Source organism: Lygodium microphyllum, chromosome 29, assembly GCF_053477565.2.
Source record: "Lygodium microphyllum isolate KBCC chromosome 29, Lygodium_microphyllum_v1.1.10, whole genome shotgun sequence".
In the NCBI taxonomy this organism is placed as follows: domain Eukaryota; kingdom Viridiplantae; phylum Streptophyta; class Polypodiopsida; order Schizaeales; family Lygodiaceae; genus Lygodium; species Lygodium microphyllum.
In genome coordinates, this window is record NC_141163.1 from 8,849,251 (window position 1) to 8,921,339 (window position 72,089).

The 72,089-nt window shown below is 42.5% G+C and overlaps 1 protein-coding gene across 4 annotated transcripts; it reads left to right on the forward strand.

Moving 5' to 3' along the window:
• The first annotated feature begins 14,808 nt into the window (after positions 1 to 14,808).
• On the forward strand, positions 14,809 to 52,180 carry RRF (ribosome recycling factor, chloroplast precursor). Of its 4 annotated transcripts, none has more exons than XM_087671722.1 (14): positions 14,809 to 14,966; positions 15,048 to 15,124; positions 44,412 to 44,538; positions 44,629 to 44,683; positions 50,072 to 50,167; positions 50,317 to 50,414; positions 50,504 to 50,615; positions 50,833 to 50,874; positions 50,962 to 51,018; positions 51,235 to 51,285; positions 51,468 to 51,524; positions 51,582 to 51,643; positions 51,759 to 51,857; positions 51,949 to 52,180. In XM_087671722.1, the coding sequence occupies exons 1-13, from the start codon at positions 14,905 to 14,907 to the stop codon at positions 51,790 to 51,792; spliced, it is 930 nt and encodes a 309-aa protein (XP_087527848.1). In that variant the 5' UTR covers positions 14,809 to 14,904; the 3' UTR covers positions 51,793 to 51,857; positions 51,949 to 52,180. The 4 variants fall into 4 exon arrangements, with proteins under 4 accessions (XP_087527848.1, XP_087527851.1, XP_087527850.1 ...); XM_087671725.1 differs by having other exon boundaries at positions 51,601 to 51,643; XM_087671724.1 differs by having other exon boundaries at positions 44,481 to 44,538.
• Positions 52,181 to 72,089: the final 19,909 nt, after the last annotated feature.

Here is a 72,089-nt window from a genome sequence, read left to right on the forward strand (position 1 = left end):
TCTCTTCAATGGGGACTCTATTAACTCCTAGTACAGCATACCATCCGCAAACCGATAGGTAAATAGAAAGAGTTAACAAATGGTTAGAGGTATACTTGCGGCACTTTTGCCATGACACACAAAATGCTTGGGACCATTGGCTTCACCTTACAGAGTTTTGCTATAACAATACTTATCATATGAGTATTAGAATGTCTCCTTTTGAAGCTCTATATGGTTACAAAGTGCAAGCACCCTCCGCCTTATTCCATGAATATGTGAATCCACAAGCTCGTGAGGAGTTAGAAAAGATGGAGGCTCTTATAAAGCAATGCAAGGACAACATTCAGAAAGCTCAAGAGACCATGAAAGCCTATGCGGATGAGAAAAGAAGACATGTGGAGTTTGAGAAAGATGATTGGGTATTCTTGAAGGTTTCCAAGTCATGATATGCTTCTCTCAAAGGAGGGCACAATAAACTTTCTCATAGATTTTATGGTTCTTACCACATTGTCAAACGAGTTGGGGATCTTGCTTATCAACTCGATTTACCTTCAAGCACAAGAATTTATAATATTTTTCATGTGTCGCAGCTTAAAAAGTATGTTGGTCCTCAAATCCAAGTTCTTGAAGAACTCCCTCCCTTGGATGATGATGGTTTGATCATCTATGAGCCTGAAAAGATTATTGGTAAGAGGGAGAAGGTTCTAAGGAACCAAATTCTTGTGGAATACCTTATCAAATGGAAAGGTTTGCCTATCGAAGAATCTTCTTGGCAACAAGCATCATACTTAGAGCAATTTCCATGGCTTTTACAAGAGGACAGTTCATGAACAGAACAGTAAACAACTTGCTATAATAATTTCTTGTTGGAAAGTTAATTGCCTTATCTTCATCGAAATTTGATTTTGAAGGCATGGTTGGATACTACATGTTGTTCTCTACATTTGTATATATAGCACATGAAAATCGGACATTTCTAGCTCAAGATATGGCCAATTTTGTATAAAGCCTATTTTGGACAGCTTACAGTAGTGTGTTCCATTTACATGGTCATTTCTTCATCAACTTCTTGATTCTTCATTAACATGAGAGCTCTACTTCAGTATGATTCCATATGCTTCAAGCTATCCTTGTAATCATCCTTATAATTTGTTCCCAATTCAGCTTTGAGGACAAAGCTCTTCTAGGCCGGGATGGCTTGTAATAAAGCATAAAATACCTTAGTCTAGGATATGTTAGGGTTTGGTATAAAAGTTGGAGATGTAACATGTGAAGGATCTTTTTGCCATTTCAAGAATATAAGATTGAGGGATCCTTCCTCCCACCTATCATAGGGGTGTGTACCTATGTCCACCAGAGCAAGAGGTGAGTATCTTGTTGCAGCATTCATCTTTGATTCTCAGCCATTCATGGCAATACATTTTCATGCCTAGTGTGGGAGCTTTCACTCAACCGCCAAGACCCTCGGACCGCTTATTGTTTCAAGCGTTCCAAGCCGAGCACTAATGGCTACCTCTCACATAGCCGACGCACTATCCATATCTACGGGTGTAGTGAGCTTACATCCGTGCCGTTCGAGTTACCTTCTCTCCTGCGCACTCCGGTAGCTCCACGATCCAAGTGCAAGCTTCAAGCAAGCTCCATCCTCAAGCTCCAAGCTCCAAGCTCCATTGCCGCGAGCAAGAGAAGAGAAGAGAAGAGAAGAGAAGAGAAGAGAAGAAGAGAGGAGAAGATGGAGAGCTTATTCTCCTCGGTCCCTCACCCTCACACACTCACACTCTCACACTCCCTCTCTCAAGCACAAGCTCAAGCAAGCAAGAACAAGAAGAAGAAGAAGAAGAGAACCACTTTTGGCCACACACAAGAATGAGCTTCTCGTTCACTTTTCAACTTTATATACAAAACTCTAAATCCCTTTTGGGCGGTCATCCCCTTTTTCCCTTTCTTACATGGCCGGCCATAGCCCATGCCCTTTTTCCCATTGTCCTTCTATCTTCCTAGCTTCCTTTCCACTGCCCGTCTACATTTACAAATTGCACGAGTGAGAGCCCAGCGCTCTTTTACAAGATTTCAGGGTGTGCCCTTTTATTTTAAAATGCGCCTTTTCCCTTTTGCCTTTGCCTTGGACTTTTAAGGTTGCCCTTGCGCTTTTGGCCTTTTCTCCTTTTCTTTCTTCAGTCGGGCTACCTTTTTTCCGCCTTTTCCCTGCGTCTTTTCCACTTCTTTCTGCTTTCTTCATGTTGGGGTTAACATTACCCCCCTCCTAGACGAGTGCCAGTCCCGTGGCACTCACCGTCGTAGGTAGCAGGCTGTAGCATGCACCGAAGACGTGGGTGACAAGGACGCCTGTGGTGTCCGTGGAGGAGTGCTGGTGGTGGTGTGGTAGAAGGTCCTGGGGGCCTATTGGTAGCCAAGGTGGCTGGTGGAAGGTTGTTGGAGTTGGTGGTAGGGCTATGCTATGTTGGGGATTGCATTGATGGCCAGCACAAGTGTTGGTTTGTTGGGGATTCTGCACATGACGATCCTTTGCGGGCTTATTGGATGGTAAGGGACAAGTATCAAAGTTGAGTGTTGATGAAGAGCAAACAACACCTTATACCTGCAATTGGAAAACCTCACTTGTGATCTCTCCTTAAGGGCCAGTGCTAGGCTTCTCATCATGCACAATACATATTTTGATTAGTTTGGGAGACAGGTCGAACGCTAAGCAAGCCTAGAGTATTGTCTTGCACTTGAGGATCCAAACAGTGGATATACTTTGGTGCAAATATTATGTGAGTGCTCGTGCATACTTAGATATTACATAGTTAGAAGACCGTGGGCTAGTTTCTCATAACAATTCGTGGATGAAGCAAAGTTGTCCATGTGGAGAAGGAGTACGCGTGAAGGCATATGAGACATCCTTTGCATTGCGATTGCATGATGTAGTATAATGGAATACAAGGACACCGCACTTTCAGTAGCTGGAAACTATTGGACTTGCTTGATGAGTATGGTGTACTTTTCATGGCCAATCGTGCGGTGCTTATCACCATTGATTGCAATGGTACGAAGGCAGAGTGCAAAAGAAAATTGTGCAAGTGGATCAGGGTGACAGGTCTAACCCTAGGCGAGACAAGCTCCCCAGGTATGTCCTGCCCTTGATGTGCCCTGAACAATTGTGGGTGAGTGTAAGGGGCTAGGGGACTAGGGACGAAACCGGTCGACCAAGGTCACCAGACGTACCTAATTTGAGGACCCCTAGGTGCTGTGCTGTGATCGTGGTTGCTTCTTATTTTTCCATTCTTCTCTTTTCTTCTTTTTCTTTTGTTTTCTTTTTTTCTTTTTCTTTTTCTTTTTCTTTTCTTTTCTTTTCCTCTTTTTTTTTTTTGCATGAGTACAACCATTACAATATGTTGAGGCTATCAGCCTTTCAATGGGTTGGAAAATGTCAAGCTTCGAAGGCTCCGAAAATGAATAGTACAATGATGATGGTGCCCTAGCCTCGTTGTTAGAGAAGCAGTTGGCGAAAGAGGGAGATACACTTGAGCTATTGCAACCCTCCTTGCGGCACATGCGATGTGGGTACAATTGAGGTAACGGCTGCTGTGAGCCAACTATAGAGCTTGACCTAGAAAGGGGGCGTGGCCCAGGAATGTTTTGTGGGTCATGCAATGTGGGCGGTTGGCAAGGGTGCTTTCGGCAGCGTGGCTTTGCCGTGGCTCGTTGTGGGGTTGTGGGTGTTGTGGTGATTGGGCATTGATCATTTTCGCACAAGGACCTCTATTATCCTACATCCACTTGTCGCTTCATGAGAGCATATGCATTGTGTATGCCGCAACTATAATAAACCAGTGCAATGCAAGGAGACATCACTTATTTGAATTCTATGGTGTTGACTAAACATTTATCACCTGCGCTTGATTAGCTTTTTCTTTTGCTAAAGGCGTAGCATATATTAAACGCAGATATGATAAGTTCATACAAGTCAGGAACATGTCAACACTTAACAAGTCGGGAACACTTAACCATTTAAAAACAAAAAGTCCTGGCCAGTTATCATTTGATAAGCCCTTTATGCATTATGGGCTACTCGATTTGTACGAGGCGGGGCGAGTCTGGATGGCTGGGTGATTGGGGCTCTGCTGGTGTGGGGCTCCCGCGGGGGTGAGCAAGGAACATGTCGGCCGGGACATGAATGGTGTAATCCTGGCCTGCTACCGTCTCTAGAATATCTTTAAATAACTCATTAAATTCTTCTCTTTCCCGAGCTGCCCTTTCTGCCTTTTAGCGTCTGGGGCCCGAGCGGGAGCTGGGAGTGCGTACCACTAGTGATGCGGCCTGTTGCGGGTTTCGAGTCTCGACTTTCTTGACTCGAGGGTTCTTCGGCCTTCGCCTTGGGCAATGTCGCTTAGGGCCCCGCTTCTTGGCATACCTCTTGATGGTGGGCACATAGCTCTCTGGTGGAGGGGCGCGTGCCACATGCTCCCGCCTTCTGCGAAGAGCGTCCTTGCATGCTAGATCCCCATGATTCTCCATGCGTTTTGCTGCAAAAGGAAACCTGCAGGACGCAATCCAAGGGTTAGACCTTGATACAGGAGATAACTGTTTGCATGGAAGGGATTTTAGTGTGGTTTATGAAGCGTATATGACAAGAAGGGGAGGGGTGAGGCATGCGGTGTTTGTTGTAGGGGAATGGTCCCCCTGCTGATGTTCGCGTTGCCTCCAGTCATTAGCGGATATTAGTTTATGCTAAGTCGCGTGGACTGGTTGTCGTGGAGTGGGATAGGATACATCCTTGGAAGGATAGACCAAAAAGGGGAGAAGGTGCATAGGAAGGGACTACACACGGTCTACACCATCAGAGTTGTTGGTCAAGGCCTCCTCTGGCGGCAATATGGGTTGCATGCCCTTCACTTGGCGGTGGGGCTGGTCACACGACTTTCAAAAGTGTGATGAGAGGAGGACCTGAGGAGCTTAGCCTGTCAAACCCGACTCTTCTCCCTGCGCTTGACTATCATTGCTTGTGTGTGTTGATATTGTTTATACATGGTGACACAAAAATCAATGTTTATTTATATACATATCTATGAATCCATGTCACTTCACGAGGATAAGAACCAAGTGTAGAACTCGGGGTTGTACCCGAGCGTGGCACACGCATCTAGTATTCGTGGCAGCTGACTTAATATTGATAGATACTTTGCCACGTCGAGTAGCATGGAACCTTGACCGAGTCTACTGGCAATATGTAACTCCTCCTCAGTGAGAACCTTATCAATCAAAGGGCCCTGTAGCCTAGTCCTAGCTAAGCCCGTACCCCGAATGTCAATTAGCACTCGAAGGGAAGTTGGTGCCACGTAGGTTGGGTCTCTTTGAGACCGCCATTTGGCCAATCGCTCTTCTGAGACCGTCATGATCTGAGCCCCTAGTTTGGCCATTACAACGCGGCTTTCGCACCAACGCTGCTCAATTGACTTTGGCCTGCTGACAGTCGCTTTAGTAGCTCTATGTCTACGAGATTCGGTCGGTAGAGCACTTCATTGAATGTGACGGTTAAGCGCAGTTCGTCAGCCTCCTCATTAGGGATGAGTCGCATATGTTCATGCAGGAGCCTGTCGTAGTGCCCGTTAAGATGTTCTTGTTCTTCCCATGATAGAGGAAAGGTCAAGTAATCTCCAAGCTGCTCCTTGGGGATCGTGCCCATGTCCGCAAGGACGTAGACACGCGCGACCACTTTGAGCTTAGCCTCCAACTCAGTTAAGCATTCTGCGACACTTCTATATTCAATGAGGGCTTGCTCGGTTGCTATCTCATGCAAAGGTCTAAGAGTTTCCTTAGGCTTTAGCATGGCTGGGGGCTCAGGCCTAGATGAGCAAGATTGGTCAACGCTAGGTTTTCTTATGCTCTTGGGGTTCTCGCGTTTCTCCTGAGGTTTTGCTATTATTTCGTCATGGTTCTTCTCGGATGTGACTGGTATAGATTTGTCACCCTGTTGTGACAGCGTTGTATCCACTCTTGATTGATCAATATGAGTTCTATTGTCAATGGATAGAGTGTTGCAAGCAACTGTTGATGGCAACGGTTGCTTTGGTTTCTCAGAACACACGGATGTGTCTAGGGTTTCACCGCTATTAGGAGAGGCATCAGTGGGTTCATTGGTGGATGGACTCGATGCTTTATTCATCAGCTCTCCAGCACCCTTCGTCTCAATGTTCCTTGGGTCCACAACCACCTGCATCTGTTGATGTTTTCTCTGCTTTCTCCTCTTTTTCTTGGTCAATGAAGGTGCCTCTCTCGACGACTTAGGACCCTGGGCTATATCGACCGTTGATGTGCTTGGTCGGGCCTCAGTATTTCCCTTCTCTAGTGTGTCCCTATGGGACATAGCCGTGGTTTGCTGAATAGCCTTGCCCGGTTGTGAGGGCACAACTGCCGCTCTTTTTGGAGAGTCTAGCTTTTCAACCAACTCCCTTGCATTTAACTCCTCCGTCCTAGGCTTTAGACACTTTGAAAGTGCTGGAGTTGTCGAGGGATTTGGTTGCGACACCTCCTCCATAGGTGAACTACTAAGGACACGTTCCACAAGGGGCATTGTCATGGCCAAGGGCTGTGATTGCTGTGATCCCTGATTGGAAGTAGTAGCAACTAGTTCAGTGGGTTGGCTATCCTTGGTGGATTGCGGTGTCAAGTCCCTAGGGTGATTAAAAGTGGTCATGTCTTTTGTTGGCCTTTGAGCACTCATCTGTGTAGATCGAACATGAGCTGATCTAGTCGCATTAGGTGGCTCAGGCATATCCTTGGGTCGAGAGCTATCGATGGCATCATGTCCCACCTCCTTGACGGTTGGAAGCTTAGATGGAGATAGAGATTGGAATTGAGCAGTCGCCCTTGACAACTGTTGTAGTGCTTCCTGTGTCTGTTTGGGAGAAGAGGGCGTAGGAGATCTAGGAGTCCTAGGTGGATGTGGCACTAGCTGACTGATTTTCTCAAGGCTATTAGATGATTGTGCCATTTGCTTTGTTGAGCAAGTAGCCTTGCCATGAGCAATGTTGTGCCTATGATGTTTGTTCTCCCCTCGGGAAATCAAAGGCTCATTGGGCACTAATGGCCTTTGTGCACGCTCAATGGTTACATATGACATCTGCTTATTAAGCATGCTAGGTTGAGGCTCTTTCTTTCGAACACTCATGTCTGGTTTCTTGCCTCGAGACCTAGAGTTTCTCTTAGATTTCCTCCTGTGCTTCGTTGTTGTTGATGCACTCTGGCCTTCAGTCGACCAGGGAGGTTTAGCAAGGGGTTTTGGCACCCAAATCCATCGGTTGCCTGCATAATACCCTTGAGCCCGAAGCAACGCCTTGGATATCCATCGTGGCGTTGTGCTGGCTCTCCATCAACGCCTCCGTCTATAAGGCTTGGGCTTCTTTTGGGGTCTTCTACGATATTTGTAAGTCCAAAGCCCGTCCTTGGCATTGTCTCTTGACCTTTTTGTTTCAAGCATGGCCTCACTTCCTGGTCCTCGTTGTTCGACCTGTGCTTGTATCAACTCTTCCAACAAGTCCTTGCCCTCGTTAGTAGGCTTGACTGTTACGTTAGCACCTTCCTTGCCTTTCCCTCGAGGTTTGATGAGGTCACCCTTGCTAAAGGTTGTGACTATCCTCACACCCGGTAGTGTCAGGTGTATCTTATGTGTTGCATAGTCAACCTCACACTTGGTCGCCCTTTTGAAGGGTCTTCCTAGGAGGGTTTCTTTCCCACAGCTAGCACCATTTGGAGGAACATGAAATAGGATAGGCAAGCTTTCTGTTTCAATTGTCACAAGGATTTTGCACTTCCCTATGAGTGCTTGTGGGTGTCCCCCATAAGGGCTAAGAGTTGCACTAGTCGGTGTCAGCTCTGGTTGGCCTAGTAGGGTTCATGATTCATAGGTCAAGATATTAAAATCTGCTCCTTCATCAATTAGAGCATCAATAGTATGCTCTCCTTTTGCGGTGAGTTTGACCCTAAGATAAGCAGGTGGTACTATGTCTTCATCTTCCCGGTCCTGGCTTGTAAATTTAAGCCTTTTGACAGATGCCCTTGAGTTCTCGACTACACGACCAGATGTGGATTCTCCACTGCTGTCTTGGATCGTCAGTGCAGTGCTATTCAAGGTACATCTCTCGTCAAGAGTGTCATGTCTAGTCATCTTCGCATTTGTAGCTTGCTGAAGTTGCATTTTGCTCTGACTAGACACGGTTTGAACATAATGTCTTTGTGTTCTCGTGGTGTGGCCTTTTTGCCCTTGATGGCTAGATTGGCCCATTGATGTTCTAGGGTCTCTGTTTCTCTCTGTTTGGGTATGGGCTTTTGGTTGCTCTATTGCAAGTGAGACTCCGTGCTGGTATAGAGCCATTACTTCACTAGGGTCCAATTTGGAAGGCCTGTCACCGCGCGCGTTTTCTCTCCAACCTACTCGGGAGAGGTGCGGAGGGGGCAAAGCCCCCCTCTATGGGGGTCTTGGGGGGGGGGGGGGGGGGGGGCGAGCCCCCTCTGCGGGGGTCCCGGGGGGGGGGGGGGGGGGGAGGGGGCAGTCCCCCCCGGCCCGCAGGGCCGTTACGGTAGACGCCATATGCAATTTGGAGGACCGGTTATAGCCAAATTTTGAACTACGTGGTCTAAATTTTAGCCCGGTTATGGATCTGTGATGTGCCTTTAGCTCTACGTAGCCTTTGGGGTCAATTTCGGGGTTTAGATGCGTCAGAATTTGTGTTCTGGATACCTGTCCGATTTGACAATTTTTTTGGTCCGATTCTAAGATGTCCGATTTTCAGGAGTCCGATTATCAGAATCGGACATCCGATTTTGGATGGGTCTGATCGGACCAGTGATCCGATTTTGGTCACGTCCGATTCTAGGAGTCGGATCAAAAAGTGGTCCGATTCTGGGAATCGGATCGAACAGGGTGGTCCGATTCTGGCTGGTCCGAGTCTGGGACTCGGACGGCCTGGTCCGATTGTAAGTGGTCCGATTATGGACTCGTTCGAGTGTTCGAGTCAAGGCGTCCGAGTGGTCCAAGCGTCTGAGTCGGACAGGTTGGTCCGAGCGTCCGATTCTCAAAATCAGACGGGTTGGTCCAAGTGCCACGTAGCACGTCCGATCGAGCTGGTCCGATTCTGGGAATCGGACAGTTCGACTCCCGAACTCGGGTGGTCCAATTCTGGGAATCGGACCACAGCGAGTTGGTCCGAGTGCATCGGCGGCGGGCGCGATTCCCGCGCGTTTGTCCCCTCCTCACTGTCTGGTGCACACAATCACCACAAACTTTCTAGATCTAATCAGGGCACTTGTTGCAAAACACCAGACTCGCCTGGAGCAACACAAATCACCGATGCCTAGAAATCGGGGCAGCGCTTCCTCGTCCTGTGAACCAGAAGTTCTCTCTCCCTCTCTCTCTCACACAAGGCAAGCCAAGGAAATGAGGTCTGTCCTGGCCTCCCAGGCCTCTTAAGGTCCTTTTTGAGCACTGCAGAACCTCACAGCTAGTTCCCTGTCCCTATCTCACCCAGAACTTGAATTTGGTCCCTTGTTTCCCTGTTTTAGCCTGTTATACAGCAATAGAAAACCCTACTGTTTGCCTATTTTTTTCTTCTTTTTCTTTGTTTTTTCCTACCCTAAATGCATCCAAATCACAAAATAAATACCTATACTACTCCATTCCACAACATAAATCTCAGAAAGCAACAAACCTACTTGCCAAGGAGATTGAATACCATCTTCAACCCCCTCGATTCCTACCTATCTACCTCAAGTACCGGTTCGGGGGAAACCCCTTACTTTGATGCTCGATTCGAAGCGCGCAAGCGCTCAAGGCTTGAATCCGTTGGTCCCGGCAACGGAACCAAAATGTGGAAGCTTTCACTCAACCGCCAAGACCCTCGGACCGCTTATTGTTTCAAGCGTTCCAAGCCGAGCACTAATGGCTACCTCTCACATAGCCGACGCGCCATCCATATCTACGGGTGTAGTGAGCTTACCTCCGTGCCGTTCGAGTTACCTCCTCTCCCGCGCACTCCAGTAGCTCCACGATCCAAGTGCAAGCTTCAGGCAAGCTCCATCCTCAAGCTCCAAGCTCCAAGCTCCATTGCCGTGAGCAAGACAAGAGAAGAGAAGAGAAGAGAAGAAGAGAGGAGAATATGGAGAGCTTCTCCTCCTCGGTCCCTCACCCTCACACACTCACTCCCTCACACTCTCACACTCCCTCTCTCAAGCACAAGCTCAAGCAAGCAAGAAGAAGAAGAAGAAGAGAACCACTTTTGGCCACACACAAGAATGAACTTCTCATTCACTTTTTAACTTTATATACAAAACCCTAAATCCCTTTTGGGCGGTCATCCCCTTTTTCCCTTTTTTACATGGCCGGCCATAGCCCATGCCCTTTTTTCCATTGTCCTTCTATCTTCCTAGCTTCCTTTCCACCACCCGTCTACATTTACAAATTGCACGAGTGAGAGCCCGGCGCTCTTTTACAAGATTTCAGGGTGCGCCCTTTTATTTTAAAATGCGCCTTTCCCCTTTTGCCTTTGCCTTGGACTTTTAAGGTTGCCCTTGCGCTTTTGGCCTTTTCTCCTTTTCTTTCTTCAATCGGGCTACCTTTTTTCCGCCTTTGCCCTGCATCTTTTCCACTTCTTTCTGCTTTCTTCATGTTGGGGTTAACACCTAGCCACCTTGGCTATGGTTTCTTTGGCATATTTGGTGTATTCTTGTATTTTCCAGTTATTTTGTTTGCTATGAGAATTGCCTCTTTTACACTAATAAGGAATTTATCCAAATTGCACCCATTGTGAAGCATCCACAGACATCATGTGGGTAATCCTTAGGGCTAAATATCTTTGCAGCCTCAAATAGCTTTAAATCAATAAACCTCACATATAGCGCAGATATAACTTTCTGTACGAATTGCTTGATAATTTCAATGCAGCTCTCCCAACTTGCCAATTGGCTACATTTATCCTTAGGTCCCAAGTGATTATTATGAAGAGTATGCATTTCCATAACTCCAGCATTGTTGATTGGAAAATGCATGTATCCATATTTAACTTGCTGATAAAACTTTGTGAGATTTTGTGTCCCATGACCAAAGTCTCCCAATAGGAAGCGTGCCTCTAGAATATCTATAGTGATCATAAGCTCTGTTCCTATTGAAGTTATGTCTACTTGTTCAACTTGGAACTTTTTATTCAGAAGGTTTAGGTAGTGTAGCACATCAGCTAACAGATGTAGGGAGAATTCAACCTTGAATGAGGTAAACAACATATACAACTTTGCATTTTCCCTCATCCACATACACAATAGAGCTAGCATCAATGTAACAAGCTTTTTCACTACTTGTCCTCTTGAGAGCCAACGAATCTCATGCACCTTTAAGAGCTCATGAACTGGTAGCTCAAATTCAGTGGCTAAATCTTTCAATTATCCATGCCTTTTGTAAGAACTATTGAACCATTTGTAAGACTTTGGAGTGACTATTTCTACTATCTCAAAGATAGACAATGTAGACAAAGCATCCTTAGCTGCCAATGCATATCTATGTGCTATACAATGGACTCTTACTAGGTGTGGTACCTCTCGTGCAAATCAATTGACTAATCCATTTTGCCCAAGCATCACACTACATCCATTAGTGGAAAATCCTACAAGCTCAGATTTTGATAAACCAAAGCTTTGTAAGAACTCTGAGAGCCCATCGTACAATCCCTTTGCTATTCCATTATGTATTTTCAATATTGAAACAAATCTATTACATACATATCCATTGCCCTTATCACATAAATATGTGATACATAGGATCATGTGGTGATCGTTAGAAACATCCGTACTCTCATCCACCATCAGTGAGTACAAGGGACTTTCACAAATCTTTGCCTTTGCTTTCTCATACAAGTATTTGTAGCATGCCTCCAAAAACATATAAGCAGAAGATGAAGAAAGATAGGATGAATAACTTGCTTGACTAGGTACATATGGTGCCCCAAAAACTACTAATTCCTCAACATTCTTTTGAAAGTCCGAAAGAGGCTTATCCTTGATCGCAATGAAATACATCACTTGAAGCAACACTCTAATCCGTGCAACCCTTTTGTCTACCTCTGCTTGATCCATATTGTGCAAATGTGTATTAAGAGGTAAAGTTGATCTGTGCTCTTTCTCTGCCCATAAGAACTTTGCTTTGTTGTGTTCTTTGGACTTTTCATGTATCTCCAATGATGGTCATTGGGGAATTGTGCTACCAATATTAGCAAAAACATTGCTCATCTTAAAGTGTGCACACATCTTGCAATGAATTCTTTGTTTGCCATCTGCATCATGTGTAGCATAGCTCCATGGAAAGTACACCTTCCAATGTTCCTGATACACACGTTGGCCCTTTGCTTTTTTTGACATTGAACCTTCATAGTCTAAAACTGCATCCACACGTGCCTCATATTGTTCTCTTACTTCCTGTATGCTTTGCATTACATTCACATTTGTTCCATGTGAATGTTATCTTCCTCCTCTTCTAACCTCACATTGAGGTCCACACTCACATTCCTTGTAGGATGCGTGTATGCACTAGAGCTTGCATTTGGAACATCGTTCTCCCCAACACTATTGGGCATATTCTCTGTTGATTTTCTCTTTCACATAAAAGCCATTGAGAGGCTTAATTGCTGAGAATCCTTTTTAGGGTGCCCAATTCTTGTTGAGAAGGCCATAACTTCAAATGCAACTGGTCATTGTCAATAACAATAAGCTCATAAGTTTTGAATAAATAAATAAATTTTCAAACATATAAACTATTTTATGTGATACATATCTTAGTAAGGTCAAGGTTTCACCCATCCATCTCAAAGAAAAGTGGTCTCATCCTTGTAGATAGTACAGTTCAAAGGACCTAAAACTTTTGCATCCATAGGATCTATGTTACACTTAAATAAACTAACATTAGTTCAATCCTAAACATTGAAATATATGCCTTCTCTCTCAACTGACATTAATCAAGACTATCTTAAAGTTGCATAAACATATAATAATTGATGACTAGTTAAGTTAGACAACTCACCTGTCAAATCTAAGATGACTTGATTGACAATCAACTTGCAATCTAGATCTGTGCTAAAGTATGTTGTGTCTCTCACTCTTGTACAATAAACTTCAATAATATGGATGCTCCAACCTCCAAATTCCAATGGACATGTGCAATAAATTTATAGCCATTTTAGTATCACATAAGATAATAGAGATTAGTAATTAACAATAGTCTTAGTCTCTCAACGAGGGCAATGCTAGGCTACCCCCTCACCTGGCACTGGGTAGGGTAGCCGTGTTTGAAGTTTGAACTTTGATCCCTCCCGAGTCTTAAGTCTTGTGACCCAAGGCAAGAGGCAACAAACTAAAGAGATGCATGAGCAGCCCTCTAACACATCACTTGACTTTAGACGAATCCTGTAACATCATGAGACAAATATGGTTGAAGACTGAAGTTGATAGGGCACTAAGAACTTAGAAGTTAGAAGGGACCACTTGCAGAAGTAAAGCATGGGGGCCCTGGGGGTGTGAAGATCCATAGGGAAAATTGCAATGGATTATGGTAGCTCTGTGATTGTCTCATGATAGTTTTGCTAGAAGTATGGTGTGCACTGCAGTCTGCAAAAGCCTCCTCCTAAGTCTTGAGTGTCCTGACTAGGGTGACGGGTCTACTTTTATTTTATGGGCCATCCTCTTATGGAAGATAACATCGTCAGATGATCTGATGCATCATGCAATATACCAACTCTTGAGTCCTCAAGTGTGCTGGCATGTTGTTGATAGCAGCAGCATTGATGGATCTTGAGTCTTACCTCACCTTCAACCTTCAAGCTTCAGTCTCATTGATGCACGCAGTAAGCAGGATGCCTACTATACCTAGTGCTAGTGGTGAGTCGTAAGTCTCTCGTGATAATGCACAGGAGTTGAGAGCAGCTGTAGCTACTAACCAAGGAATGGGAGTATTATGGGACTCGGGAGTCCATGGGAGTCAGGAGCAGCCGCCGCCTATATGTGAGATGGTGGAAATTTTTTGGACACTAGACAGGTCCGCGGCCCGCTGCCCCACAGGACAGGTCACGACTCACAGGCTACAACCTATCGGAGTCATAGGACATGTTCAATGCTCCAGCCTTGAGGCTTGGAAGTTGGACTGTGGAGTGACGAGTCTAGAATCTGGACGACACAACTCACGATTCTGATTCGCCGAAGTGAAATTGGAGCCTAGGCCTTCAAAGTTCAGGGGATGATGGATTCGTGAATCAATCATCTGTAGACTGTCACTATCAAGCTTTGTCATCTCCAGACTCTTGTACTCATGACTTTTGAGTGTACTCAATACTGCCTTTAGGTTAAAAATTAGGGCTTTTCCTTGGGTGCCGGGCAGCCAATTGTTCGAGAGCCTCTAAAATTTGGCCTTGGGTTTTGGGCAGTCCAAGAGTCAACAGTCCAAAGTTGACTCTTAATAATAATATTAAATATTTTTAAAAAAAATGACCCTTCTAAGGCAAGGTTTGATAAAACTTGCCTTTCGTGAAGAAGGACAATTTTAAAATCTTGGCCTTCGATGACAAGGCTTTAAATTTTTTTTCCTTCTTTTGAAAGTCAAAATGCTTATAGAAGGGCTCAGCAACCCTAAAAAAAAAAACCATGGATGCAACTGATGACAATATTGCTCGATATAGTGTGCTCACAAAAATGCCAAGCAAACGTGACTAAGCCTTGCAAACTTTGCAAGTCAATACAAACTCGTATTAAAAAAAAAGAAGGGATAAAAACAAAAGAAGAAAAAAGAAAGGTGGCTGTTTGGATCATCTCGACTCATCATTAGAGGACAAAAGTCTTATGGAGTAGCAGTTATCTTCGGTGACAGGAAGCTGCATCGACTGTTCTCGAACCATGGAGCTCAGCCTTGCCGCCCCTCAGGCTTCGTCTGCTGCTGAGTTTAGGAGTCTCTCCGGGTTTGCCTCTTCTCCTGTAATTTCCTGCCTTATCTGCTCTACTTCTTCTTTCAACTTCACTCTGTCCACTGTGACATGCAGGCCTTTTACACGCGTCTCCTCCAGAGCTGCTGCAAGAAAGAACTCAGAACGCAAGGCCGTTTCAGTACCTTTTAAAGGTGCTCCCAGATTGACCTCCTATGTCGCGCATTTTGCAGGAAATTCCTTTGTTTTGTGCAAGTTTCTCCGCTTCTGTCGGTGCATTTTATGTTTTTCATCTCGTCTCTAGTTAACTCAACCAGCAAGGTGCCAGTGCATCTGTTGTATCTCGCCTTGAGGCTTTGATATATGGAAATAGGAGTTTGTAGTTTCTTCACTTTTGCCATCGCATTTCATGTTTTTCATCTCGTTTCTAGTTGTCCAACAAGGTGCCTCTGCATCTGTTGTTTATTGAAACTGGAGCTTGATAAATTGAGGCGTCCTTCCCTTATATTTGCTATGCCCGACGAGCAGTGGTATGATATTTTCCCTTTTTCTGCACTGAGACCAGTTGTTCGACCTTCAAGGGGAACTAGAATGTTTGCTTGGGCTTCACATCATTTTTGCACCTTTTTGTTTACCATTTGCGAAACTTGGCTTGCACTTACTTGAGCTCAAGTGCAATATTCGTTTCTTGGTGATCCCCACATGTATCGCTCTTTGAAAAAAGATGGTGGCCGTTGATACGATTCTAGGAGTCACCTACACTCACATAGGTGAGTGAGGTTGGTCATGTCATTGGAAGGAATTTGCACATGAAATTCATTAAATCTGTCAACAAGGAAAAGCATAATGTGCAATGGTTGTAAGGTTGACGACAAAGCAGGAAGGTGTCTGCTCCTTCAAGGACTTAAAAGCTGCACGCTGACTATGTCCCATTCTGTTCCAAGATGATGCCGATTGCTCATCACCAACAGTGTTGCAGTAAAGTTAGGGATCATGGCTGGAGCCCCTTGACATTATACAAAGACAAGATTTTGTTATATCAACTTCACCTTTTGCTTTTCATTGTTTTAAGCGGATCCTAGGTATTAGCAAATGCACATGTTTAAAGGGTGAGACAATGTGAAGACCGAAATGACCCTTTTACTTAGGTATGGCAATGGTCATTTATGATGCATACCAATGGAGAATAGTTGCCAACAGTAAATGCATATACTAGTCCAGCTCGTGCATGATCTTGTGCTTCATATACATGGAACATGCATGTCACCTAGTTGAGGATAAACCTTTACTTTGCCTCTAGTAGCCTCAAACCATGGACATCTATAGCCTCAATGTTGAGTTTTAAGCTCAACTCATGTACACCGATATGACAGCTAGTGTCCAGTTGTCTCTAGCATGTGAGTCATAGTCAATAAGTGGGGGACACTTAACACTGTAGAGTTAGTTAGTGTGAGTAGTCATCAGGTCACTTAGACCTAGTTCTTTCTAGTCATTCAGTATGTGTGTGAAGTACATGGAATAATGAAGAATATGGGAGTTCACTGCTCCCTATTGCCTCATCTCTCTCTCCTTATCTTTTGACATGGTATCAGAGCCATGGAACTGTCGATCCCTGGAGTGTGAGAGCCTGCAGTGAAGTTGCGAGAGAAGCTGGAGTTCGAAGATTGAAGTAAGCTTGCAGTGTTGGCAGCCATAACTCTCATCTGGAAGGTATGTATCTTAGCTGAAGTCTCTGCAACTAACAGAGCTTGTGGAAGGTGGTTCAAAGGGTTAATGGCATGTAATGGAGCCTATCATTCAGCCTCCTAATGTTTAGCATTAGCAAATCTGAAAAAATGTGTACTTGTTGGTTGCGCCTATTGCTCCAGGGTGGACTATCAATGAACAATAATGCTGAATGGAATGCCAAGACCATGTGAAGCATGCATAAGGGATTGATGGTAGGTGTGAAAGCTTATTGATAAGCTTATTGCTGATTAAAACAGTAGCATATCTGAAAAATTACGTGCCTGGATGCAAAAACGTGACTTGCTAAAATGCACCTGGTTTATGGATGCTTGAGCACCAAGTATGGCTGAATACCATCATAGATGTGATGCTTGAAGTATTGGGGAATATTATCAAGCATTAGAACTTGCATTAGCAAGCACTCATGTGTAGCATAAGCAACAGATATAAAAACACGATCTGTCCATTTGCGCCTGTTTTCTTGAAGCATAGAAGTTAGCAGATCTACCCATGATTAATCACTCACTTACTTGAGCAATAGCTACATGCTAAAGTACTTGGACATGAGAATTTGAGCCGCCTTCTAGATCAGTATATTCAGCAGTGATTTGATATGTCAGTGAAAGGAGAAATGTGCCTGGTACGTGCACTCTTAGATCAGTTTACTACAGCAGTGAATGCTTCATGAATGTCACACTTGATTTTTAGGGATGCTTGGCAAGCATTTAAGCATTGGTTTGGAATGTAAAATCCTCAACTTTGGAAAGTTTTGATAGGTTGAAATCTGTAACATTCTTGCCGTATGACCCTCCCCCCCTAATAAAATGATTATAAAAAAAAAGGGGGAATAAATCCTCCCCTCCACTCACGTCGCCAAGTGGTGGATGGCCGGGGGGGGGGGGGGGGGGGCAGTCGTGTTATCAACGGGGGGGTGCCGCGTGCCAGAGAGAAGGTAGGGGGGTTGCCGTGTGTTGTTGAGGGAGCTCCGGGGAGGGGAGATGACATGGTCAGGAGGGGCGTGGACCAACTGGCCGCTGCCATGCAAGTGAAGAGGGAGTAGAGGGGGAGGGCCTCCATACCCTACCCAAGCTTCCCCCCTCTATAAAAGGGCCTTGGGCATTGAAGAAGAGAGGGAGAGGAAAAAGAGGTTCGTTGCTACGTGTTTGGTGACTGGAGGGAGAGGGGGAGAGAGAGATAAAGAAGGTTCGTTGTTGCCCGTCTGGTGACTAGAGAGAGAGAGAGAGAGAGAGAGAGAGAGAGAGAGAGAGAGAGAGAGAGAGAAGAGAAAGCAAGAGAGAGAGGGAATTTCTGTCTCTTTGAAGACTTCTGAGCTTGCCGTCTTTCTCTTTCCCCTTCTTCGAGAAGGTTCTCACGGATGAATTCCCTCCACGAGGAGTTGTCTCTCTCGTAACCTCAGCATGTAGCCACGAAGGAAAAACCAAAATTGTACGATGCCTCCCAAGCGAAGTAAAGTCCAATTGCACGCAAATCCTACTTCAACGGATGGAGTTGCGGGTCAAGGAACCGCATCACTTGGTAATTAGGTGCGTCTCATAAATCCTACCCTGATGGGAGGCCTTAAGAACATAGGCCAACATCATTGGGAAGGGAGAATTACTGGTGAAAGTCTATGATAACTAACCACCATTTAGGTTGCATCATTGTATCATGTTGGAAATTGTGTTTTATTGCACCTTGGCATGTTTTCATGCACACTAAAAAATAATAATCAAGGACCTTATTGATTGTGCTTATAGAGCTTAGATTATGCACTAACATTGGCATGCTTGAAAGTACTGAAAAAATGGGCTGTTAGGACGCTTATGCAAATTCGTCATTAAGCGGAAGTCATACTTTTTTTTGTATCGCGAAATTGGCTAAACTGAAAAGGTAGGGGTAAGAGTTTGAATAAAGTCCATGAGAATTGTGAATGCTACAATAATAGGTTAAGTACGTTTAGGTCATTGCAACAATTAGTCGGGTTTTGGGCTCCTGTAATCCTTTAGAGAGATGTAGCTCGCACATGCATTAGGCTTGATGACTTCTTGTTCCTCCTACAAAAGAAAAATACAAGCCTTTACTTATAATTTGTGTAAGTACATTAAAAAGAAATTCCCAAGAGTAGAACTCCGCATTGCATCATCGTCGTAGGAAAGACTCGCATTTAGATTGCGCGATATCACGGGCGGTCTCAGCGGCACTGTTAGCGATTCATCTTAAAGATAGTTATAAGACACGCATATGAAGCGTTAACCTTAATTGCTTAGGTAGTTCAATGAGATAAATTCTATATGGGCCTTAACTTGACTTATTTAGGATTAATGGTAATTGAGCCAATCTATTGTTACTTCATAAGTGGACCATGAGACAAGTAAAACACTCACTGGTCTCTATTCCAAATCTGGCCTCGATAAAGCTGAAACAACCTTGAAGATATCACCTTTAACCATAATGCAATCTATCGTTAATATAAGAGGTTCGAGTGTTGTTTCTTCCAATGACAAGAATCTGGATTAAAGACTAGCAAGCTAGGACAACTTCCACCCCGAGAACTATTGGATATAGATCCAATTGCATAATTGCTCGTTTCTATCACATAGGACCGGGGTCGGAAAGAAGGTATTCCCTAACCCTCGGAGGATATTGAAAATTGTTGCCAAGGCAAGAAGGTCAAACGCTAAGCGTCAAGATAGGGATCCCCACCTTAGCAGATGTCTCGAGCACTCACCTACATCCTTGTTTGTGCTTGTAAATTCAGGAATACCGCTTCTTAAAAAAAAAGATTGTGTAATCCCAAACTCATAAATGAGAATAATGAATCAGGTTGAACTTTTGGAGGGCGCGCCAAACCACCCCCAGCTCATCGCCAACCCTAGCCAAGGGGGTTCTAAATAGCCGTGACGGGAACATGGACTGTATCCGCCATGAGAGGTCTCTCTGTGGGTTGGTTTGAACGTAGAAGGATGCTTGGATGCCAGTAGGGGCTCTGACTGTAAATTCCTTGCCTCCGAGTCCTACTCAAATGATTTGCGTGACTCGGGATAGATTCTCGAGGGGCCATTGTTACGAGTGCAAGGCAGAAGCTTGGTGGAAATAAAGTGTATCCTTATGGATTGCAGATATTGTCCCTTTTGAACAAGACTTGTATCTCTAATAAATTGCTAATATTAAAGTTTACTTCTAGGGAGCCTGTTTGAATTTGTTTTCGTGTCAGTGCCATAAGATTACATGAATGAATCCTGTCCTTTAAAGAGGCTAATTAAGGAAGCTGTTTTTACATTTCACATCTAAAAGTGATAGGGCTAATTAGACAACTAAAGTACGCCGAATGAGGGAAGTGGGAGGGCGGAATCCCCGACGGGTTTTTCCTATGGTAGGATGGTCCCAGAGAATTGGGAGGCTTCTCACAAGGTTTTACTGACAATTGACGCTTAGCAATCGTTAGGTTAGAATCCTGATTCATGCTGTTTTAGGGGACTGGAATGGTACTATGCCCTATGTGTAGAGAGATTGAGCACCGCATCCCTCTTGTTTCCCATTCTCTTTGAACCAAGTACGGCATAGGTCTGCTTTGGCTTGGGTATCTTTGCGTAAAGTAGGATGTCCAAAATCCGACGCTTGAATGCTGTCACGAGACCTTGACGACTAGAGACTCAAGTTTCAAGTCAATCCTAGTGGGTTCGGCCGCAAACATTCCGTTGCAAGGTGGACTTGAGAAACCCTAGGTGACAAACCTTGTAACATTCCATGGGAGTGGTGGGCAGTGTTGCTTAGACTCATCTCTCAATGGACCGCTAAAAACGTGCTTGGACAGTCGATAGGCGGTCACATTACAGTTGGTATCAGAGCCGAGCTACGACTAAAACAATTAGGGAAAAAAATCGGGAAGAGTGAGGCAATGTGCTCATTAGAAAATGTTTTTCTTATTTACTCACTTGTGGATTGTTGCCGCTTTCAAACTTACAAGGCATGGAGCAGGTTCTTGGTATTTTATATCATGTTCAAGACAGCTATGAACTCTACAAGCTATTGCAAATTGTCCAACATGATGGGGAACTTGGATGGGCTCTACAATCCCTCACCGCTGTATGTGGAAAGGCGTTGGACTTGGAGCGCGGGATATTGCTACATAGATACCAACTGACTCGCCTATCTTCAAAACAATCTGAAGAGGTTAAAGTGGTTGGAAGACTTGAAGATTATCAAGTTATTCATCTTCCATAAGACTCGTGTGAACTCGACTCAATACATCGGACGCCGGCAAGCAGATCAGAACTGCTACATCTACGAAGAGGTGGTTAAAATTTTACTAGTGGACAGAATTAAAGTAATGGGGCGAAATGAACGTCATGGCTATCAAAAATAGGGATTTCCTGATTTTTCCATGACTTATCAGTTCTTGAGAATCCATTCCCCCAATCCATACTACTATTCTGTCCCTGTAGCTGAGTCCAATAGGGAATTATTAACCTGGCATTAATGTAACTCCTGAGAAGAAAATCATCTCAGCCAAACCCTATCTATTCTCGAATAATTGTACTTGGGGCTTACGCTTCCCTATGGTTAAATAAGACTTTTATTTTCATTTGAATGGTTGGATAGTTGCAATGAAAAATATGTGCGCATTGATTTAAGTTGTATAGGGGTGTGTAAATGCAATCCTAGCACGAGAAAGTTTAAATGGTAACTAGATACATCCCCAAGCGCAGATTCAGAACCCTGTTACCGCACTAAGCCCAGCAGAGGTACAAGAGAATAAGTTTCTTCTCAAACAAATTAAACCACCAGAATTTGACAGAAAAGGGAAGACTGTTGAAGTTGATGCTGAAATATGGATTGAATCCATGGAGGACTATTTTATCGCATTCGGAACAACACCTGTGAACCAAGCCATGATTGCTAAGCTCAAGCTCACCGGTGAGGCTAGGCTGTGGTGGAAGCAATGGTGTAAAGACCAAGGAGTCACTGAAAGTACAATAACTTGGGAAAAACTAAAGGAAGCAGTACAGGGAAGGTATATGCCACCTGTGTATAGAACTTAGAAGATGAATGAGTTCTTTAAGTTGAGGTAGTTGGGCCTGTCTCTGGAAGCATACTACTCGAAATTTGTTTCCTCGTTGAAATACGCCCCGACAATGAGTATCCCCCAACAGGTCTCGAAGTTTTTTGATGGGCTGAATCCACCAATAAACGCTCGGTTGGAATCAATGCGTGTGATTCAAACACCATCAGACTACTAGGGTAAGGAATTCAAAACGTGATTGATCGTGGCAGCACTCATTCTTTCATTTCACCGACTTGCGCAAGAAGGTTAGGGATAACTACTATAGTTGCACCCACTTTGCTTGTCGAACTAGCAAATGGGCGAGAAATTACTTGCACTGGACAAACTACTAAGGTGGAATTCCTACTCCGAAACAAGGCCACAACTGTTAAGTTCAGAGTAATGAATCTAGGTGTCCATGAATGTCTACTCGGGATGGATTGGCTAATTCCCAATGATGCTCACATTCATTGTGGAAAGGGTCAAGTCTCCTTTCGGAATCCTAAGGGTGAGCTGGTTACAACACAAGGTGAAGCAAGTAAACCAAAGATCTAGCTAGCTAAGGCAACACGAATAGTTCAAGGAATAAGGAAGGGGTTATCCGTCTACCTGATCAAGCTAAGCAAACTAGATCCGGCACAGGACAACAATGAAGAACCATCATGGCTAAAGGAATATGTGGATGTGTTCCTAGAAGAATTGATTGAATTACCACCGTCGAGGGAAGTGGATCATGAGATTAAGCTATTCCCAGGAGCTACTCCAATTGCAAAAAGGCTCTACAAGATGCCCATTTCTGAAGCGATTGAGTTAAAGGAACAACTCAAATAGCTACTAGACCAAGGGTACATACGCCCCAGCAGTTCTCCTCGAGGAGCTCCAGTCTTGTTCCAAAAGAAGAAGGATGGTACACTTCGACTCTGCATCGATTATAGAGACCTGAACCAAGTAACCATCAAGAATAAATACTCCATTCCAAGGATAGACGAGTTACTCGATCGACTGCAGGGAGCAAAAATCTTCTCCAAGATTGATTTGAGGTCAGGGTATTATCATATCTGCGTCAAGGATGAGGATATTCCAAAGACGGCATAAGAGCCTTAAATGTCACCCAGACCGACCTCAATATGAGGCGACATCGTTGGATAGAAGTTCTACAATAGTATGATTTTGAGATTAGGTATCGACCCAGTAAAGAGAATGTGGTTGTTGACGCTCTAAGTCGCAAGGCGTTTCTCAACTCTCTTATCATGGAGGAACCCTCAATGGCTGAATCTTTGGCAACTATGGTGTCAATGCCTAGCAACCCTATCCTTCGAACTAGCCAAGGAAGAAGCTAGCCATGATCCAGAATATCTAGAGATGATAAATGAAATTTTGGAAAAGGACCAAAACTCGAGACTTAAGGTTAAATATCAAGAATTCTCCGTCAATGAGGGATTTGTCTATTTTAGGACAAGATTATGCATACCCTCGAGTAAGAAACTCAAACCGAGAATACTTTGGGAAGCACATGACTCCTCCTTTTCAGGCCATCCCGGATATGTCAAGATACTCAACACAGTCAAAAAGAGCTACCATTGGGGAAGGCTTAAGGGTGACGTGCTCAAATATGCCACAGAATGTTTGTCTTGCCAGCGCATTAAGGCAAAACATGTCAAGATGCTTGGGAAGTTGCAACCTCTTGACATCCCCCAAATGAAGTGGGAATTTATCAGCATGGATTTTGTTGTTGGGTTACCCTCAGTGCAAGGGGGCTACAACTCAATTATGGTTATAGTAGACATGCTCACCAAGGTTGCACACCTCATTCTAGTCAAGACAAATTATAAAGCTTTAGATATTGCTAGACTGTTCATCAAGGAGATTTTCAGGCTCCATGGATTGCCCAGAAGGATCGTTAGTGATGGTGACTCCCTCTTCACATCTTACGTCTGGAAAGGGTTATTCGAGGCCATTGGGACTCAACTCTGTTTCAGCACAGCCTATCACCCTCAAACTGACGGCCAAATAGAGAGGGTCAATCAAGTCATTGAAGATATCCTTAGAGCTTATTGCTGTCGCGAACCCAAGAAATGGATTCAATATCTACCATTAGTAGAGTTCGCCTATAATGCTTCCTACCAACAAAGCATCCAAATGACACCTTTTTAAGCATTGTATGGGCATGATTGCCGTACCCCATTGAACTTTTCAGATCCTACTTTAAGAGTAGAAGCTTCTAAGGAAATGCTCAAGGAAATGGATGAGCAGGTTAAGACCATTAGACAAGACATTAGAGCCGCCAAGGATAGGCAGAAAGCCTATGCAAATCTAAATAGACAAGAGCGGCTCTTCAATGAGGGAGACACGGCTTTTATTTGTGTACGGCCCAAGAGGAGTTTCCTATCATTGGGGGGAATTTAAAAAACTGAGTCCAAGGTATTGCGGACCCTACAAGATCCTCAAATGCCTAGGGCCCAATGCCTACAAACTCCAACTCCCTGAGAACGTAAAAGTTCACAATGTATTTCATGTTAGCCTACTAAAGAAATATGTATCTAATCCTAGCCATGTACTCGATGATCAATAAGTTGTAATACCAAGCCAAGGAGTCCTTGAGCTCTGGCCAACTAGAATCCTAGACATTCGAGAAAAGAGATAGAGGAGTAGAATCCTCAAGGAGTACCTCATCTAGTGGAAGGACTTTCCAGAAGATGCCACATGGATTGACGAGAGTACTCTCAACCAACAATACCCCCAATTCCTTTCGAGATGAGGATATCTCGATCCCTTAAGGGGGGAAGAATATAATATTCCCGTTGTATGACCCTCCCCTCCGCTAATAAAATGATAGAAAAAAAAGAGGGAATAAACCCCCTCCCACTCACGCTGCCAATTGGCGGACGGCCGGGGGGGGGGGGGTGTTGTGTGTCGGAGAGGAGGTAGGGGGGTTGCCGCGTGTCGTTGAGGGAGCTCCGTGGAGAGGGGATGACGTGGTCAGGAGAGGCGTGTACCAGTTGGCCACTGCCATGCAAGTGAAGAGGGAGTAGAGGGGGAGGGCCTCCATACCCTACCCAAGCTTTCCTCCTCTATAAAAGGGCCTTGGGCGTTGAATAAGAGAGGGAGAGGGAAAGGAGGTTCATTGCTACCTGTTTGGTGGCTGGAGGGAGAGGGAGAGAGAGAGAGAAAGGAGGTTCGTTGCTGCCTGTCTATTGACGAGAGAGAGAGAGAGAGAGAGAGAGAGAGAGAGAGAGAGAGAGGAGGAGTAAGAGAAAAGAGGAGAGAGAGAGAGAGAGGGAGGGAGAGTAAGAGAAAAGAGAAAGCAAGAGAGAGGGAGAGGGAATTTCTGTCTCTTTGAAGACTTCCGAGCTTGCAGTCTTTTTCTTTCCCCTTCTTCGAGAAGGTTCTCATGGACGAATTCCCTCCACGGGGAGTCGTCTCTCTTGTAACCTGGGTGTGTAGCCACGAAGGAAAAACCAAAATTATACGATGCCTCCCAAGCGAAGTAAAGTCCAATCGAACGCGAATCCTGCTTCAATCGATGGAGCTGCGGATCAAGGAACCGCGCCACTTGGTAATCAGGTGCGTCCCATAAATCCTACCCTAATGAGAGGCCTTAAGAACATAGGCCGACATCATTGGGAAGGGAGAAGTACTCGGTGAAAGTCTATGATAACTAACCACCATTTAGGTTGCATCATTCTATCATGTTGGAAATTGTGTTTTATTGCACATTGTCATGTTTTGAACGAATAAATTGCACGAAAGATTCTGCATCCATGCACACTAAAAAATAATAATCAAGGACCTTTTTTGATTGTGCTCGTAGAGCTTATATTATGCACTAACATTGGCATGCTTGAAAGTACTGAAAAAATGGGTTGTTAGGACGCTTATGCAAATTCGTCATTAAGCGGAAATCATACTTTTTTTTGCATCGCGAAATTGGCTAAACTGAAAAGGCAGGGGTAAGAGTTTGAATAAAGTCCATGAGAATCGTGAATGCTACAATAATAGGTTAAGTACGTTTAGGTCATTGCAAAAATAAGCCGGGTTTTGGGCTCCTGTAATCATTTAGAGAGATGTAGCTCACACATGCATTAGGCTTGATGACTTTGTGTTCCTCGTACAAAAGAAAAATACAAGCCTCTACTTATAATTTGTGTAAGTGCATTGAAAAGAAATTCCCAAGAGTAGAACTCCGTATTGCATCATTGTCGTAAGAAAGACTCGCATTTAGATTGCGCGATATCACGGGCGGTCTCAGCGGCACTGTTAGCGATTCATCTTAAAGATAGTTATAAGACACGCATATGAAGCGTTGACCTTAATTGCTCAGGTAGTTCAATGAGATAAATCCTATATGGGCCTTAACTTGACTTATTTATGATTAAAGGTAATTGAGCCAATCTATTGTTACTTCATAAGTGGACCATGAGACAAGTAAAACACTCACTGGTCTCTATTCCAAATCTGGCCTCGATAAAGCTGAAACAACCTTGAAGATATCACCTTTAACCATGACGCAATCTGTCATTAATACAAGGGGTTCGAGTGTCGTTTCTTCCAATGACAAAAACCCTGGATTAAAGACTAGCAAGCTAGGACAGCTTCCATCCCGAGAACTATCGGATATAGATCCAATTGCATAATTGCTCGCTTCTATTACACAGGGGCGGGGTCGGAAAGAAGGTATTCCCTAACCCTTGGAGGATATTGGAAATTGTTGCCAAGGCAAGAAGGTCAAATGCTAAGCGTCAAGATAGGGATCCCCACCTTAGTAGATATCTTGAGCACTCACTTACACCCTTGTTTGTGCTTATAAATTTAGAAATACCGCTTCTAAAAAAAAAGAGATTATGTAATCCCAAACTCATAAATGAGAATAATGAATCAGGTTGAACTTTTGAAGGGCACGCCAAACCACCCTCAACTGGCCGCCAACCCTAGCCAAGGGGGTTCTAAATAGCCATGACGGAAACGTGGGGCACGCCAAACCACCCCCAATTGGCCGCCAACCCTAGCCAAGGGGGTTCTAAATAGCCATGACGGAAACGTGGACCGAATCCGCCAGGAGAGGTCTCTCCGTGGGTTGGTTTGAATGTAGGAGGACGCTTGGATGCCAGGGGGGGCTTTGACTGTAAATTCCCTGCCTCTGGGTCCTACTTAAATGATTTGTGTGACTTGGGATAGATTATGGAGGGGCCCTTGTTACTAGTGCAAGGCGGAAGCTTGGTGGAAATAAAGTGCATCCTTATGGATTGCGGATATTGTCCCTTTTGAACAAGACTTGTATCTCTGATAAATTGCTAATATTAAAGTTTACTTCCAGGGAACCTGTTTGAATTTGTTTTCATGTCAGTGCCATAAGATTACGTGAACGAACCCTGTCCTTTAAAGAGGCTAATTAAGGAAGATGTTTTTACATGTCATACCTAAAAGTGATAGGGCTAATTAGACAACTAAAGTACGCCAAATGAGGGAAGTGGGAGGGCGGAACCCCCGATTGGTTTGGCAAGGTGATCCTAGAGAACTAGGAGGCTTCTCACAAGGTTTTACTGACGACTGACACTTAGCAATCGTTAGGTTAGAATCCCGATTCATGCCGTTTTAGGGGATCGGAATGGTACTATGCCCTATGGGCAGAGAGGTTGAGGGCCGCATCCCTCTCGTTTCCCATTCTCTTTGAACCAAGTGTGGTATGGGTCTGCTTCGGCTTGGGTATCTCTACATAAAGTAGGATGTCCAAAACCCGAGGCTAGAATGTTGTCAAGAGACCTTGACCATTAGGGACTGAAGTTTCAGGTCGATCCTAGTAGGTTCAACCGCAAACATTCTGTTACGAGGCGGACTCGAGAAACCCTAGGCGACAAACCTCGCAACATTCCATGGGAGTGGCAGGCGGGGTCGCTTAGACTTGTCTCTCGATGGACCGCTAAAAACGTGCTTGGACAGCCGATAGGCGGCTACATTTCAAAATCTGTCCTAGAATTTCCAGCACTAAAAGAGGGCATTGTTTGATCAAGAAATGCTTGAGAATGATGCATACAACCATCCTAGATGCTTGGCAAGTGTTGTAGCAACACTTATGTATACATGGGCATGATATTGAAGTGTTAAACACTCAGTTTTGGAGCTTATTTGCAAGCTGGAAATAGTGAATTGGTTGCTATCTTGAATTTGAAATCAGTATACCTACAGGGTTGAAGTATCTGTGATGCTTATTTGCTACTGACAAATGCTTGGATCATACCACTTGAGTGGTAGATGCTTTCTAGGGTACTGTGATTGTTGAAAGCCTAAAGTTTGGACTGATTTGTTGTTGGTTATACCAGGGTATTAACTGGTTTTTGTTTGCAGGAAGGATATCTATCATCTTCACTTCACATACATGCAATCTATTCTGACTGGTTGGACATGTATCAACTCCTGCATAGAGTGGCAACTGTATGAGATGTTTTAGGGCTGTTTTGAGGTCTGAATACTCTTTTTTTAGTAGAGAAAACCTGTTGGTTATACATAGATTGCTATTACGGATTGTTGTCTATCATTGATTGTCATGAACACCTACATGTCTACTATGCAAGCACATTGTGTCTATTTGGAATGCCACTTTATCTAGATGTTTTACCACATGATTGGGGATGTATTTGATATACATATGAGCCGAAATACATTGTTTTTTACTGGTATTTATTGTGATAGCTTATTGAACTGAAACTGTCATAAACACCTGAGGGGTATGCAGGGAGTCAGGCATTCAGTGAGCATTAAATTTGCAGCTATGGCAAATGCTCAAGGCATTGATAACATCACTCACATTGTCGGTGAGAAGCTTGACAACAAAAACTTCGCTTTATGGAAGTTCACGATACAAAACTTTTTGATTGATAGAGGTTATTGGGATTTGTGTATGGGGGGTTGAATCTGAATCCGAAACGCTTGAATGGAATCCGACACAGGAACAACGGAGAGCTCACCGATAGTGGTCGGAAAGAGCTAGTAAAGTACTGCATTGGTTTTCTTTGTTTTTTTTTGATGTGATGGCTATGTAGATTACCAATTGCCATTTCTTGAAGGATGCTTGGGATACACTCATGAAGAATTATGGTAATGTCACACATGCAAGGAAGATATAGCTGAAGTAGTAGTTCAACGACATGTCTAGGAATGGTAGGAGCATTCAAGCATACATGATGGAAATAAAGACCATAGCTGACCATCTGGCTACTATTGGATCTCGTGTTTTAGAGGATGATATGATTGTAGTGACATTCAATGGGTTAGGCAAGGAGTATAAGGCATTGGATACGTCCATTTCTATGAGAGCAGAACCCCCTGATTGGGATGAGTTACTTGCACTGCTACTACATGAAGAAGGAAAGCTTGGCTTGAATATATGTTCAAGCATATCTTAGGGCAAAGACACTGTCTTTTACTCTAATTAGCGAGCTAGTGGAGCTTTTTGGGGTTGAGAAGATACTTGAAACACACATGGACAACATCAATAAAATGCTTGGCATAGCTCAAATACGCAAGGACAACGAGGATGCGAAGCCTTTAGAGGCAAGGAAGAGGTGGCTTCTAGCAGTCGCATGAGCAATCTAATAGGGATAAAGACTCTCATTATTGTGGAAGATATGGGCATATCACGAATGATTGCCATAAAAAGCAAGTTGATATGAAGGCAAAAGGCAGGCAACATGGACATTATGCATCTTCCAGTGGTACTCAAGATGACGAGGGAGATAGACTATTTGCTATGCAACATGTATCAAAGAATACACCTAAACAAGGCAAAGATGAGAAATGGTACATAAACTCAGGAGCATCCCAATCATACGACTCCTCATGGGGAATGGTTTGATGAGCTAGTAGTAGGGTCTCATGGATTTGTATGTACTGGTGATGATACACAACATGATATTTAGCATACAAGTGTGGTTCCGTTGCTCATACCTGATGGCAGAAAGAAGAGTCTACATGATGTGTTACATGTACCTTTTATTACCAAGAATTTACTGTCGGTTGGATAGATGGCAGAACAGAATTTGCAAGTCAGATTCAACAGGGATGGTTGTTTTATTGAAGAACATGGCAATGGTTGTAAATTGATTGCCAAAGGCAAGAGAGATGGTAGAATATTTACCTTAGATGCATCTTTTCCACAGAATTGAAGGCAGCCATGATAATGGAGCCGTTTAGGATGTAGAAATTTGGCACAAACGCATTGGTCATATTAATGTACAAAAGCTGAAAAATATGCAGCAGAAAGAGGTTGTACCTGGCTTGCTGAAGTTCAAGTACATTGATCTTGGACATGTATGCTTTGCTTGTCAGTTCAGAAAACAAGCGAGATTTCCGTTCATGAGACATGTCAGAAATAGTTCTCGGCCTTTGCAGTTGATACATTCGGATGTATGGGTCCTGACCATAATCCATCTTTTGGTGGTGCTAGGTATTATGTATCCTTCATTGATGATTTCAGCCAATACACATGGTTGTACATTTTGAAGCACAAGGACGAGGTGCTTGATGTCTTTAAGGACTTTAAGAAGCATTTTTGAACTTGGCTGTTATATCTCATGTCTGAGATCTGATGGAGGTGGAGAATATGTATCCAGAGAGTTTGACATGTACCTTGCTAAATATGGCATAAAAAGCCAGCTCACATGCAGTTATACACCTTAGCAGCACTGTATGACAGAGAGAGAATTGGGTACTTATGGAAGTTGCCAAGGCAATGCTTAATGAAAAGAATTTGCCAAATGCTTATTGGGCTGAAGTAGTGGTTACTGTAGTTTATGTGCTGAATCAAACACCTATAGCTGGGGTTCATGATTCGATTCCGTATGAGAAACTGTATGGGCACAAGCTCGACATCAATCACCTAAAAGTATTTGGCTGCATTGCCTACGTACATATGCCTGATGAAAAGAGGAAGAAGTTAGACCCGAAAGTTGTCAAAAGTGTTTTTCTTTGGCTATGCACAGGAGAGAAAGACTTAAAAATGCTATGATCCATCCACTCAGGAAACCCTAATCAGCAGGGATGTAGTTTTTGATGAGCTAGCCTCATGGTATGGTATTCCGAATGCAGTGGTCTCTGATGGACCAACCAGCCCTACTTATGTTGAAAATTATCATTCAACTAGTATGTCTATGCGTAGACCAACAGGTGATGGTTCATCTACTGTCAGTCCTTGGACAGGACGACTCTTCAATCGTGCTACTACATACACTGACACGGATATGTCAGTGAGGGGGAGATTGAATAAAGGCAAAGAAAAGAAGTTTGACGAAGTGATTGGCTTACTTACAACTGGATATGAGTCACCTGGCAGTGACAGTCTTGACAGTGAATTGGGTATACCATCAGTTATGACGCCTGGTGTAAGGCAAAGCAAGTATGTGCCACCTCATGAGAGGCAAGCCTAGAGTGCACCTCAGTAGAGGAGGTTTGAAAGGGTCAGAAAACCAGTTGATAGGCTGGCATATAGTGGGTATTTAGCCAGACATTATACATGTATGACTAAAGTCTTAGGCTACAGAGAGCTTACGAAGTTCAGTGAGGCAGTTACAGATGATAATTGGTGTGTTGCCATGGATGAGGAATACATAGCATTGACTGAAAATGAGACATGGGAATTGATCCGTCTGCTTGAAGGCAAAGTACCCATTGGCTGCAAATGGGTTTATAAAGTGAAATGCAAGTTAGATTGTTCGTTGGAAAATAATAAAACACGGCTTGTTGCAAAGGGATATGCATAGTAATACGACCTAGATTATGAGGAGACTTTCAACCCGGTTGCCAAGATGGCAATGGTGAGAACAGTCATTGCATTAGTGGCTTCTAAGGGCTGGAAGTTATGGCAGATGGATTTCAAACATGCATTCTTGAATAGTGACTTGCTTGAAGAGGTGTATATGGAGCAGCCTAAGGGTTATGTACACCCTGACTATCCGACATATGTGTGTAAGCTGAAAAAGGCCTTGTATGGGTTGAAATAGGCACCGAGAGCATGGAATGCTTGCATAATCACTTTTTTGCAGTAGCTTGGTTTTCAGATAGGTCATGTAGATCATAACTTGTTTACAAAGAAGACAAAGTATGGTTATGTTTTTCTGGCGGTTTATGTCTATGATTTGATAATCACTAGAGATGATGATCATGGGATTGCTGAAATTAAAGCAACGTCAGGCTGAATTCAAAGTCGAAGATCTTGGTGAGCTGAAGTACTTTCTTAGGATTGAGGTTGTGTCTACACCTTAAGGTATATGGTTGTTGCAAAAACAATATGCTCATGATATGTTATTGAAATATGGCATGATGGAGTGTAAAGCCTGTGAGAGTGCGCAGTGGAAGAAGAACACGAACACAGAGGAGAGGAGAGAGAAAGCAGAGAATGAAGGAAGAAAGTCTGCACTGATTGAGATGAATGCTGAATACACTGGAATGGACAGAACAGTCCCTGCACGCAGCCCGGAACGTCAGTGAGGGAACTAGGACAGACTGGAAGTAGAGGCAGCACCAATGCCGGAGACGGAGACGGAGGGAGCAGTGCTGTATCTGCAGAGAACAATGCTGGACTGACTGGGGGGGCTGCTATAAATAGCCCCTAGGCCAGCAAACTGGCCGACCAGCCAAACTGGCCGACCTGGCCAGATTTGGCCGACCAGCCAGATCTGGCCGACTATGGCCAGATCTGGCCGACTGCCCAGAAAAATGGGCAGTCAGCACAAAAACAGCCCAGTTTGGGCTGGAACAAAACCAGGACTGCATGCTGAACAGAAAATGTCCTGACAGAGCTCCTCTGTCTCCTGTCAGACTCTGACAGGAGCTCACAGAAGTGTTGGCAGAAGTATCCCCATTTGAAGCCTAAGGAGAAGGACTCGAATGTGAGAGTGCGCTGCGGAAGAGGAAATACGAACACGGAGGGAGAGAGAGAGAGAAAGCAGAAAATAAGGAAGAGAAATCTGCACTGACTGAAATGAATGCTGAATACACTGAAATGGACTGATCAGTCCCTGCACGCAGCCCAAAGCGCCAGTGAGGACACCGGATCAGGCTGATGATGACGGCAGCACCGAAAACGGAGGAAGATGACGGAGTCGGAGTGTGCACTTGCCAAAGAAGGAGGGAAGTTGATAATACAACTGACTGCCAAGTGGGAAATGGCTATAAATAGCCAAAAAACCCACAAACTGGCCGACCTGAAATTTGAGGCCATAAATATGTCCGACCAGCATTTAATGCTGGTAAAAATGCCAGGAATGCTCAGAAAAATCCCGGAAAGGGTGGACAATGTCCGGCAGGTGAGGCAGGCTGATGAATGCAGAAACTACCCCGGGAAATGCACATCTGAGTGCTCTAGAATGAGCTACCTCCTCCGTCAAAACAAGTGAGTGCTGCTTGCCCCTCAAGCAGCTAGGGCATAAAGTGTAAAGAGGAGGGAAATCAGGAAGGCCCTCCACCATCTTCCTCCTAGAAGCCCGGCGAAGTGAATCGAGGTTCAAATGACCATACCGAGCATGCCAAAGCAGCCCAAGCTCATGGGAAGTCTGCGCAGCCAAGGCTGTGAGCGTGTAAAGCCCACCCTCCTGAGTACCTGTCCAAAGAGCATCACCTGTTGAAGCATCCTCCACTGTGACTGCATCTTGTGTAAAAATGACTCGGGTACCTAGTTGAGTAAGACCATGCACAGATAATAGGTTAAAACCCAAATCAGGGACATAGAGAACTTTGGCGGAGGAAGACCGCCTGTCAGAAGACATAGGTAAAGTCCCCACGCCTCGAACAGGAACTGTAGAATTGTCACCAATGGTGACTGTACCCCCTCCGGAACGAAGATCCTGAAGCCAATCCTGACGGAAGGTCATGTGTGAAGATGCTCCACTGTCGACGAGCCAAGGCTTCTCCTGAGTGGTAGAAGCTAGGGCAGTGTCTTCCTCAACAAAGAGATGCACAAACGCAGATTCTGTTGTGGCTGGGGCCGCCTTCGAGTCCTTCTCCTTAGGCTTCAAATGGGGATACTTCTGCCAACACTTCTCCTCGGGATGAGTGCCCTTCCCACAATGGGGACACTTGGGCTTCTTCTCCTTCGCATCCTTCTTGACCTCCTCCTTCTTGTCCTTGGCCTTCTCCTTCTTTTGTTTCTTCTTCTTGCCGCCACCTGTGCCGGCCGTAAATGCCTTGATGGAGCCACTGGCTCCCACCTCTTTGAGTCGCTCGTCATGCTCCAAGACAAGCGGGGAAAGCTCCTCCCATAGGAGTGTCTCACGGGTCCTCGAAGTGATGAGGCTGGTGTAGAAGACATCATAACGGGGTGATGGCAGCTGAGTCAACAGAATCATCGCCATATCCTCAGACGATATCAAATGACCAAGAGAGGCTAGCTCGCCTCGCATATCCTCCATCTTCGTGATGTGCTTCTTCATGGAAGAAGAACCATCAAGACTGAGCATCCGCAACTTCTTCTCGAGGGAAATCTTGTGGGCAAATGTCTTGTGCTGATACAAAGACGCAAGCTTTGTCCATACTTCCGCCGCGGTCTTTAACCTGTGAACATGTACAAGAACAGAATCATGTAGACTCATAAAAAGAAAGGAACGGGCTCGTGAGTTGAGCCTATCCCATAAGGCTGCTTGGTCCATAGAGGTGCCATTGGACGAATCCACGGGGGGTCGGTCGATGGGCGAAGAAACAAGCTCCCAAAGTCAAAGGTATCAAGGATGCAAGCCACCTTATCCAACTTATCGTCCTTCGGAAAGGAAGGGAGAATTGGCACCTGTATAGAGGGAATCAAGGAAGGCATCCGCACATCTGATGCAGTCTTCAGTGAAGAAACCTTCGCAGTAGATGGAACCCTCTAAGATGCATGGACTGAAGAAGGACGAGTGCGAGGAGGTTCTTCCCGATGTCGCACTTCACGATAATCCCGCCTCCGCTCAGAGGAATGATGAGAGAGAAGCTCATCCTCTGAGTCTTCAAAGCCTGAAAACTGGTAAGACATCTTCCAATCTACAAAATACCAAAGAAAGTTGTGCCGCTGTCGAAATAGGACCCGCAATGTGGTCACCAACCACCAAGACGCAGGCAGAGAGTGCCTACAAACACCTGGATCTGCAAAACGCAAGAATACTGATGTCGAACACTAGAGAAGAGACCACCAGCACCAGGAAAACAGCCCAGACAGAGGTCGCCAGCAGGAAAGGAGCAGCCTGGGGTGGAGACGACCTGCAGAGCTGCAAAACGCAGCCTGTAGGGAGGTCGCCCAGCAGCAGTAGAGGCCGCCTGGCTGCAAACGCAGGGTTGCTGCGTCGCTGGATGATGTGGCAGCCCCTGCAGTCAGCGTGGACAGCAAATGCAGGCTGAACAGCCTCCTGATGCAGTCGCCTGGCTGGGATGGATCTGGTGGCAGCCGCCTGGCTGTTGTGGATCTGTTGGCAGCAGCAGTAAGGTATTTCTCTCCTGAAGGTCGTCCTCCGTGCTCTCAATCAGGCGATGATACCATGTGAGAGTGCGCAGTGGAAGAACACGAACACAGAGGAGAGGAGAGAGAAAGCAGAGAATGAAGGAAGAAAGTCTGCACTGACTGAGATGAATGCTGAATACACTGGAATGGACAGAACAGTCCCTGCACGCAGCCCGGAGCGTCAGTGAGGGAACCAGGACAGACTGGAAGTAGAGGCAGCACCAATGCCGGAGACGGAGACGGAGGGAGCAGTGCTGTACCTGCAGAGAACAATGCTGGACTGACTGGGGGGGCTGCTATAAATAGCCCCCAGGCCAGCAAACTGGCCGACCAGCCAAACTGGCCGACCTGGCCAGATTTGGCCGACCAGCCAGATCTGGCCGACTGCCCAGAAAAATGGGCAGTCAGCACAAAAACAGCCCAGTTTGGGCTGGAACAAAACCAGGACTGCATGCTGAACAGAAAATGTCCTGACAGAGCTCCTCTGTCTCCTGTCAGACTCTGACAAGAGCTCACAACCAGGAGATGACAGACTGAGACTAAAAAAGAGCAGGCTAACAAAGCCATGGAAACACCATTGCATCAAAATGTCAAACTTATAGTTGATGTTGGGACTGGAATCAAGAATGTCACTATGTACAGATAGATGGTGGGCAGCTTGATTTACCTTACTATTACCTGTTCTGACTTGAGTTATGTAGTGGGGCTGATTAGCCAGTTTTGTGCAGAAACCTCGTAAGCCATACTTAGATGCAGTCAGGAGGATTATGTGGTACGTGAAGGGTGCTACTGATTATGGGTTGCTTTATGAGTATGGGAAATCATTTGACTTGACAGGTTATACGGATACTGATTGGGTTGGTTGTGTCTATGACAGGAGGTCAATCAGTGGTTATACTTTCAGTTTGGGTAGCGCTATGATTAGCTGGAGTCGAAGAAGTAGCCCACTATTGCTTTACCTAGTACAGATGCAGAACACAAGGGTGCAGCCTTAGCGGCATGCGAAGCAGTTTGGCTTGTAAAGCTACTACATGATTTGGGTATCTAGTTATGTTGGGAATAAAGGGCCATCGCGCCTTTTATATGTGCACGGGTGTGAACACACCCTTAGCACATTGTACTTTCATACATATATCTATCTAAAACCTAAAGTGGAACACTCGTGATAGTATCGAAAAAAAAACGTGTTCACTCTCTACTCTGCTCACTCGCACTCTCTCTGTCTCCCTCATTGAGCGTAAGGTCTGTCTACCTCGATCTCCGTGCCTAATCGATTCCTTCAAACTGGTATCAGAGCGTAAGGTGCTGAGCGTGCTGAGCATGATCGTTAGTGAGGCTGAGGCAGTCGTGAGCTGTAGAAAGTGGACAGGCCATGGAGAGTGTGCACTTGGCCCCTAGCGCGGAGTGGCGGGAACTATAGCCGTGTGGCCCCTAGCGTGGAGTGACAGGCGACAACCAGTCGAGCAAGTCTGCAGTATCGCAGTGTGGCGGAACGGTAGATGCGTTGCCTTGAGGTGGCAGTGAGGCCACTTGTCATCGGGCGAGCACGACGGGACCGGTAGCACAGGCAAGGACAGGCCTGACGAGGTGCGCGACGCCAACGGGCAAGGATAGGCTTGATGAGCGCGCGATGGGAAGTACGTGAGACAGGTCTGACGGGTCAACGGACTTGTAATTCGAAACATCTTTTTTCAAGAAAAAGAAGAAGAAGGAAAATCCTTTTCTCAAACTTCTTCCTCTAACCGGGGTTCGCGTGTGCAAGCACAAAACATCAAATTTGTGCAATTTTGGCCTAGAAAGTTGGGGCTTTGCCAACTAGGTATTATGAGATACCTCAAAGGCACAAAGGAGTTGTGCATCTGCTTTGGGAAGCAGAAGGCATCTGTTGTTGGCTTTACGGATGTAGACTATACTGGTCATGTGGATTGTAGGAAGTCCACTTTTAGGTATGTGTTTACTTTCATAGGAGGAGCAGTCTCTTGGATCTCCAGACTACAAAAGTGTGTTGCATTGTCTACTACAGAGGCAGAGTATGTAGCTGCCATTGAGGCACGCAAGGAAGCTTTATGGCTTTCACGTTTAGTGGGAGAGCTTGGCATCACAGAGTTACCTGTTCTCCACTATGATAGTTAGAGTGCTATCATGCTAGCATGAAATCTTGTCTTTTATGCAAAGACAAAGCACATACAGGTAAAGTACCACTTCATTAGAGATGTACTTCACAGCAAGAGCATTGAGCTTGTCAAAGTGCATACATATGATAACCCTGCAGACCTTCTCATGAAGGGTCTCCTAGTAGAGCGGTTTGCTCATTGCCGACAGATGATGGGAGTTGGATAGATATATGTATTTAGGCTTTGTACATACCTAGACTTAGCTGATTCTTTTCTCCTCTTAAGGCACATTGCCTTTAGGTGGGAGATTGTTGGAAATAAAGACCTCATGTCTTTAAATGTGCTCGGGTGTGAACATACCCTTAGCACTTGTACTTACACATATATATCTATCTAAAAACCTAAAGTGATACACTCGTCATTGTACCTACAAACGCGCATACTCTCTACTTTGCTCTCTCTCACCTCTCTGTCTCTCGTTGCGCTTAAAGACTAACTGTCTCGATCTTCGTGCCTAACCCGTCAGTACAATTTCTCATGATAAAACTTTGTTTTTTCTCTCCCCTCATCATTCTCTCTCATTCTCCAACCATTTCATAGCCTTGCTTTGAAGATCTTAGCATTTGGACCCTTGGAAGCTAAAGAATTTTAGCTTTCTAATGATGAATCACATCTTTTGGAAGCATAGGGAATTTGTGGGCACTTTATTTGATGACATGAAGAATGAGGTCGAGCATTGCAAGCATTTGGCAATAGTATTAATGAGATGCGTATGTATTAGTTGTTGATTAATGACAATGAAAGTGAATCCTTTTTGCATGAGATTCACTTTTTGGGCCATACTGTATCGGCTGATGGCATTCGTATGGATTCTACTAAGATTAAGGCAATTCGTTCATGGCCATATCTTCGGAATATTCATGAGATCTGTAGTTTTATGGATCTTTGTTTGTACTACAAGAAGTATGTATGAAACTTTGCGGAAATTACTTCTCCATTGCATGCTTTGCAAAAGAAGAATGTGCCATTTAGATGGATAACAACGGAAATTTCAGCATCCAATGCATTAAAGGATACAATGACCTCAGATCTTGTACTTGTATTGCCTGATCTCAGGAAGTCATTTGTTGTGTAATGTGATGCATGTGGGAACAACATTGGTGTTGTTTAATGCAGGATGGCCATGTAATTCCTTACGAGAATCGTGTTCTCCATGGAGTAGAGAGGAATTTGCAGGGCTATGAGAAAGAGCTCTTGGTTGTAATCTACTTCTTGACTTCGAAGAAGTTATTTGAAAACCATATGCAGTGGGCAAACTTCTTGTCTATGTTTCACTTCTAGATTGCGCGTATATATGGCAAAAAGAATGTAGTGGCTGATCCACTATCTCATAAGCCTCAATTATCGACTGTCAACATGGTTTATCACACTTAGTTGGATGCCATGAAGGATCAGTATGCTGCCGATTCAGACTTTGAAAATGTATATAATCAGCTTTGCAATGGCCAATGGCATGACTACTTTGTATTTCGAGAGCGCTTTATGATGATGCATGAATGATTATGTGTCACAAAGCAGTCATGCCTCTCCTTATGCAGGTCATAAAGATCCATGTGTCATTTAGAGCCAAGGTGATGATCATTTTCTCCTTTTGAGAGTAGAAGGTTTAGAAGTTTCTTTCTCTAGAAAAGTGGCATCTAGTATCTAGAATAGGACATGTGTCATTTTGAAAAGACAAGGTCCATACACTCCTCATTTTTCAATAAAAACATATCGTTTTTCATCAAACACTTGTCATTTGTAGTCTCTATTTTTCACTTTCAAGCACCCAAGCCCCACACCTATATATTGGAGGTCTCTCTTTTAATTTTGAATATGCTCTCATGCCGAAATTTCAGCCACCTGCTTTGTACTCTCCTATCTATCACTTATCCAAGAAGCACTTTCTACTTAGCTTGATCTAGTCCAACCACTAAAGAAGAAAATTAGTTTGCTGTTTAGAGTATACAGAAATTAGGGTTTTCAAACCCTAATTTTCAGAATTGTAGCAAATCATCCCTTTGTATGTGATTCAGATAATTGGTGTTTGTGGTTTGTTTTAATAAATTCCTATAAAGGGGGAGGGGGCCAGTTTCCCTCTCAAAGTGGTGTTGATTCTCTCTCTCTCTCGCTCTCACATACACACTTATTTTTAATGTTATCTTTAGCTTACTAATGAGATGACATTAGCTATGGATGTACTTTGGATTTTGTCTCATAGACCACATTGGCCTTATGTAGATGTTAATATATATATTTTTCTTTTTTCTTTCTTTCTTTCTCTCTCTCTCTCTCTCCCTTCCCCCCCCTTTCAGTCTTTTGATTTTCATGGTGATAATTGATCAAGTTGATTAAGTTTGAAGTATTGCTATTCTCACATTTTTTCTCGCATTTACATTTGTATCAGTGCAAGGACTTCTTCTTCGCAAGAACTTTTCTGGGTGACAAGATTTTTGGGCCCAACTTTCTCACCATGTCAAGAGACGAAGAGGAGAATTTTGGTGAACAATTAGAAGGCTCCTGACACTCTATGTGTGTATGCTTCTTTGATTATGAAAAGATACAAAGATAGAAGGAGCTGGAAGTAGATCTAAAAGTTCAAGCTTTGATGGAGAGAAGAGTTAAAGCACGGGCTGAAGCGAAGGTCTTTGAAGATTTTCTTACCAACAAGGCTTTTGAGATGAATGGTATTACGGATGCGAAGATCTACCTTAGCATGAAAGGTATCAATTTTGTTGATACAACTAAGTCTATAAAAGGTAACACAATACCTAGGTATTATGGGTGCAAAGGCCTATCTCAACATGAAAGGTATCAATATTATAGATACAATAAAATCTATGAAAGGTAACACATTGCTATCATTTGAGGATCCACCTAATCGGTGACTTTAAAGACTCATCATACACAAGTTGTCTCCTCTTGTCCCAATAATTCTTCCATGGAGAAAGGCAAGGAGAAAGTTAAAGAACCCGCTATTTCCATGGTATTAGAATCTCCAGAGATGCTTTTAGCAAAGGAAAATAATGCTAAACAAGACTTCAAGCTTGGAGAGAAGCGTGTCAAGTTTGACATTTTCTATGATAAGAGAGATTCTCAAAAAGCTATGTCTTTTAGTGGACAATTTAATCTTGCTTTTGGTGGTGAAGATTATATAGAAAAATCAAAGATTAGGATGGTTAAAATGCACTTGAAGTGTGCTGCTTTAAATTGGTAGCTCAAAGTTGTAAGAAGGAAAGGAACCCAAGTCTTAGAAAGAGTTTAAGGAGCTATTCAACAAGAAGTTTCTACCTTAATCCTTTGAAACCAATGTGCAACAAGAATGGTATGTGTTGAAGCTAGTCAAGGAGACAATGTTGAGATATATATCAACAGGTTTGTAGTTATTTCTCTTAAATTTACATCTCAATGAAGTTCCTTCCAGCATGGAGATGAGCAAGTTCATCTGTGGACTATATCTGATGATACGAGCAACTATTAAGATGGCAAAGCTTGATACTTTGAAAGCAGCCCAAGATACGGTAGAAGTTGAAGGACTTCATATACCACGGATGCTTGGTAGAGCCTTCAAAAAAGAACGATAAAAGAAGAAGACCAATATGTTTGATCAAAAGAAGTCAGATAAACAAGAACCAAAGTATAATGATGGAGATATGTTATCTTTACCATCCAAAAAGAAGCTAACATATCAATAGTTAGCAAAATATATAAGAGAAGGGTGATATCTCGTGGACAAAAAGGACACATGATTAGCTAATCAATGTCCTAATAAAGCCAAGAAGGAAAACTAGTTCCAAAAGAAATCTCAACCAAACGCTATACCTAAAGAATCCTTAGAATAAGATGAAACTCCACCAAAGAAAAGAAAGCCTTTTGTGCCTTGGGGTAAGATTGCCAATCGGTTTGTTCTCATTCATTTTGATATAGGGGCTAGATATTATTATATCCATCCTTGGATTGTTGAAGCTCTACATCTACCAAAGGAAAGGTTTGGAATACCAAAAATGCCAGGTGTTGCTTTTCAAGGAATGAAGTCTCATGTTACTCCTTTTTTTGGAAAACTACGGATTGAGATAGGAGATTATGTAGATCATGAGAGTATTATCATGGGAAATCGTGGTCATTGTGATGTTATATTAGGGATACCCCTATAGAAAGAGTAGGTCGAGCCATTGATTGGAATCAAAACAAATTTAGATTTCCTTTTAAGGGTAAAAATATATATTTTAATGTGGGAGTGGAAAAAACTCTATTCCTATCTTATCCCATGTACAAATTTGTAAACCAATGAAAAAGCCTATTTCCTCGTACCTAATTTTTGTCAAAGAGTCTAGAATTGAAGAGTTCATCTCAGATATGAACAAGGAGTGAATGAGTTTCTTAAAGGAGTTTGAAGATTGTTTTGCAAACACTTTACCTCACGAGTTACTTCCAGAGAGGCTAGAAGATCATCACTAGGGTGGTTTCATATGTATAGTATGATATGTCCAATATGTGAAAATGTCTGGTATGGAGAACACAAAAAATTTAAGAATAAAATACGTTGTTTCGTATGTTCATTTAAAAAATGCATATAAACTATATATAAAATCAGCCTATACACATGTAAAATGTGTGACTTAAAGATAGATCATGAAGAGATCTAGGCATTGTGGAGAAGAATGAGGAGAAAGGAGAGAGAGAGAAAGAGGGATTTGGGAAAGGGAGGGGGAAGAGGGTGAGGGATAGGAAGAGGAGAGGAAGAGAAGGTGAAAAAGGATTAGGGAGAGGGAGAGGAATAGGGTTAGGAGGAAGAGAAGGTGAGGGAAAGGGAGAGAGACAATAGGGTGATTGAAGAAGATAGTGGCTTGAAAGTTGAGCTCAAGAGAAGGAGATTCATAAAGATGGAGGTTGATTGTTTTTGGTGAGATTGGGGGAGGGGGCTAGCCTTTTATAAGGGTTGAGGTGAGGAAGGAGGAGTATGAAAGAGGGAGGAGTGTGAAAGAAGAGAAGTGGGATGTGTAACAAGCCCAAATAAGGGGCAAATTTTCAAAAGATGCACAAACAGACATTTTAAACAATCTCTTTTTTTTGAAACAATTTGAATGCGGAAAAAACATAAGGTGTACCATACATGCACGGAATGCAACCCTGATCATCACATTGACCTTGTTATTGAGATCTCACCTCCAAATAGACCACCCTCTTGTGTGAGTTTAACGCAACAATAGGAGATTATGAAGCAAGTGAAGGAGCTCTTGGAGAAAGGTCTAATGAGACCTAGTTCCTCACCTTAGAGTGGCTACCGTCAGATAAGGATTGCTTCTTAAGATATTCATAAAACAACATTTAAGTCATTTTAAACAATCTTTTTTTTTGGGTATGAATGCACAAAAACTGTACGGTACCGTATGAAATTTACAAACACGGAATGCAACCGTGATCATCACATTGACCTTGTTATTGGTATCTCACCTCCAAATAGACCACCCTATCATGTGAGTCCAACACCACAATAGGAGATTATGAAGTAAGTGAAGGAGCTCTTGGAGAAAGGTTTAATGAGACCTAGTTCCTCACCTTAGAGTGGCTACCGTCAAATAAGGATTGCTTTTCAAGATATTCATAAAACAACATCAGGACAACGTTTGGTTTGTATTAGTTTCTTGTGCTAGCATTTGATCTCACCAACGCTCCCTTAGGAAGAACCTTTAATAGAATGTTCCCCTTTGTGGACATTCTCCCTCAAGGTTCCCCCATTCCTTGGCCCTTCCCAAGGTGTGGTACACGTTCCCCCATTCCCACATTCCTTGGCCCTTCTCAAGGTGTCCTACTACGATTCAATATGTTTGGGATTGTCTCTTTGATGGTGAGCTGGAGCTGGAGTATTGTCCAATGAAGGACAATGCTGCTGAGATGTTCATGAAGGCTCCTTTCTTTCCTTTGAGGCTTCATCATCTGGGTTTTTTGGCATTGTCACCACCGAGATATGACAGGGGGTGTTATTAGTCATGTTTATTGAATGTTCATGTCCTTCTTGTATGTTCATCTCGTAGTTGAGAGTGTAAGTTTGAGTCAATTGGGGAGATTTGGAGCTCTAGCACTCTTTCAGTCGTGTTTGTCTGTCTCTGCCCGTGTAGGCCTAGTACCATTTATCTCCAACATTATGGAGGTGTCTGGCTTTTTTAGTGTGGGCCCATGAGACATTTATTGCACTTGGCCATATTTCCTGTCTTCTTTTGATGAAGCTTTGCGATGGCTAATGCATTTAATGGATTTGATTGGAGTGCCAACTTTGATAATAATGGATAATACATGATGAATGTTTGACTGGTCCAATTGCAAATTCTGGTTGACAAGTATTCATAAATGCTAGTGGGTAAAAGTCCAACTAGTAAATGCCCTGAATTAAGTACAAAAATCCTTGGTTAATTAGGAGAGTGCTGCCGCATCAAAGGTGCACAAATCATTAAACCTTTTTATTATGTTAAAATTTTCTTGTATAGTCGTTAGATTTTTTGCCTTATAATATCATGTTTTGGTAACACTGGTTCTCTCCATTAACCTGTGGAAGGTGCACTTGTGTGTAACTTGGGGGTTCTTTTGTCCTGATTGGACAAGCAGGTCCTTTTCAAATGCGCAATCATCATTTGTGTTTTCCCACTTTTTCAGATTTGTTAGGGTGCTTTGCAGATCAGCGATAATATACAACATAGTTTATAAGTTATGATATTGTTAAGATACACTAAAAGTCAATGCAAGGTAGGTTACACTGAAATTATTCAAGTTTATATACCTTGAAATGTTGTGATGACTGTAATTTTTGCATATAGTTTGTGAATTTGGAGCTTGGCAAATGTTTTTAGTATCACTTATATACTAGTCTGAATGTCATTTTTCTAGATAGAAAATTATGACATTTTCCAACATGAAGTTGTTTTCTTGAAAAATTCTAGATAGAAAATTATGACATTTGACATTACAAAGTTGTTTTCTTGAGCAGTATTGAAGTAATGAACTTATCAAACTTTCTGCCTGGAATGAGACTCAGATCAGTGTGTCATTTCTATTGTATTTTGTAGAAGAATAAATCTTGGCCCCTTTTGATTAAAAATTTATAGGTAAGGATTATAGCAGATCAGTGCATGTGCCCTGGAGATTCAAACAGTGCAATTTTCCTCAACATGCAGTGACATCAATTCGCTGGTCAGGATGGATGAGATGGCAGCTGTCCTCAAGATTTGTAAGGTAACTTCAAATCAAAAGGAATTTCTATTTCACCAATCTGTATTTTGCTGTATACACTGAAAAAATTTAATGAAAAACAATCTCTTGCAGGGCAGCAACTACTGAAGACATTGAGGCTGAAAAGCAACTGATTGAAGAAGATGCTGTGCGTTCTCAGTTTTAAGATCAGTCTTACCTTGATTTGTGGGAAATCCACTGTAACAACAGATTGATAATGATAATATATGTTGCATCATTTTAATTCTGAATGTTTTTTCTACGTTATATATTACTGAGCCGTCTAATAAATTTGCTATTGGTCCAGTTTCTCTTGCAGAAATTGTCCAAATCTATGAATGATACAGTAAACTGTTATGAATGACCAAATAGAAAGGGTTTAATAGCAGTTTGCTGATGGAAATTTCAGAACTTCGAAGCCAAGAAACTTGCATTGACCATTGCGTTTCCTTACAGTGGTCTGGAAGTGTTTGAATTTTTTTACATTTGCGATGATTTGCACAGTGCGTTGGGATGTTACACAGAGTCTTGCACCCACTTATAGGATGAGCTTGGATATTGACATATAGTGCTCTTCAAGGCCAACTTGGTGCTCCACAGTCTAGTGGCCAGTCTACATGTGGGGTGACTCGTGCAAATTTCACTACCCAGTCTGCACCATCATATTTGTGTTGGAATGTTAGTTTCAGTTTGGGTTCATGCATTTGTGACATGATTACTTGCAAGCAAAATTTGCACCAGCTATCTGTCCAGACAGTGCCATGAGGACAAGAGATGGTGGCAGCCAACTCACCTCCAGCAGCTCATCATCCCTCCTGGAAAGCCCTCAATTTTCTCTGACATAGAAGAAAAATCCAAATTTGGATTTTGTTTAGTCAAGTGCCTGCTCAACATTTTAATGCAAGTGGGTAGTCAAAATGTGAGCACAGTTGGTCCATTGTTAGTCAAAAAACAGTGAGAACAGTTGGTGCATTGTTAGTCTTTAAAAAACATGAGCTGGAGTGGTAAAAAGTTGTTTGTTTGTTTTCTTTTCCTATGTTTGTGTTTACCTAATCATTTTCTGTATTAACATCCCTAGGGAAGATACAAAATAAGGAGAAAATGATGCTAGAATGAAACTTTTACAAACCAAAAACTTAATGATTCTAGAACCCGAACCTAAGCCTAGATATGCTGCAGTAACAGAGTCTGTCAGAGGGTCGGTTACCAAACCTTACCATAGCCATTTAGGTGAGAAATCTTTGGAAAATATCAATTCATGTTTCATCTTATTTTTTGAAGCCTAACTTGCAGGATTGTCTTAGTCAGTGTGAGCCAATGGGTAAGGTTGTTTACAGCCTTTCTTGATATATCTTCTGAAGGCATAACACCCTGCTGGTTATGAGTGTTATTTGTATGTATGTGAGAGGGACACTAGCAAAAATGGTCTATGTAAGTGACTTTAACCCCATGGTGTAAGATCTAAGTGCAAACCTTAAGAGGTTAGGATTAGCATATGAATAAGCTGGACATTACTCCAGCCCAGCAATTCATTCTGGTACTTGACTCCATCAAGCAGAAGCTGACCTATTGGAGCATAGTTCGCCTTTCTGTTGCGGGCATGGCCTTAGTGTTTGTCTTCATCATGTGTGGTATAGCTATGTTGCATGGTGCAAAATTTTCTATGGGCCGGTTCAGATGGGTCTAGGGACTCCTATGCCAAGGTGGCTTGGGCACGTATCATCGGGCATTGCTCCCCCGGGGGGGGGTTGCTAGGGATTATTGACCTAGAGTACCAGAGTTTGGCCTTATTGGGTAAGCTAATGGTACAGGGGCCTACACTGGGTGGCTAGATGTGGAAAGGCCTTGCAGGCATGGTAATGGTGAAATGCGTTTCGTTGGCATTGAAACACAAGACATCCGAAACACTTGAAATGTTTCTCCGAAACACAAAACACCCTTGGCAAAACAGCTGCTTGAAACATGATATTTAAATGGATTTTTTTTTCTCTTGCTTTCTTTAGGGTTTTTGCATACTTTGTATATAGGATACCATCTGAGAAAACATTATGTGTTCACATGAAAGGATTTGCATGGTATGAAAGTGTAAGTTTGAATTGATTGTTCATAAAGAAAACTATCCCGTATCTATTATTCAACCATTTCACTTGGCGTTTCACTTAGGACCTGCCCAAAGGTGAAATGTTTTTGAGTGAAACACTACATTTTAGAGCTGCACAATAGGCATTGAACAAAAGACAACATCATGGATATAGACTTTCTATTGGCACTTGTGGCATAGCTAACGGCCTTAGTGTGTGTCATATTTCCTTTGGCTTTTTGCCCATTAGGCTTTGGCTGTTGGGAGCTGGTTGGCTTAGATGCAACAAGATGGAGTTTGCAAGTGCTGCCCATTACAGCACTTGAAAATTCCAAAGCTTTGCATTTGGTCATGCAAGGCAGCATAGTTGGTTTGGAGAGGAGCTTTGCCATATTCTCCACCATGTGGTGCCCAACATGGGGTGCATATCTTGGCGGGACTTTTTTTTGGTCGGTAGTTAGCTAGGGCCGCCACTTATTTGTTAGTATATAGTTAGTTCATGTGTGAGTTTGTGCATGTCCTAGTGGACTGGCCACATTTCTTTTCACTGTGATGTGGTTGCCAAGTTTTAAGTGCTTGGTCGACTGGTACATTTTATGTTGGTCAAGTTGCACTTAATTGGCTTGAGATTAATGGCTGACTTGTTCATGTTTGTAGCCTATTTATAGCTTGGTGCTCCCTCTTGCAGATAGTATCACTCTGCATATTTCCACAGTAGGTTCTGTTGGGGAGTGGAAGCTGGTGCTAGTGCCTACACAGCCAGCAACTCACATTGTTTTTGTGTTGTCTCACATCTTGGTATATGGATTTCATTTCCTGAGCATCTCTTGAGTTCTTTGTTTAGTGTTCTTCTTTCCATTGTAGTGTTTCTCTCTTCTCTTATTCCTTGTGTTGTGCAGTCTATTGCAGCAGTCTTCTATGCTTCCATTGTTGCATCTGCTTTTGACATGGTATCAGATGTCCATGTTAGGTCCTGTGGTTCTAATGTCTTTTGCTGCAAGTCTGTGTTTTACAATGTCTGCTGCTGCTTGGACCTGTCCTGAACTGCTGCCAGTGTTCTTCAGCCTAGGAAACCAACCTGCTGCCAATCTTCAGCCTGTTTTTGTCTAACCCAGCCTGCAGCAATGTGTGTTTTGTGTTTGCAGGCTGTGAGGACCAGTTTTCATGCAGTATGACTGCATTTAATGCTGTCCCTGCATGTGTATTTGTGATCAGCTTCTGCGATTTGACTTTCTCCTCTTGTGTAGGGCTAGGTGACAGTGTTTTCAGGCTGGTTGTGGTCTTTACTGGCTGCAAACTTTGTGTTTTGCTTTGTGGTGGCTGTGTTTTGATAGGTTCTGTTTATTCTGTTTTTGTAGATCAGCTTGCATATATTGTTTAATAATCTACAAAGTATTAAATTGGAGAAGTGTTGTGTTCAAATTCAGGTTTCAGCGAGGATGCTATCTCTTGGTGCCTACCATGTTTCAACTTCATAGAGGGGTGACATACAGAAGAAGAAATGTTGTGTTCAGATTTAGGTTTTAGTGAGGATGCTCTCTTTTGGTGCCTCCCATTTTTCAACATCAAAGAGGGGTGACATATAGTAGAAGAAGAAGAAGAAGTCTCAGTGCTATTATTGTGGCAAGAAGGGACATCTCCAGAAGGACTGCAAGATATTAGCAGCTTTGCGGAAGGAGAAGGGCAGATAATGACGAAGGGTGATGACTCTATTGACAAGTCTTTATCATCTACACGTTCAGGTTCAGCTCCATCCATGCGGTCCCAATGATGGCTGTAGGGGTTTTCCTTCCAGCTTGCTAGTACAAGTGATGCAGGTTATCCCTCACAACTATCCAGTGCTAGAGGGAGTGTGAGAGGATGGTGAGGTGGGATGGTCAAGCCTCATCTATACTTCTATATAGGTGCATAGGATTTAGAGAGAGGGATTTCCCTAATGCATTGACTAAAAGTCAGGTAGTTAGAAGTCCTAGAGCTAGGATTGACATCTAGGTTCATGATGAGCTATTTGATAGAGAGCGGCTTTGGTTTCTAGTTGGAGCTTACATGAGGGCACACTTTGGTGGTCTAGCCAAAGAAGGGAAATCCATGGTCATTTATGCCTTGCGGCATTGGTGACAGGATGATCGTGTGCATGAGAGGGGGTTAGCAGATATAATTAGTTCATGTGTGAGTCTGCGTATGTCTGAGTAGGTTGGGCACATTTCTTTTCACTGTGATGTGGTTGCCAGGGTTTAGGCGCCTATTGTATGGCCGATTGGTACATTTTATGTTGGTTGGCTTGTACTTTATTGGCCCAAGATTTATGGCCAACTTGTGCATATTTGTAGCCTATTTATAGGTTGGTGCTCCCTCCTCTAGATAGTATCACTATGCATACTTCCACAGTATGTTCCATTGGGGAGAGGGAGTTGGTGCTAGTGCACACACAACTAGCGACTCATGTTGTTTTTGTACTAAGGGCAATGAGCCATGGAGGAAGAGTATACCACCACCTAGGGCTACCCACTTGCATCTTGAAGAATATGTCATGGTCGCCTTGTGTGAGCAAAAAATGATGAGGAGCTCTTGGTGAGCTAGAGAATTGCCGCATGAGCAAAAGATGATGGAAGTCCAAAGCTGTACCAAGGTCCATATACTAAGAGGCACTTGCCGCCAAAAGTCATTTGACAATGTGCCACCTTGTGAGGTTCCCAATGGTCTCCCACATCTCAGAGCGCTCTACAGTGGGATCCAATACCTATTGGATGGGTAGTGCATCCAAGCTGACCACAGCACCGAAACTTGCCTCGATGATGAAAATTGTGTCATGCATCACAACCTTGTACAGAACGGTCAGAAATGGATGCAGCGATGGAAGTGTAGAAGACTGCTGTAGTAGACTGCACAACACAAGAAAGAAAGAACATTGCACAGAGAACTTGGGAAATGGAATCCATATACCAAGACAAGCTAGATTTTTGAGCACATGTATGTCATGTAAACATCTTCTGAGTAATATAATTAGCCACCATTTTTCCGCAAAAAAAGCACATGAATAAGGTCTTCTCTTGTCGTCTCTTGGGGAAGATCATCTAAGAGATCCACAGTGTGGAAACATTTTGATGTATAATATCATGGAAAAGACTATACAAGTTGAACTGTGATTACCTTGAGAAAAATTACCATGAGCCATTAAGTTCTCTATGATCTAGGAATGAAACATACCTTTCTATAATCGATCACTTCCAAGCACTGGCCGTAAAAGAGTAGTCATTTGATGTCAAAGCTGCAGTATGATATATTGTTGCTCTAGCTCAGTTTGTAACAGCAGGTTTCAAGCTGACTACATACCTGTCCCTGCTCACTTTGCACTCATTTTAGTTAACAATGGATGATTGAAGTAAATACAGAAACATTGAAGTAAGTTACTTATGCTTGCATGACTGACCTTGTATGCTTGTTGCTTGGTTTCAGGTAGACCGAATGGAGAAGACACTAGAAACTGTAAAAAGTAATTTCAATACTATACGGACAGGGAGGGCTAGTCCATCTTTACTTGATCGGATTGAGGTATCTTTTTTAATTCTCCTGTTTTGAATATATGTTGTGGTGTTTTTGGACTCCATTTTCACTTGTTGAAAGCTGTAATACCTGAAAATTACATTTCTGTTGGGATTATGATTTGTGTAATGATTTGGCATTATATTTCATGGATACAGGTGGAATGTTATGGAAGCCTTGTTCCCTTGAACAGTGTTGCACAAGTGAGCACTCCTGATGGCAGCAGTATTCTTATACAACCGTTTGACAGATCCACGTAAGCAGTTTTTCTAAAGCCCATGGGTGTTTATGTGTGTCAACATCTTAAATTACTTTTTACTAACATCCAGATATCACCACTTGTAGTCTTAGCTCCATAGAGAGAGCAATTTCTAAGTCGGATGTTGGATTGACTCCAAGTAATGATGGAAGTGTTATTCGACTATTTATTCCGCCCTTGACAACAGAAAGAAGAAAGGTAAGATTTCAAATTTGCACCCAATAATGTGTTGCTCATTGTCAACAGTTTCTAACTGTATTGAGATACTTTGCTTTGCCTAGCTCATGATTAACATTTTATGACATGTCTGAAATTTTCAGGATCTTTCAACTGTATCGACATACTTTGCTTTGCGTCACTCGTGATTAACATTTTTCTTGTCGGCCTGAAATTATGACATGTCTGAAATTTTCAGGATCTTCTCAAGCAAGTATCAAAATTATCTGAAGAAGGAAAGGTAATTTCATGCTCATTATAAAAAGTATGAATTTTCAATGTTCACGTATAGGTTTGCTGTTTTATGTGACAGAGGACTGTTCTCTAGGTTGCAATCCGCAATATTCGAAGGGATGCAATAAAATCATATGACAAGCTGCAAAAGGTGACTTTTTCTTTTTGATATGCTATTTGTTTATGCAATATTTTCCTCCATTTCAGTAACTGTAATCAGCTTTAAGTTTGCCTTCTGTTGCATCTTTCAAAGCACTGTGATGCCAGAGAATCCACATTGTAACTCCAGCTGCAATGAGCATTGTAAGTTGGCTTGTTCAAGTTGTTTGCATAAAGGCTTAAAATATTGGCATCTATGATCTGGCAGGAAAAGAAGATTTCTGCAGCTAATGTAAAGGATCTTTCCAACTCAATGCAGGTATGGTAAATTGAGCCTCTTCTATCTGGTTTTGATCACTAAGCAGGTTCTACCAGATTAAATCTCCTTTCTGTTTACTTGGTAACTAAATTCATGTAGATGCTAGAACCACAAGTTTGAGGTGGTCTGTCTCTAAATAGCCCTTACTCTTGAGGCTTCTTATTATCCTTTAATGTCAGCAGAAAATAACAGATGACTATGTAAAAAAGGTTGAAGAGTTGTTCAAGCAGAAAGAGAAGGTATAGTGCTTGAAATTATCTCAATACAGGTTTAGTACTTATGAAACTTCTGACCAGGGATGTATTGCACATTCAGGAGCTGCTGACTATCTGAACTACTACTGCACCTATTTTCTCAGGTTAAGTTTTGTAGTCTATAGAAATTATTATTACTACATTCTTGTCATTCTTCATGTAAGGAAGTGAAGCCGTCTTGCCTTCATGGTACTAAATTGAGTTTCCACTATCTGCCAGCTTGATGAGCCTTTCTGAGAATTTTACATATTAGAATCAGTGCAAGCATTGCTCGCCGTCCAGGAGCCTTGATACAATGGCCATGAAGTCGTCAGATAGGTGCTCAAATCTCTTATTTTGTGTATTGATGATTAAATGCTGATTGTTGCCTGTCTCTTTTTGTGAAAGTGTCTGTGTTACTACTGCCCAGATTGCAACAATATTGAAGTGGGTCTCTGACATGCTGGTCAACAAGGTTCACTTTTAAGGAGGCTGAAAGTTTGTAGCAGTAGTTGATTTGAGTCTCTTTTTGAGAATCTCAAGTTTCTTGAAAAGTAATGGGAAAGTATCTGTTACTTCCCCAAAGATCAACCTTTGGTAGCAGCTGAGCTGATGAGTGTTCAAGCTTTATCTATGCAGCTGAGCTGATGTTTCTTACTTTAGATGGTTTTTAATCTCAATGTCTCAAGTCTGTTGCTTGTTTGGTTCTGTGCACTTTTTGGACGATGTTTTTTTCTAAGGCTGCCCTTCCCTCAACTCTCAGATGTTATTCAGGTCTGAGAGTGCAAGATGAGTAGACCATTGCTGCACTTATCATGCCAAAAATACCAAAATAAAAGGATATCATCTAAGATTTATTGCTGCACCCTTTCTTGAGACACCCAGATAAGGAGAGTGTTAGCCATTTCATCACCCGTTCTTTAAAAAAAAACACACACTTGAAAGCCCAAAAGGGCGGGGTTGAAGCGACTGAAAAGTCGTCAAGGGATATTAGCCACGAAACAATTTAGGCATTTCCTAGGGACCCCAAGGAAAATCGGTGAACCAAATGAACATAATCTTGATTGCAACTAGGATCCTCCTTAGGCCACCAGCACCACATGCGTGTTCAAGGGACAAGAGCCATGATTGCATGAACACTCTATGTGAACACAAGTGGCTCTACCCACGAGGATCCCAGCATCCCTTCCCTTTTTATACTCGTCGACCTTGTTTATGTGAGAATGAGATACATGTGAAGGTAGTAGAAATGATTGATGAACATTGAAAGAGATGAACGAGAAAAACAGTAACACGTGAACTAAATGAATGGAAAAGATGCCATGGAATCTATACACCAAAGCATGAGAAAATGCACAAATCACATTGGTTATGGCGGACCACTAGAGTGCCTCCAATCTCTCTCTCCTTAAGGTGTAGGTGTGCAATTAATGACTGAGCTAACCAATGATATGTCTCTTAGGTTTCCACTTAGGCATCCTCCCAAATTCCCAACAAAGGCCAATAAAATCGATGAAATGCAAGATGCTAATATTTTTAGCTCTAAATAGTATGTAGAGACTTCAATATTATTTGGATTAGGATTGAGTCCATACTAAAAGTCCCTTGAGAGGTTTGTGTCACAATGAATTCATATATGAAGGATTTGCATCAAGATATTGAATTTATGGATGCTATCATTGGCTCATTATTTATATCTTTGGCCTGTCGTGTGTCCCTTGGTGACTTGTAGGTTTTTGTACGAAATTGGAATCTTGTTACACTTTGTAGTTCCTATTTACCATTTGAGAGGTATCTAGCATTTGGCGCAAGGCTACGTTCTTTAAAAGTTAACAATATTTGTAGCTTTAGCTTCCTAAATTTTTGTAGCATGAAGGATGTTGGTTTTTGAATGTTTTTCTAGTCAACTCTATAGTATGTAGCATGTCTTTCCTTTTGGCAAATAGCAAGTGATGTCTCTCTCTCCATCTTGACAATAACAAGTTGTAAGCTAGATGAATCTTTCCTTTATGAAAGGTCTATTGTCAAGACAATTTTGAGAAGTGAGTGTCTTAAGAGGTGCATGATTGGAGTTGATGTAATTGTGGTGGATTGGAATGTTGGAGCATGATTGGAGTTTATGTAGTGGTGGATTGGAATTTTTGGGTATGCTTGAGGAGAATGGGCGTTTTAAGAGGGTGCATGATTAGAGTTGATGAAGGATGTGCCAAATTGAAATGTTTAAACTTTTGTCCTCATATTAACCAATTGGTTCATTCTAGTTATCTAAGTAGTGAAACCACTTATAGAGGTTTAAAGGACATTGTGAAATTGATCAGACACATGTTTCGCATTGGAGCAATCAAGGCTTAAAATAATCTCCATGGTTCCTATTGCAATGAGGGGAGTTGGCTATCTTATGGATGGACTTTAGGTACAACTAGACCATAACTTTATTATACTTTGTTGATTATCTTACAATGGATTCGCATTTAAGAGTTGTCGATTGAAGATAATCTCTCTTAAACGTATGGTTAGAAGGACAAAGTGTGGGAATGAAACACAAGCTTGATGAGCATAGAGATAATGGAGGTTGATTTGTCTCTTTGCTCCAAGAGCAATTATTTGAAGCCTAAGGACAATTGCAATGTAATGTTGAAGTAAGAAAAAGCCAATGATCAATGAAGTGGAGGCAAGAGTTGTTTTGCTGTGGACAATCTTGATGCATTAGGAAATATTACATGGTCTCACTTGAGTTGGCGTTGAAGATTGTCAACTCTCATAGAAAGTTATTGCTTGTAAATAGCTCGTAGCTTGTTCTAGACCGAGGTCAAATATGCCATGCATTTTCTTGCTCCTAGTTCTTGAATGAATTCAATGTCAAAAATTTGTGTGGGGTTTAGTTGTGTGTGAAAAGAGTGTCCCCTTGCTCATTGGCCACCTTCTATAAGGCCTTAGCTATGAACCAAGCTCATCAACTTTCATTGAGTGTAATTATGCTCATTGAGTGGAATGAATCTTGGTGAGAATATGGAGGAGCATTGGTAAATGAAGAGGAAATAGAAGTTGAATTAAAAATATAATCTAAGCATAAAGGGCCCAAATGTGTGTGAACATATGTTAATGAGACGGAGTATTACAATATTGCGAAATGGATGTGAATAGGCTTTGAGAATATGAAATGTTATGAGATTGCAAGATGCATATGAATAGGCCCAAGGCCAAGTCCAAGTGGCAAGAGTGCAAGGAAACTTGATGTCAATACTTGAAGTGCCAATTCATTACAATTATAGACAATTCCAAAAAATTCATTGCTTGGGAGAAGGAGCAAACATATAACCTTTGGTTACAATAACAAAAATTAGGGGCAAAAATTATCATAAAGATGAAACAGAAGCACATGAATTCATTGATACATAAATACAACAGGGATCACCAAGATTCACCATAGCAAGAAAGCAAGCATAGAGTAGTTTGTTTCTCTCTCTCTCTCTCTCTCTCTCTCTCTCTCTCTCTCTCTCTCTCTCTCTCTCACATATATGAGGGTTAACAAATGAAAATAGAAGCCAACTCAAATAAAAGTTTAGAGGATATTGCGATGTCAAAAGGTCAATTGTTGGTATCTTAAACAAGAAATACGCTTGAGGTTAGAACAATAGAAGAAGATGAGCAAGTCTTGTTATATGACTGGGGAGTGTGTGTGGAATTTTAATTAAGATGATAATACAAGACTTTATGATTGGTAGTGCAAGATGCATTTGGCATCTCTATGAGTATATACAATTGTTTTGTTGGTCTTTATGTGTAGGTCTAGAAAGATATATGCAAGGAAGAGGGAGGCTTAGCCATCAACATTAAGGAATGTCTACACGTGTGGTTTTGAGTCTAGTGGACCCTAGAGAGAAGATATCCACGCTCATGAAGCATTGTTTAGTGAACACACACACACACACACACACACACACACATACACACACACACACATTGTTGAATTCTCTTATAGGACTCTTTTACGATGAATCTATTGTAATGATAATGTACCTATTTGTTCTCTTTCAACATTTCGGAGATTTGGCTTTATGAAATGTTTGGTACTCATAGAATTTGAATCTAGCAAAGGTGAAGACATAACCAAAGATGGACTTTCTACAATTTGCATGTCTTGGTGTAATTTAATTCAATGTAATCCATGACTTTAGTATTGTGGCTCCTATAATAAAGACAAAATTCTTTAGTGTCCTTAAGGTATCTCATGATACCTTTTATGGTATCCTAATGTTACAACTAGGTATCACCATGTAAGGAGCCATAACTCTTGTTGCAAATGATATGTCAGGTCTAGTGGCTATGATGACGTACATCAAGCTATCCACTGTGGATGCATATGGAATCTTGGCCATCTTGGCCTTCTTATCATCTAATTGTGGACAATTGGCCTAATTGACCTTAGATAAATGGGTGCTAATAGGTTTACTAACTTGCATATTAAATCATTTAAGTATCTTGTGAATGTACTTCTTTTATGACAAGTAGAGGAGTTCCTTAGAGTGATTGCATATAATATCCATACCAAGTATATGTGAAGCATATTTTATGTCCATCTCAAAGCTCCTCTTGAGTTGAGTTAAAGCATTTGGCTTATCATGAGCACTCTTAGAGATTAGTATACCATCAACATAGAGTACCAAAATACTAAGGCTATCATTATCTTCTTCATGTAGAGACACATATCAAATATATTACAAGAATAAGGGCATCAAACTTGCACACTAGATGTTTCTTTTCCTTTTCCATAAAGCTCTTAGGTTGCTGTGTATGAATATCCTTATGTAGGCTTCCATGTAGAAACGCTGTCTTAACATCCACTTGATGCAAGTCCATATCTAACTATGCAACTAAGACTAAAATTAAGCGAAGAGTAGTCATTTTGACCATGGTAAAGAAGATCTCATCAAAGTCAACTTCCTTTTCATGTTTAAAACCCTTTATAACCAAATGAGTTTTTAATGCCAACTTAGGATGACTAGGGGTGCTTTCAGCTTATACACCACCTTACATAGCAATGCATGTTTTTCAATAGGTAGGGAAACCAAATCCCACATATGGTTTATTTGTAATAAGTCAAATTTAGATTGCATAGCGCTCTCCCAAGAAGAACTGTCACCTTTGAGCATAGTCCTCTTAAAAGTAAGGGCTCAAAAGAATGTGTTGACATGGTGTAATCTACAGAGGGCTTATGATGGCCAAGAGGATGCGGGACTCTAGTAGAGCATCGCAAAATTGGATGTGGAGCTTGCATATCATGTCTTCTCTATCAATATGATTTTACACAACAGATAGATCTTGGCCACTAGAGCATTAACAACATTTGTAAGTCGTCTAAGGGGGTTGAGTATACATTAACATGAAGTTCATTTTGAAAGATCACCGTACACACCTCAATCACTTGCTCATGTTTCTTATGCATCTTATACTCATGAAACATTACATCATGGCTATTGATACATGTCCTAGCTTCTAGATTTCAAAGATGATATCTCATCTCACTTGCATCACTATATCTAAGAAAGATGCATTTGACAGACTTTGGATCCAACTTATTCTGCTTGTCTTTGGGAATATGGCAAAATGCCTCACATCCAAAGAATCAAGTGTGCATATGAAGGAGGTTTAATAGACCATATCTTCTGTGCAACTCTATCACCAAGATCAGTGAATGAGAATTTGTTAATCATATGAATTACATTGGTAAATACCTTAGTGTAAAACATATGGGGTAAGCCTACATGGCACTGAGCATACTATGAGTCCTCTCTTGAATGGTCCTATTCATGTACTTGGCAACATCATTTTGGGGTGGGATATAAGGAGTGGTCAACTGACTCTCAGTACCTTGATCATCATAGAATTGCTCAAAAGCATGGATACATACTTATCTCCATTATCTGATCTTAGGAATTTGAGTCTATGTCCAAATTGGTTCTCAACCAAAGTAACAAAGCACAGAAAAGTAGTTGAAACATTTGATTTTTGCTTTATGGGATAGACCCAAGATTTATGTGAAAAATCGTCATTAGATGCAATAAAATACTTGGTACTAGTAGGGCATGGGACCACAAACATGAGAATGAACAAGAGCCAAATGTCTCACCCATGTGCATAGAGCCAAGCTTCTTATAAGCATTATGAGTCTGCCCACCATATAAGCAACTATCACAAGGATCAAAACACGAATAGTTCAAGGACATGAGACACTGTAAATGAGTCAAAACTTTCATTTGTTTAAGTGACATGTGTTCAACATGATAATGCCACATAGATACATGAGGAAGATTAGTGATTGCTAATATATGATCCATAGATCCAAAAACAAGCAAGGGGTAAAGATTGCCAACTTTGGCACCTCTAGCAAAAATGAGGTTTCCATGAGTAATCTTTCAAGAAGAATCACCAATAGAAACATGATAACAAGTATCATCCAATTGTCTAGAATAAATAAGGCTATTCGTCATAGCACATCATGCAAAACAAAGGAAATACATATAGGAAATTGCAAGTGAACATTACATATGCCAATAATGTCACATACATGATCATCCTTGAGTCATATAGAACCTGAAATAGTACAATAGGTGTAAAACCAATAATGATGCAGGGTCACATGAAATGAAGCCCATGAATCTAGTAATCAACACTGAGAGAATGAGGCTAGTCAGCTGTGTGGCAGGAAGTGAAGAAGTAGCCAATATGCAGTCATATGACTTATATTCCAATGCATTAATCTCTTCAATCTTGACAGTGGATTTAGTGATGTGTTGATCATTTGATGATTTACCATTATCTAGCATTTTTCCTTTGCCTTTAAAATGCCTATCTTGGTATATCTTATGGCAATATGGCCGTATGTATCCATGCTGCATGCAATAATGGTATGTACGTGAAGACTTAGGGCTGTGTGATTTACTGCGAGCTTACTGAGAGATCTAAACTTAGACCTGTTTTGTATGGATCTCTACTACGACATTTATTGCTATCTCTAGCACCACAATAGCCTCGAACTATGCAAGTATGAGAGGTGTGGGTTGCATCAACATTCTTCATGTTAACCTCTTTCGTGAGTAAAGCTCTCTCTACATCTGAGCATGTAAAGCCACCCTTAGGAGCATTAGAGCTTATGTCAGTATAAAATGTGCCCAATGACTCAAGGAGAGTGACAAGCAAGAAGTTAGACTTAATATGTCATCAAAAGAGTTCCTTCCTTCATACAAAGGTCCAGAATCTTCTTGAGCTAGTACAATTGTGAAGCTGAGCTTTGTTTATCATAAAGTTCACATATCTTTTTCCACAATTGCCATGCATAAGCAATAGTCTCAATGACATTAAAATAAACTTACTTAGACAAAGACAAAATAATCGTGGACTTACATAGCTAATTAAGTTTCTCCCTAGTGTCAATATCAAGGTCTTTTGTCTTTATGCCTTTGCAATTCAATGGCTTAACTTGCTTCTTTTGACCCAAGCTTGCCAAATTTGTATATTCTAGTAGTTAAAATTGTTGCCATCCAACTTGTTAATGTTAAAGATAGCACTATCACTAGACACACTAGAAGCACATGTTGTAATTGCTACAAAATAAAGAGAGTATGGGTTGTATTTTAGCAAAATAGTCTCAAAATTGTGCCAAAAGTGTATACAAAGGAGTAGTACAAAGCATTGTATTGCTATCCACAAAATAAAAGCACTGAAGTGCCAAAATAAGTGTTTGCACTCAATAAACTAGCTCAAAGATGAAGTCTAGGAGTCTATCCACAAAACTATAGTAAATGAAAACTCAATTTTAGACAAATGTCCAAAATAAAATGCTCCCACTGCTAGGAAAGTCTAGATTCCAATTAAACTTACAATACAACTAGCAGTGACCAACAAAGAGAATACAATTCCAAGTACCAAATGCTGTTAAAGAACTAGAAAAGTGGTAGATTTATAAATGTTTCCCAAACCAAGGGATAACAAAGTACATGAGTCAACTGTGCGTAAGAGATCTCCAACCAATAGAGAGATCTACCAAGTTGCAACCAATTCACTACTCATAAACAGTGAAACTCAATACATATCAAAGCATGTATCCATAACAGACAACTCATTTGAGAGGAGGAAGTATCAGGTAACCAAAAAATCAAATGAAAATCATCCCATAATGATTATAATTGCAAGGACAATGTTTATATAAACCAATGACCATAAATGAGAGACTAAAAGCCAATCTTTGAAATAAAAGTTAAAATTTCTCCCATAGGAAGTGAACCAAAGTATCCAAGAGCAAATCAAGCTTAATACATGTATGTCATAACATCTAGAAGTCCAAAGATACCAAATAATAATTTAGAAGTATGTAAATGGTATATGCATCTAAGCATGTAAAATAAGAAATCAATAGACCATGCAATCTCTGTAAATATGGATGTAAGAAAGCTTAGAATCAAAGCTCAAGTCCCAAAGGAAAGCATATTCATACATGACTAGTAGTGTCAAGCATGGAGTGAGAGAGGAGCAAAAGTGAAAGAAAGAGCAAGAGCTATGGAGGTTTGAACAATAGAGAGCAAGATCTGTGTATGGGAGCTTTCAATAATCACAATGTGACCTACCTTCCCTTTATTATTCTATCATAGTAAAGAATAAGAAACAAAGATGAGTGTTGAGTGTTGAAATGACTTGTTTTTTGGTTGATTTTTGTTGTTTTTGAGAGCTGAATGGTTGATTTTATGAGATGATTGATTGGTTTGGAAGTGGTTTGAGAGTGTTTTGGATGATATTGATTGTGTTTTGGAAGTTCATGATGTTTATCAGTGGAGATATGAGGTTCTGTGATGTTCTGATAGGTTCTGATTGGTTTTGTATACCTTCTGTATAACTTCTGTTTTGTTCTGATTGTCTTCTATAAGGAGGGATGGATTGATGATTGATGAAGATTGAGATATTGTGAAAGCTTATTGAATAGTTTTTGAGAGTTTGGAATGGTTTGAGTGTGAGTTATGTGGTTTTGATGACCTTCTGTAACCTTTTGTAGGTCTTCTGTAGAGCTTCTGTTTCTGTTCTGTTCTGTATTGTAGCTGTTCTGGTACTGTACTGTGACTGTTTTGTATGCTTTTGTATGTGTTCTGATGAATGAGAGTGTAGCTTGGGAAAGTTTTCTAGCCTTGGGAAGAGGTGAATGCAAGTGTAAAAGAGCTGAAAGAAGTAGCTGCTGAAGACTCAAGTGAAGACTGGAGTGAAGTGACAGTAGTGAGCTATGAAAAGACACTGTACTGGCTCTGATGACTCTTCATATCAGACATACCTCTTGGGAGGGGTATCCACGACCTAAGAAGGATTATTGAAAGTGATTATGAGAGATTGTAGTGAGGATATGATGTGTTATTGATGGAGAGAGAGAGAGTCAGAGATAGTCAATTCTACTAAAACAAAGTGATTGTATGTGAGAGATTGAGAGAGAAGACTATGAAGATATTGAAGATGAATACTATGTGATGTATTTCCATTCAAAGATGGTGTATTCCTTTGCTTTCTTTGTGATATTGATGGATTTTGTGAAGATATTGAAGAATATGGTTGATTCTATCAAATCCGTGGGAGATCTACATGATGCTGTATGAAGATTTGTTGTACCTGGTGTTCTTTTCTTCATTGTGATCATATAAAACATAATAAACAAGCTTGTTGATGTTACAAGATAGATTTTCTTGTAAGAGAATTCCCTTTTCCTTGGTGTTCCTCTTGGGGCACCATGTTTTTGGTGCGCAGCCGGGGAAACTTGCCATCAACAAGCACAAAAAGAGGTTGAAAATGAAGGAAATGACATTGCCAAGAAGAGAAGAATTCAATGGATGTTTGTAAAGTTCCTTCTTCCACTGAAGAGTTGGAATTTCTCATAATCAAAGCCACTTTTCACAAGAAGTTCATCCCACAATGGCGGAAACACATCACCATCATGATGCATGCTCTATGTGGTGGACAGCTTCCTCTTCCTGTTGAAGCAGCATAAACTTGCATCTTGGTGGCAAACTGTTTGGGAATAAACTGAAGAGCAGAAATAGAGAGAATGACCATCCATGGAAGATTTGGCATTCATTGAGAAGTTTCCAGACATCATCAAATGGGAGATTGTGAAGAAACTTCAGGAGTCTTGGTCTGTAGAGGTTCACAAAGACAAGAAGGAAAAGAGTTGGAATTTATTCGTGGATGCTCAACATCAAGATACATGGGATGCTTGGTGCACTGATAATCTTCTATTTGTTCAATTGGCAACCCACTGGAAGTTGGTAGATAGAGTGTTCTTTACAACATACACTGTTGAAACCATCAGAAGCTGGCATTACTATGATGATGGCACCACCACAATGCTTAGACGTATGCATTTTGACACCTTCAGAACCGAATACCTTCCTCTGTGCAGTGGCATGAAAGCAGAATTCAGAGACGTTGAAAAGGAAGAAGTAGAAGAAATGTTGGCAAGAGAGTCCTCCAGAGACTGAAGCCTTCTGTTAATCCTCTATGGAGTACTAACAACATAGTGGAACCAACCCCCTGATGAATGACGCAATAAAGAGGCAAGTGTTAGAACGAGTCTAGTGGTACGTGAGAAGAGAGAAAGCAAAAATCAAGGCTGAGAATGAGCTTGCAGCAGAAGCCGCCTTTGATGCCCTTGCGGAACTCTTTACAGAAGTCCCAATGGCACATCAAGCCCTTCCTCCTCCTGCTGGAGGTCCACTTCCAAGCCAGATCCGTCCTGAAAATATTGATGATAGGCCAACGAATGTAGTTCCATTGCCAGTTTTTAAGGGAGAGTACAATGAATACCCCGATCTTCATGTAGCAGAGTTTATGGTAGCATGTGTGGCTAACAATGCCAGAACCCCTTTGCATTGGTTAGCAATATTCCTCGCCACTTTCAAGGGGGCGGACAAGCAGCAGGAACTTTTGGCACATGGGACGACCTGAAGTTGGCCTTCCTCACTAAATTCAGGCGTGAAGGTTTTGAAGAGCGGATGCGAGAGGAATTTATGAACCTAAGTCAGTCCTCTGGAGAAAGAGTAGAAGCTTATGTCTCACGAATGGAATCCATCCTGAAGAGATGGACTAACCATAATCTAGATGATGGCATTCAGAAGGGGGTGTTTGTCAGAGGATTACAACCAGAAGTCCGTAAGTTTGTGGAGCTGCAAAGACCAGCCACACTGCAAGCTACAACAGAAGGTGCAAGACTGTACGATGAAGTGGAAGCTAGATTGGCGATGAATCCAGGAAGAGGAGTCCTACCTCCTCTGGTGCCAGGAATGATGTACCCAACGAATGCAGTCCCAGGGACAGTTCCCTACCCCTACCAACAGATGCCCCCAGTATCACAATACAGTGCACCAAATCCACAGTGGCCACAATCAATGCCTCTCGAACAATGGTCCAACCAATTTCCTTAATGCCAAATCAACAGCAACAGTGGAACCCTGCTAACTGGAACCAACATCCAAAAGTTCAAACATGAGCTCTGAATCAGAATCAGAACAGAGATCCCTCTGCACCAGCCCAACATGTTTATGCAGTGATTACAGAGACTCCTCAAAACCCTACTGCCAGTATCTCAGGAGGAGAAAGCTTGAAGGATTACTTATCCAACTCAGTTGCAAATATCAAAAAGGAGTTGATGGATGTGATTACAGAGCAACTACAGATGCTGAAAGTGAATACCGCTAGCATATCCAACGTTGCAGGAGCAGTAAGAGATGTGATGCGGTCAAATACTTGGTGTGGTAAGTGTCATCAAGCAGGCCATTTAGCCACTGAATGCACACGAAAACCAACCATTCCTGGAGCTTTCTGTTCCTACTGTTTGTGGAAGAACCATACAGAGGACATTTGCTCTCTGAAGGAGATGCATGATAGGAGAAGGAAGGAAGAAGACGCAAACTTGCTGGAATCCAAAATGACAACACATGATATTGGACCCAAGCCTAGGGAGTTTGGTCCTAATTTCGGACCCAGAAGATTTCCTTCTCAAAGTTACAGAGGAAGACAGTTTGGAGGTGGTCAGAGATCAGAAGTGGAGTGTTACAAATGTGAAGAAAATGGACACATCTCACCAAATTGTCCAAATCCCAGAAGGTTAGTGGATTACAAGCCCTTATGCAGTCGATGCAAAGGAGAAGGTCACACTGCAAAAGACTGTCCAAGCCCAGCCCCAGTGAAAAACAGTGCTACTGATAGTCCGACCAAGGCCCAAGAGCCTACCTCCAATTTAGTGGAATTGGAAGTTGCTGCCATCACGCGTGCAAAGAAGAAGGAACCACCTATCCAAAAAGAAAATAATCCTCCTGCAAGAATAGTGAAGTTCAATCTTCCACCAGAAGAACAGAATAGAACATAGCCTGACAGTGCCGTACAGAGCACTACAGTGCCACAGAGAGTTACAGAGACAGTTCTAGAGACAGGACCAGAGGTCCAGGAGATAGAAGAGGAGGAGGTGCCACAAGTGGCAGAAGAAGTTCCCATGATGCCTATGTTGGAAGAAAGAGGGAAAATGAAAATGGGTGTTGCCCCATTCCCTAACCGATTAGAGAAGCCAGTGGATCCTATTAAGGAATACGATCTGGTCAGATATCTAGATACCTTTAAACCAAACCTCACATTCCGACAATTATTGATGTTGTCTCCCAGTTGCCAAAAACGGTTCAAAAGTATACTGACAAGAAGACGTGGATTAAGGATTACTCCCTCAATAGCAATAAAGTCTAATAAAGCTCCAGAGCCCGTAAAAGAATTGGATGTGGCTAACGCCTTCCTAGATCCGAGTACCCCAGAGACTGGCGTGTGGATAGAAGGCTGCTTCATTGCAAATGCATTGATTGATGGTGGTTCATCAGTGAACATTTTTGACGGATGTGACAATGAAGGATCTAGGCCTACAAGGTGTGCAACCAACCCAATGGCTCATCAGACTGGCGGATCAGAGCATCTCCCATATGTGAAGACTACAGTGGCTAGAAAAGATTATTGGCTAACCTATCTGGTGGTGAAGCCAAACTCTTATGGTATATCCTACCCCCTGTTACTGGGAAAACCATGGCTTTTTGAAGCCAGAGCAAGGACGGATTGGTTTAAAGGAACCTTGACCTTGGGTAGAGGACCTAACAAAGTGGTGCTGAAGCTATATGGTGCTCAAAAAGGACATGGATCCACCTCCTTGGAATTATCTTCTGACTCCCCTAATGAGGCTACAGATGGAACATCAGCAGACGAAGATGCTGTCAAACAGATCCTTCCCAAGAACACAGTGGCACGTTCCTTAACAATGGATACTGTAAGCCGACTTCCAAAAGATGCAAAGCCATTGTCAATGGGTGAATACTTCCTGCCTGAACCAGGAACGATTTTCGAAATCACTTCTGACAGTGAGATAGAAGCATGGATGTACTGCTCTCCCTGTTACATGGCCATAGCAGAGCAGAGACAGAGGCAGAAGATGACACAGAGAACCTGTTCTTCTCTTACAGAGCTCCTACAGAGCCAGAGCCAGAGCCAGAGACAGAGACAGAGACAGAGCCAGAGATAGAGACAGAAGAGCATGAATATGATATGGACGAAGAAGGTTATGAAAGTGAGCCAGAAGAATCTATCCCACCTGCAGAGGATACATTTGAAGAAGAAGGTCCAGAAGCATCAGAAGCAGACGAGCTCATGCTATGGGACAGAATGGCGATGGTACCATTTGGTTTGGTAAATGGATCTTCTCATATGCAAAATCTTTATAAAAAATGGTTAAAGAAGAAGTAGTGGCTCTTCTCGTCCTCACCCATCCTTGCCAAAGAAAGATGATGATGATACACCGGGCCAACAAGCACCAGTCCCACAAAACCAACAGAAATCAGAGAGTCCCTGTTATGTGACGTTCCTGGACGTGTCATCAGAAGAGGAGTCTTCAATCCAAGAGGTAACTGATTGTGAAACCAAACCCGAAACGACTCTAATCCCATTTCAATATCTCAAGGAGCAACCTAAGGCTCCACCAAAAGAAGAAGTTGGTTCTAGTGGGACATCAGAAGAGGATATCACTCCCTTGAAGGAGTCAGATTTGTATCCAGAAGCAGTCTGTGGGACCTTCATCCGTGAAGTAGAAGGTGAAAGGCAGTTAACCTTTGTGGATGCAGATGGCACTGAACGCCATTTGAAGGTGGGTAGCAGCCTCCCAGAAGGGGAGTTGTCAACCTTGTATAACTTGTTGAAAGAAAATTTGGACGTGTTTGCTTGGTCCTACAAAGACCTAAAGGGGATTGATCCCACAATATGTCAGTATCATATTGACTTGGAGCCTGATGCCAAGCCAGTACGGCAACGACAGATGTGAATGAACCCGAATTATTCCACATTGGTGAAAGCAGAGCTGTTGAAGCTTCTGGAAGCCGAGTTCATCTATCCAGTGGCAAATAGTGAATGGCTTTCACCCATCGTGGTTGTACCCAAGAAGAATGGCAAATTGCGAATATGTGTTGACTTTCGAAAGCTCAATTCCAAGACGAAGAAGGATCACTTTCCTATCCCTTTCACAGACCAACTGTTGGACACAGTGGCAGGACATGAGCTTTATTCCCTTCTGGATGGATTCAGTGAATATAACCAAGTGCAGATAGTAGAAGAAGACCAATCCAAAACAACCTTCACCACAGAATGAGAGACCTATGCTTACCGAGTGATGTCATTTGGGCTCTGCAATGCCCCTGCTACTTTTCAGCGAGTCATGATGGCCGCATTCCAAAATCATTTACACGACTTTATTGAGGTATATTTGGATGACTTCTGTGTCCATAGTTTGATCCGTGAACACTGGGGACATTTGGAACAATGTTTTGACAGATGCCAGGAGTATGGGATTTCCCTTAACCCCGACAAATGCATATTTGGGGTCTCTTTTGGAGTTCTGTTGGGCCACATTGTCTTTGCACAAGGGATATCAACAGACCCTGGAAAGATCGAAAATATCGCAGCTCTAACAGCACCCACCAACCTCAAATAGTTGAGGGGATTCCTAGGCCATGTGGGTTACTACAGAAGGTTCATAGCTCATTTCGCAACAAAGGCAACCTCCTTGCACAAACTTCTGAGGAAAGATGCAGAGTTTACTTGGACGGAAGAATGTGACAAAGCCTTTAACACTCTGAAGCAGTGTCTGATTGAGGCACCCATTCTGCAACCTCCTGATTGGACGAAGGAGTTCCATGTACACACTGATGCATCCATTGAAGGATTAGGCGTAATTCTCTGCCAGAAGGGTTCCTCGAAGTTGGATCAACCCATCTATTACGCAAGCCGAAAAGTTACTGATAGGAAATGGAACTATACAGTGATGACAGAGCTGGAGTGCTTGGCAATGGTGTTTGCCCTAGAGAAGTTTCGCCACTACCTCATGTCTATCCACTTTAAATTTTATGTGGATCATGAGGCCCTGTCCTTTTTGATAAACAAAGCAGATGTGAAAGGACGAATGATGAGATGGCTCCTTCTATTCCAGGAGTTCGACTTTGAGGTAATTACCAAACCTGGTCGTTCCCATGTTCTGGCTGATCATCTGTCGCGTATCCCACAGACAGCAGATGAGGAGCAAGATGATCTAGACCTCCCTAATGCTTCCCTCTTTCTGGTAGAAACTGTAACCCCCTGGTATGCAGACATTGCCAATTTGCTGGCAACCAAACAGTATCCTCCTGGCATTTCTAGTCGGGAAAGGAAGAAGCTTATGTTAGAATCAGTCCCCTATACCATGTTAGGTGGTGCATTGTACAAGAAAGGCAAAGATGAAGTGCTCAGAAGATGTGTTGCAGGAGATGAGATTGGGATTTTTCTGAAGGCTTACCATGATGAGCCATGTGGGGGCCACTTTGCAGGAGAAGCCACAGCCAGGAAGGCTTTGCTAGCAGGATACTAGTGGCCTACCCTTCATAAGGATGCCTATGCTTATTGTAAAAGATGTGATGCGTGTCAGAGAATGGGGAAACCCACCAAGACAAGTGCTATGCCACTTCAACCTATCCTTCCCTTGAAGCCATTCGAGAAGTGGGGCATCGACTTCCTAGGTCCAATCGATCCTCCCACCAGAAGGAAACAGAACTGATACATCCTCGTATGTACGGATTATGTCACAAAGTGGTGTGAAGCTAAAGTCCTAAAGCGAGACGATGGTAACAGCGTGGCCCTGTTCATGTACGGGAATATCATCACCCGTTTTGGCAGTCCCTTAGAGCTGGTAAGTGACAGAGGCACTCATTTCATTAATAAAGTCATGGAAGAGTTGACAGAGTTGTATAAGATCCGCCATCGTAAGTCCACTCCTTATTACCCTAGAGCCAATAGCCAAGTCGAAGTCACGAATTGCATCCTCTGCTCGATTCTGACAAGAACGATTGCCGCGCATCGTCATGATTGGGACGATCGACTTACAGAGGCCCTCTGGGCGTACAGAAACTCCCATAAAGTAGCAACATGACAGACACCCTTCCAGCTTGTGTATAGTACAGAAGCTGTTTTCCTTGTTGAACTGGAATTACCCTCTTTGAGAGTGGCTATCAAAGAGCGTTTGGGGGACAATGATTCACTACAACGCCATCTCCTGCATCTGGAATGTTTGGATGAAACTCACAGGATGGCTCTACAGTGTATGGAAGCCACGCAAGCTCGACGCAAGGCTTACCATGACAGCTTCATCAAGCACAAGGAGTTCAAAGAAGGTGATTTGGTCCTAGCCTATGATTCACGATTTAGCAGGTTTCCTGGCAAGGTCCAACAGCGGTGGATGGGTCCATATAAGGTACTTGCCGTCAACCCTAATGGCTCTGTCCAAGTGCAAACCGTTGATGCCTGTGATGATCCCTTCCTGATCAATGGATTTCGCCTGAAGAAGTACTTTCCTCCTTGGGGATCTTGACAATCACAGTCACCAGATCCTTTCCCTCGTTGGCGTGGCACTGTAACTCTTATGATGCTACTTCTGATAGCCGTTCTTCAGTCACTCCTGATAAGGTGGACACAACCCTCTGTCCCCTCAACCCTACCTTCCAGCCTTGATATTTTATCCTCTATTTTCCACCAGCGGCAGTGGCGAGGTGGGTTCTGACAAATGGTATCTCCACCATTCCCTTGCTTAGATCGAAAGAAAATTAAAATAAATAAATAACTAAATAAATAAATAAATATATACATATCGATCATGGGAGAAAAGGACTTCGGACCCTGTCATGCCGACCTATTCTTCGAGAAAAGGTGAAAACACCCTCGGGAATAGGGGAAAACAAGAAAAACAAAAAGAAAAGAAGAAAAAAAAAACAAGGAAAAAAAAATCTGTTATGGGAGAAAAGGAAAAAATTCCCTGTTATAGCAGGCCTCGTTCCAAGAAAAGGTGGCACACACCCTTGGGCGGGAAGCTGGCTGTGGAAAAGGTGGCAACACCCAGCAGTCCAGAAAGTGGATTCATTAATTGATATTTCCAGGATTCAGTTCCGAAGCTACCTCCCTTGGTATGCTGTGTCCTGGGTCTCTCTACAGAGCGTCTAACTGTCCTCTAGCAGACGATATGTCCTATTCAACACAACGTTAGATTTGATGGCTACCTCCCTGGGTATGCCTCTTCAACAACTGACTACGCGATCTTCATCGACAAATAATCGAGTGACGTGAGCTTTCATCCTAACCGGATGGGGACGTGAGTATGGGTTGCCCTTTGTAACTATCAACGAGTGAGACAGAAGGTGGGGCGAGTGACCAGTCTTTTTCCTTCAAATCAAATGAGACGTGAGTAGTGTGAATGAAGTGTTGCACGCACGGGACGGGCCTCTCAATGCACAAAGCACAATTTGTTTCTGTGCACTGCACTATAAGGCTCCCTGGTCTTCTTTCTTGCACTGTATGCTGGCACAGGGCAGGATGCACAGTTGCATCATCAAATACGCACAAGGCATACAACCTTTGCACAAGTGACCGTGAGGATTACATCAATGGGTTTCAGGACATGGTTGCCCTCTTGTATCTATCAACAGAGCGTGAGACAGAGGGTGGGCTGAGTGTGACTGGAGTTTCTTCAATCAATTATCGAGAGGTGAGATTGAGGAACGTTACGACACTTGGAGTCAGGTATGTTTCCGTTTTCTTATGCACCCACGGGATGGGTCTTTACCGTCATCACAAGACACGTCACCCTGTTCTGTACACTGCACTGTCAGGCTCCCTTGCCTTTCTTCTTGCACTTATGCCAGACGGGTTCGACGCACTAATGCACCATCAACTGTGCACCCTGGCATACTCTCTCTGCACCATTCCCCTGTCGATTTCTAAACCGGGTATGAGATATGGGTTTCAATCATTCTTTCTCGAGTGATTTTAGTCATGGGGCGAGTGACTGTTCTTTTATTCCATTTGAGTGACGTTAGTGGATAGTCTGCCGTGTGGACATTTGAGTGATTCCTTCAATCAGCTACCTCCCTGGGTGCTGCTGCGCGGTCCTTGCCATGACGGATGTGTGCTGTGAAGATGCCTTGGTACCTCCTGCAGCCGACAAAGACAGTGGAAGTGCCATCGACAATCAACCGTGATCCTCAACAAAATGGGCCAAGTTTTTCTAACCCTACACCTTCTGTTTCTCAGTGACGTTCATGTCTTAAGTGTGGGGACGTTAGTGGATAGTCTGCTGTGTGGTTCTAGGTCCCTGTTGCTCGGTTAACCCTATCCGTTAAGGTCTTAAGTGTGGGGACGCGTCCCTGTGCGTCTACATTGCCATTCTTCCTTTTATGATTTTGCCTACCCCTCACTTCATCCACTTTTATTTATTCCACTTCCCTCTCCTAACACTTCTATATCTCAACCACCTCAGTTGGTTAGTGACTATGACGGGTTTGATCATCAAATTTCCAGAAGAAGGGGATGGAGCTCGAATGATTCCCTTACAGAACCTCAGATAAACTGGCCAGTAATTCCAGGAGAATGGACAGCTGCTAGTCAAGCTTATCAGAACTATATTTATTTTGCTCAACAGTATTCACAGTCTGTAGATCCTTCAGTGCGATTAACTGCTCACTTTGCTTGGTACTTGGCATATATGCATAGGTACTCTCACAATGATTCCAAGCCTATTCCAAAGTTGTGCATGAATGTCAATGTGAGCATTGATTCCCAGCAGTTGGATATATTGTATTTTCATGCCCTTTGTTTGCCTAGCAGATACCTTGTCATGTTGGAAAGGATGTGATGTCTTCACTTTTTTCAGAATCCTCCCAAAACATTTGTAGATGAATCCTTGTCTATGGATCGTTTCCAAAATCACAAATCTTTCAAGAGGGATCATCTTCATTGATACCTTTTCCAATGTATGGTGGCTGATTTTTACTGAAAATCTCTCTTTTTGGAGGAGTCATTCAGATGGTTGTGTTGTGTGTAGTGTTTGTGTTGTGAGTTCATTTATGTAAAAAGAACGTGGTGATTACCTATTGGATTGGATTTCGTGCGAGCTACATTTTTGGAGACTTGTGGTGATGGGGTCGTGGTTGAAGAGTTGAAGATGCTGATGAAGAAGAAGAAGACAACCTCTTATATCCTTTACAAGTTTGTTGTGATTTCTAGTTTGATAAGAAGTGTTCATGTATAAAGGGTTTTCCTTTAATTGTATTTTTATATTAGATACAGGTGATAAGTTGGGGTCGTGGTTGGATGGATTGTTTTTTAAGAGATATTGAAGATCAAAGTTGAGCTTTTGAATGAACTTGTATTTCCTTTTTCCTGGGTCGCGAGGACGCTTCCTTATTAAGTGTGGGGATATGTTGAGTGTTGAAATGACTTGTTTTTTGGTTGATTTTTGTTGTTTTTTAGAGCTGAATGGTTGATTTTATGAGATGATTGATTGGTTTGGAAGTGGTTTGAGAGTGTTTTGGATGATATTGATTGTGTTTTGGAAGTTCATGATATTTATCAGTGGAGATATGAGGTTCTGTGATGTTCTGGTAGGTTCTGTATACCTTCTGTATAGTTTCTGTTTTGTTCTGTTTTGTTCTGATTGTCTTCTATAAGGAGGGATGGATTGATGATTGATGAAGATTGAGATATTGTGAAAGCTTATTGAATAGTTTTTGAGAGTTTGGAATGGTTTGAGTATGAGTTATGTGGTTTTGATGACCTTCTGTAACCTTCTGTAGGTCTTCTGTAGAGCTTCTGTTTCTGTTCTGTTCTGTACTGTAGCTGTTCTGGTACTGTACTGTGACTATTCTGTATGCTTCTGTATGTGTTCTGATGAATGAGAGTGTAGCTTGGGAAAGTTTTCTAGCCTTGGGAAGAGGTGAATGCAAGTGCAAAAGAGCTGAAAGAAGTGAAAGAAGTAGCTGTTGAAGACTCAAGTGAAGACTGGAGTGAAGTGACAGTAGTGAGCTATGAAAAGACACTGTAGTGGCTCTGGTGACTCTTCATATCAGACATACCTCTTGGGAGGGGTATCCACGACTTAAGAAGGATTATTGAAAGTGATTATGAGAGATTGTAGTGAGGATATGATGTATTATTGATGGAGAGAGA

Excerpts from the sequence above, each read along its gene's own strand:
- RRF (XM_087671722.1), top strand. The coding sequence starts at position 14,905 with ATGGAGCTCAGCCTTGCCGCCCCTCAGGCTTCGTCTGCTGCTGAGTTT. Across the intron at positions 50,415-50,503 it reads CAACCGTTTGACAGATCCAC|TCTTAGCTCCATAGAGAGAG; the intron begins GTAAGCAGTTTT and ends CACCACTTGTAG. Across the intron at positions 51,019-51,234 it reads CATATGACAAGCTGCAAAAG|GAAAAGAAGATTTCTGCAGC; the intron begins GTGACTTTTTCT and ends ATGATCTGGCAG.